General features: G+C 42.8%; 1 protein-coding gene across 2 annotated transcripts; it reads right to left on the reverse strand.

The window, feature by feature from the left end:
• Positions 1–5,449: 5,449 nt before the first annotated feature.
• On the reverse strand, positions 5,450–60,126 carry LOC118553876 (uncharacterized). Of its 2 annotated transcripts, XM_078070691.1 has the most exons (8): positions 57,400–60,126; positions 56,823–57,077; positions 49,963–50,082; positions 42,920–43,038; positions 33,642–33,856; positions 32,687–32,833; positions 20,074–20,133; positions 5,450–6,812 (listed from the first exon to the last, which is right to left on the reverse strand). In XM_078070691.1, the coding sequence occupies exons 7-8, from the start codon at positions 20,119–20,121 to the stop codon at positions 6,360–6,362; spliced, it is 501 nt and encodes a 166-aa protein (XP_077926817.1). In that variant the 5' UTR covers positions 20,122–20,133; positions 32,687–32,833; positions 33,642–33,856; positions 42,920–43,038; positions 49,963–50,082; positions 56,823–57,077; positions 57,400–60,126; the 3' UTR covers positions 5,450–6,359. The 2 variants fall into 2 exon arrangements, with proteins under 2 accessions (XP_077926817.1, XP_077926818.1); XM_078070692.1 differs by lacking the exons at positions 20,074–20,133; positions 32,687–32,833 and having other exon boundaries at positions 57,400–58,693.
• Between the last annotated feature and the right edge of the window lie 9,434 nt (positions 60,127–69,560).

Genomic DNA, 69,560 nt, shown 5'->3' on the forward strand with positions numbered 1-69,560 from the left:
AATTCGCATCAGATGGCTGCATGGCTGGCTCTGTGGCTTGGAGCCTGGTGCTTAGGAGGCCGGGTTGCGGCTTCACTCCAGTTATCTTTCTGTGAAGAAACACTCTGCATAATTTACAGAGCCTGCACTGCTAATCTCTACCAGCTGTCTCGCAAATGCCTATGTGGAACCAAAGTGAGGCTTCAGGGAGCCGGACGAAGAGCCAGAAGAATTCCTTTTGATGGGTCATCTTTGACAGCTGTGACTTTAAAATAATAAGGCTTTGGACGCATTCTGTAAACCCGAGTATTCATTGGCGTGTCACTGATTCCAAGAGCACCCTGATACCTTCTTTCATCCTTCTCAAACCTACTGTATGGCTGTAAAGAAACAGAAAAGAACCATCTCATGGCAGCGCTAGGAATAGGGAGGGGTGGACCACTGCCCAATCAGAAATGCTATAACCTTCCAGACATTAAAAAGGCAATGAGGTTGTTTTGGTCCATAAATAGATGGACGAGGCCACAGCCAGAATATGCCGAGGAACAAAGTCCGTGGTGTGGGAGGTAGGCTTACCCTCCCATGACTTGGAGTATGCAAATTACCACAAATGAAGTGGCTTAAACCAACACCAATTATCTTATCTTGCACTTCAGGAGCAATTTCCGAAGTCTGAAATGGGTCTTACAGAGCTAAAACCAAAAGCTGTGTTCCTTCTGGAGATCCTCGGGGAAAATCTGTTTCTGTGTGTTTGCTAGCTTCTAGAGGCTGCCCACATTCCCTGGCTTGTGGCCAAGCCCCCCACCAAAGCTCCCATTGTCACATCTCCTCTGACTCTGACCTTGCAGTCTACCTCTTAGAAGAACCTTTGTGATTATTTGAGCCACCTGGATAATCCACGCTACTCTCCCCATCACAAGATCCTTAACTTAATCACATTGCAAAGTCCCTATTGCTAGGTAAGGCAGCATATTCAGAAGGTCCAGAGATGAAGATTGGACATATTTGGGGGCCATTATTCTGCCTAGCACATGGATAAGGAGATATAGAGTGCAGTGAGAAGGAGGACAAGAAATAAGGCTTTATATACGAGATAGTTCCAAGCAGCTACACAAGTTGGTGCCACACACTGCAATCAGGACAACTGGTAACACTGAAATGTTTGCCCCCAGAATAAAGCTGGATAGACATTCTCCAAAAAAATCAGTCTGCAGGGGAAGGTCTGGGTTCCCTCACAAAAGAGAAAGATCAAGAAAAACACACAGAACAACTAATGTCAGAGGAAAGGTGGGGGGGATTGAAAGTTTCTGATTAGTATCCTCACAAAGATTTTAAAGGTTTTACATTCATTAAACAAGAGTAGTTAGGACACCTGGGTGGCTCAGTCAGTTAAGTGTCCAGCTCTTGATTTCGGCTCAGGTCATGATCTCAGGGTCCTGAGATCGAGCCCTGAGTCAGGCTTGGTGCTGGGCATGAAGTCTGCTTAAGATTCTCTCTCTCTGCCCCTCCCCGCTCCCCCCGCTACTCTCACCCTCTCTCTCTCTGCCCCTCCCCCCACTCTCATCCTCTCTCTCTCTCCTCCTCTCTAAAATAAAAGAAAAAAAGAAAAAACAGAATAGTCTACCATGAAAAGGGAGAAATTCTATAAAGATTCTTGGAAAATAAGATAGTGATTTGTAGGACAAAAATACAACAGGTAGCCAAAAGTTGAGAACAACTTCAGACCCTAAGGCAAAGAGACAAAGGTAGAGAATATGAATGAGATGGAAGATAAATCCAGAAGACCCAACATCTATCTAACAACAGTTTTAGGAGGAGAAGAAAAAAAAACAAAACAGAAAAATAAATTAAGGAGCATAAATAATCAACAAAAAATTTCCCGAACTGAAGAGCCAGATAATTCTTTTGAGAGAGCCAAATGAGGGCTAAGCATACATCTTCACAAAATTATAGACCACCACAATGAGAGAAAAGACACAAAAGTCTCCACAGAGATTTAAAAAAAAAATTTTTTTTAAAAACCAACCAACTAAACAAACAAAATGCCTCACCTACAAGGGAATGCAAATCAGTTCTCAATAGCAACATTATTTAGAAGACAATGAGCCATGATTTCAAAGCCCTGCCGAAAATTATAATATTGAATCTAAAATTCAAATCTTCAGACAAATGGTCCATGGTGACAAGGGAAGAAATCAATACATTTTCTGACAGGTTTCAGGAAGTTTGCTCAGGAGAGGCATTCGGCAAGTTGCATTTTTATTGTAATGTACCTGGGAGTTACTGCCACAAAATAAAGAAACAAGGAACGGATAGACAGACAGGAATATAGCTAGGGCAGACACTGCCGGTAGCTCACCCAACACCCATGCTAACCCCCTTCCTGTGAGCCCGGGTGCTACGGAGACTGAAAAGTCAGAAGCTCCCCCTCCCCTGCTCTCAATAGCTAGCTGCCCACGGGAGGTGACATGGTGTATCCTGAGTCAGGTGAGGACAAATCCTGCTCCCCTTTCCTAACATCATAGGTGCTGAGCAGCAGGCTGCCAAGCAAACGTATTTCTGCCCAAACTTCCCATCTTGCTCTTGGGGGTTTCTCCTGGATAAAATGTTCATTCCTGGCTCTGCCACAACTTCTCTGAAGAAGGTAGAAATTCTGTAAACTGCATATTACCCTGATATAAATCACTTACTGCTTAAATAAGCTAATGTGGATTCTGTGGCCTGACTTGGAGGATTAGGAATAAGAGTGAGGAAGGATAGGACAAGTGGTTATTGCTTTCATTATAAACGCTTCTGTATTATTTATTTTTTGCTATGTACATGTGTTACTTTGAAAAGTGTTTGTTTGTTTTTTAATTTTAAGGTAGGAGTGAAAAGAAAGAACAAAAGAAATAAGGCCTTTGTCTCATTCACAGATAAGCAAATCCATATGGGCCAAAAGCATGTGCATGGTTCTCCAATTCCCCAGTAACCAAAGAAATGCAAATCAAAATTATGCTATGCCCATTAAACTGGCATAAATTTAGAAGGAACATACTTATTACGGGCTGAGATGTGGAGAAACTGTACTTTCAGGTAGAAGTGTGAAATGTTACAGCCTCTTGAGAAACGAATCTGGAAACGCTGATTAAAATATAGATTAAAATTTAAAGTATATGTACTCTTCAATTCAGCAAACCCAGTCCTAGAAAGTTTTTCCACAAAAATAAATAAAACCACCCGAACTTAAAGACCGTTTGTTACAGTATTGTTCATAGAAGTAAACACTGATATAAAAAAAAGTAACTAACCAATAAAGATTAAAAAATTAAATAAGGGGTACCTGGGTGGCTAAGTCAGTTAAGCATCTGCCTTCAGCTCAGGTCATGATCCTGTGGTGCTGGGATCGAGTCCTGCATTGGGCTCCTTGCTCAGCAGAGAGCCTGCTTCTCCCCTCTACCTGCCATTCCCCCTGCTTGTGCCTTCTTTCTCAATCTCTCTCTCTCTGCCAGATAAATAAATAAAATATTTTTTAAAAAATTAAATAAAAATAAATATACAAATTTTTTAAAATAATTGAATAAATCAGGGTTTACCCACACCATACCTTTTAGAAGAATGACTATCACCTATACCAGCTGATATAAGATACAGAGTTCCACAAAATGTGGAGTGAAAAATAGCAAGATCAAGTAAAGGGGGGAAGTTGCCCCAAATACAGTAAATAGTTTCACATTCTCCCTTTTTGCTCACATTGTCCCTTCTATTTAAAATATCCTTCTTCCCTGACATCAACCTCTTAACTTCTGCCTAGCAAATCTTACCCACGTTGAGTATAAATTAGCTTTACCATTTTAGAAGAGCAGTGCAAAAATATGATTCAAAATATAAAATGTATAACCATTTGACCCAACTATCTTATACTTCTGAATTTACAATACAAGAAATTATATAATATCAAAAAAATAAACAATTCAAATATTCATCATGGGGGGGCTAGTCAATGATTTATGATATATATGCTCCATAATATTATACATCCACTAAAAATGATGATGGAAGTCATATTGATTGATTAAAAAACATCTGCGACACACTGTGTAAGTGATAGAGGTCACTTACAGAAGAACATATTACGATTCAAAAGTATAAAATTAGGTGTATTTACCTGTGAATATATTCATATTTATTTGTAGAGACATTGAGGATTTCCCAAAACATTTTAACAGTGGTTATCTTTGAATGTGTGAGATCTGAGCTAGTTTTAGTTTCTTGTGCTTTTTCATTACTGTGTACTATTTTCATTTTTACCCAATTATATGTTATATCTTATAAACACTATACGCTATTTTTTAAAAGTTGAGTGTGCAGCTTCATCCATAACTTCCAAGTTTTAGAATGTCAAATTATGTTCAATAGATTTAATACAATAATAACTGACACTGAGCATTTACAATCTACCCAGTACCATCCTAAGTACTTGTACATATATTAACTTACCTTCACAACAAACTTAATAGGCAAACACAATCATTATCCAAATTTTATAGTGAGGGAAGTGAAGTATTGAAGGGTTATTTACTTTAGAAATCCAAACTGCAGTATTTCTGAAATTTTTTCAACAGTTTTAAAACAAACAAACAAAAGTTTTCCATTTACCAGCCCTCACCCCATTATCTAGAAGTCAACTAACCAGAGCCCCTTATTCAATCTCTGCTCCCCTAAGCCATCTATCTGGTTTTTAGCTTGAAGTTTGAACTCTTTGTTTTGTTTTGTTTTTTGGTTTTTTTTTAATTATGTTATGTTAATGACCATACATTACATCATTAGTTTTTGATGTAGTGTTCCATGATTCATTGTTTGCATATAACACCCAGTGCTCCATGCAGTACGTGCCCTCTTTAATACCCATCACCAGGCTAACCCATCCCCCCCACCCCCCTCCCCTCTGGAACCCTCAGTTTGCTTCTCAGAGTCCATAGTCTCTCATGGTTCGTCTCCCCCTCCGATTTCCCCCCCTTCATTTTTCCCTTCCTGCTATCTTCTTCTTCTTCTTTTTTTTTTTTTTTAACATATAGGGTGAACTCTTTCTGTTTTTAGCCATGTGCCCTCTCCCCTCTGTATTTTCTTTTTTTTTTTTTTTTAAAGATTTTATTTATTTATTTGAGAGAGAGAATGAGAGACAGAGAGCATGAGAAGGAGGAGGGTCAGAGGGAGAAGCAGACTCCCTGCCGAGCAGGGAGCCCGATGCGGGACTCGATCCCGGGACTCCAGGATCATGACCTGAGCCGAAGGCAGTCGCTTAACCAACTGAGCCACCCAGGCGCCCCTCCCCTCTGTATTTTCTGCCACCCTTAAAGCACAGCGTTGGTGAGGCTTTCTAGTATTGGGCTATGCTCATTTACATGCACCAGTATCTGTGTGGTTATAAACTCATCCTTTGCAAGGTTTTCCTTCATTCTGCGACACCCAGAAGGCAAGGGAAACATAATAAATGACTCAAAGTTTTAACACTTAAAGAGTTGTCACATGGAAAAAAAATGTTCAACAAACACAGCAACCCAACACCCGTGCACTTCACATTTCAGAGCACACAATGGAAGACATGTAATTACTACAGTTAATTGGTTCCTGGTAAAATGTCACTGAGAATAAGAGCTCATTAATATATCATTTCAATCACTGGAGACACCAGGTGCTCTTACGTGGGGTCTGCTCTGTGGTATCAGTACTGACATCTTTCTCAGGGTTACTGCCCTCTTCAGAGGAGAAAATACAAACGCCAATTTGTATGTTATGACTTGGAATGCATTCTCTATAGTTTCTGTAAAAAGTCATACAAATTATCCAGCCAGGTAAACTTCTACATAATTCAGGGAGATCCACGTGAGATTTCTGTCTAAAAGCCTGACCTTTACACATTAAGCAGGTGTGTGAGTTAGATAAATATAAATGTAGATGAGTAAAATATACTATCTCTGACTTGTCTTTATTAATGCTATTTTGGAAATTTTTTAAAAAATTGATCAGACTGAAAGGAAAGCTGTTACATCAAGATTATCTCACAGGTCATGTTTCCACATCAGAGAATTAAATCTGCCCTGGGGATTAAAATAGTTTAGGAAAAAATTCTAAATGTATTCCAGCAATTTTTAAAATCATCTCTCCTGCTCTCGTATACCTCAGTATTCATATAACTCCCAGATCTCTAAATGATGCAAGTTGAAATGGGAATGAGAATGATGATGAAAATAATGAAGGAATAGAATGAGGAGGAGGGGAGAAGAAAGAAAAGGAGAGGGGGAGGAGGAGCAGGGGGAAGAGGAAGAGAGGACAAGAAAGAGATGGTAGTGGTGGTGATGGTGATGATGATGATGGTGATAGTGATGATAGTGATGGTGCTAATGGTGATTGTGGTGAAGAAGATGCTGGTGGTTGATGATGGTGATGCTGCTGAGGGCGGTGGTGATGATGAAGATGATGGTGATAATGGTGAAGAGGGTGGTGATGGTGATGATGTGATAGTGGTGAAGTTGATGCTGGTGGTGGTGGTAGTGGTGATGATGACGGTGAAGATGATGCTGGTAGTGGTGATGATGATGGTGATGGTGGTGAGGGTGATGTTGGTAGTTGATGATGGTGATGCTGCTGATGGTGGTAGTGGTGATGAAGATGATGGTGATAATAGTGAAGGAGATGCTGGTGGTGGTGATGGTGGTGATGATGCTGGAGACAACGGTGAAGATGATGCTCATGCGGATGATGTTGGTGATGATGATGATGACAGTGGTGAAGTTTATTGGGGAAATGATGGGTGCCTTCTTGCATAGCCACAGGTATACACTTCTAGGTTCCTAACATACAGGAGTACATTAAAAAGACAGTCATTGGAACTGAAAGAGAAACTACGTTTCTACATTAGACATATTTCATTTTATTTTTTAATTTAGTTATTATTTTTAGCAACCAATCTCAATATCACCTTCCAAGAGAGATACTTCTAACATTTCCAAACTTGTGGGGGATTTTTAGCCAAATATGTTCATCCTCAAAAAGGCGGGGAAGGGATTTTCTCACCAGAAGAGTGAAATTGTCTCTAGATGGAAAAGTTCCTTCCTGAAAAACATTTGTGCTTTTCACAAAAATGAGTATTTATTAATGTGGAAGATTGATCTCAAAATGTTAAGTAAAAAAAAAATCAGGTTACAATATAGAATGTACAACATGAAAATCACTTTGTTTGGAGATATGACATCAATACATAGTTAATTCTGGGTTGTAGAATGATAGATGATTTCATGTTTTTGGATTTCTTTGCTTTTCTATATTTTTCCAAACTTTATTTTGCAATGAGCATGCAATACTTTTGTGATAAGATAAAAATATTCTTTTAAGCCTATGCAAAGAAAGAGGTTTTTTTTTTTTTTCTGGTTGTAGCTGGAATACTATAACTGTAAATGGAATGCTTCTATGGAGAAAGCAATGAAACCTGAAAATACAGACCTCACCTCTCTGCTAGGGCTGAACTTAGAAGCGAAGGGGCTCTCAGGGAAAAAAAAAAAAATAACATGACATGTTGAAGAGGAAACATTTCCAAGGGTCAGGGAGAGGTGTCTGAAGGAGACAGAGTTCATTTCAGCTCAACAAATACTTATTTATCACCTTTTCTGTACCAAGCAGTGAGCTTTGCAGCAAGATAGAGAATCAGAGTGTGCAGGGAACCTACAGCCCAGCAGGAGAGACAGCAATGGGAGCACCTGACTCCAATCCAGGGTGAAGAGTGTTCTGCAGAGGTGAGCCCTGGCTTCCATTAAATCCCAGAGAGACCTGGAAACAGGTGTGAGGGTAGGTTCCTCAGGGAAATGGATATAGAAGCTGAGTGAAACTAAAGGAGAGAAAGAAGAGAGACAGGGCATGTTCCAGGCAAAAGTAATGACACTAACAAAGACACATCAGTGAACCACCAGGTATGTTTGTGGAACCACACAGGGAGGCATGTGGATAGTGCAAGAGTAACAAGCAAGGCAGACAAGGCCGGTGGGGTTTGGAGGCCCCGCCCTTGGATAACAAGACTAGGAAGGTTGGAATTTAACTGGTAGGAATGGAAATCCATTTATGGGTTTTAAGTGGGTTCACAACGCTGAGCCCTGTGTTCCCAGTGAGGATAAGAAACCCCCCACCCTTTTGTGTTCCTGAAATGGCTTCACAAAAATGTCCTCTGCACATGACTTATGCAAGACACACTTTATCATGACTCCCATAAGACCATGATGCTGCCCTTGTTTACCTTTGACAAGACTGAACACATACTTTTCCCCTTTTGCCAGGCACAGACTATATTAGTTTCCAAGGGTGGCCATAACAAAGAAACACATCTAGGTGGCTTAAAACAACAGAAAAATTTTGTCTCACAGTTCTGAAGGCTAGAAGCCTGAAATCAAGGTGTTGGTAGGGCCATGTTCTCTCAAGACTATAGGGAACCTCCTATTCCATGCCTTTCTCTTAGCTTCTAGTGTTGCCATCAATCTTTGGCATTACTTGGCTCGAAGATTAGGGCCCACCCTATGACCTCATCCTAACCTGATTACATTCAGCAAAGACCCCATTTACAAATAAGACACATTCACAAATACTGGGGGTTTGGACCTCAACATCTTTTAGGGGGACACCATTCAACCTCGACCCTCCAACTTCCCATTCTTTTCTCTTTTTTTCCTTTCTTTTTTTTTTTAGAGAGAGAGCATGTGAGTGAGCGGGACTGGGGGGAGCAGTCAGAGCAAGAGGGAGAGACAGACTCTCAAGCAGGCTGCACGCCCAGCATGGAGCTGGACACAGGGCTTCATCTCACAATCCTGAGATCATGACCTGAGCTGAAATCAAGAGTCAGACGCTCAACCACTCAACCGACTGAGCCACCCAGATGCCCCTCCAATTTCCCATTCTTTATTTCATGAATGATTCAAAATGTTTGTTTCCTGGAAACTAGCTAGCCACAGGGGAAAAACCTTTCTTGTGCTGACTGAAGCTTCCCCTATTTAAAATACAACCTTAATTATAAATCACCCTATCTGCCATGTGCTTACCCCTCCCTGTAAAAGTCTAAGGCAAATCCACTCTCCTAAGACATCCTGAGCTTCAGATCTGGGGTACTTTCCCTATTGCAACAGGCTGAATAAAATCAACTTCCTTACTTGTTTGGTTTTTGTCTTTGACAGTGCGTAAGGTGTCATGGTCAAATTCTCTCATATATTTTGAGCAGCAACCCACAGGTGGGCCATGGAAGTGAAGGCTGATGGTTGATGTTTGGACTCAGCTCAACCCAGACTGCTCCATAGGACCACTGCACTCATACCTTCTTTGCTAAGAACATTAGCTGCTGACAGCACTCAGGGACAGCTAAAGCAAGTCTCTGAGGGAATTGCCTTAGCTTATTCACTGTTTAGACTCTAAAGACGAGACAGATGTGACAGGATAATGTATTTGTGGTTTCTTACTTATAACTCTAGGTATTTTCCTTCTCCACTCTCCAGCAAATACAAAAAAGGAGCCAGGCCTGGTGTTGCCTTTTCTTGTGTGCTTTTGTGTTGGAGGGGGGTGCGGGGAGAGGGACTCTCTTCCTCCATCCAGACTTTTGTGTCCAAGCCCATGACTCGGTGAAGCAGTTAGGCTGCGTGGTCCCAGAGCAATGGATGGGGCTAGGCTGGGCATGTGGGAGCAGCCATATCAAAAGCAGCTGGTAGCTCTTTCCAAAAGAGCCTTGCAAAGGAGACAAGTTTTTGCAGCCCCTTAAGGAGAGATACTAGAGTTGGCTCAGGGATGCTGGGGAGACAGAATATTAAGAGAGGTGACCATGGGAACGGTAGCTAAAGATGGCACACCACTGCTTGACAGGGAAGCAGTAAAGCCAATCAACTTCCAATAAACCATGTGAGTTTGAACAATGAGAATCATAGCTATCACAACGATAGGCTAGAGATCAGAGGCCCTTCTGCCAAAACCACTGCCAGATCCTTCTGTGCATGCATGGAAATGGAGAATCCTTCCAAACACGATTGAGACCTAATTTCTTACCCTCTAGAGAGTTAAAGCTCAAAGTCAGAATAAATTTGGTTTATAATAACAAGGCCTCTCTTGCCCCCCAAGAGTGTAGACTAAATTGTGGACTGCTAAGGAGGCCAGGCAAGCCAGCCAGACAGCAGTAGAAATCAGACAGCTACCTACTTGAGCAGCCATGTCTCTCCAAGCTGTAGCTCGGTGATCATAATTAAAACCCTCTGGAAATCCACTCTTCAGGAAACCATGGTGGGTCGCTTCTTCCAATGCCCCACAAACCAAACGCCTCCTGTCTCCTGCTTGTTCCTCATTCATTTTATAAAACAAGAAATTAAACTTTCATCTCTGGGTCCAAGTTGACTTAAATCCAGTCACACAAGTGCAGGCTCAGTGGGTCTTCCTGCCCCTGTGGGAATTGGAAAAGAAAGGCATGGAGCGTCCCTCCTTCCAGGAACCCCCCTCAGTTGGGCCTCTGTTTCCAAATGGGTAAATGAGAATATTACGAGAAGACAGACTCTCAAACCCACGTGGCAACAACAAACCAACTAGTGTGCACTGGGGAGAAATGTTGGCTGGTGGCTAGAAATGCTCAGGAAAGAAGGAGGAGATGGTTTTGTGGAGAATAAGCCTTTCCCAGGAAACCTGCTTGAGAAGTGGGATACTCCTTTTGTTTGTTTGTTTGTTTGCTTTAGCCCCTCCTGCTGCCAATCCTCTCAAAAATGTTGGAAGTCCTATCTCAAGTCTCCCACAGTGAGTCTCTGCTGTCCCCTCCCCTCCAACCAGACAAAGTCACCGAGACCCCCCAACACTCCAGGCCCACCCCACCCATGGCTCCCACTTGGGTCCTGTGTTTTCCTGGACTGCCCTTCCTGGTGCTCCTGTCTCTCTGAAATCAGTTTGCTGGCCCTCCTGGGGGTGCCAGGGGCAGACGCCCTTCAGTAGAACTCTGGGTCCTCTCCCTGCCTGCCCCCTGATAGCATCAGGACAACAGCCCTCAGGGCTGTTCAGTGCTATCAGTTATAAAGAAGAGTCTCATTTGGACCATTGAGACTCAACTTTCAGGAGCTAGGAAGTCCTGCCCAGGAAGAATCAAATCTAGTCTCCCATGCGATGTAAAGGCTTTCCCCTTCTCCCAGTTGGGGGCCTGACCCGTAGCACAGAGAGAGAAAGAGCCTGGTCGGTCCCCGCACTCCTCCTCCCCACTCTCCATCTCCCTCTGCCTGGGCTCCCTTCCTCCTCAAGGGCTGGAAAAGCATGAGGGAAAGAGCCCCTCTTCCATAACTGGTGCTGTTCCCCTTTACCAGCAACAGCCTTGATGTGACAGGTATTCCACACTGGGGCCACATGTGGGTTTGGGGAGTTCTCCCAGGGGACCTCCATGTTGCATGATTGCTGAACAAGAAGGATGAGTTCCTCACCACCTTCCTGGAATATGTCTCCCCTCACCTATTCTCATTCATACACCCCATAGCTTTGCATGGCTCGGAGTCTTCCCCCAGGAGGCCACCCTCTTCAATCTGTTTCTATATTCTTCCACAGCACCCACTGGGTCCACAGGACACTGACCAATCCTTGGCAGGCCATGTGGTGGGAACGCAGGCAGCCCCCAGCTCTGACATCACAGGCTGCTCCCCTCCTCCCCCTCCTTCCAAGTTTCCCCTGCCAGAAGTGGGTACCAGTCTTTATGCTCACAATACCTTCTCTCATCCGGGGACCTGTGCCAAGTTCTCCCAAGACCTCCCCCACTGTGCTCTGTGCCAGGAACAGCCCCAGAATGGGCCTACAGCTTCAACTCCTCAGCAAGCATCAAGCCCAGTAGTGGGCACCAGGCTCTCTTTTCTCTTGTCTTAGGGGAGGTGAGGACAACCCTACCCTCTTCCAAATGGAGGGGAGAGAAAACATCCCCCATTCATACCAGGCAGACCACCTACTACTAAAAAACCCAGTAAGGACCTCCTCTCACATTTATAATCTGCTTTTATAAACTGGTAGGAGGGCGTGAGGGGCACAGAACTGGGGAGCGGCCAGTGAGGACTGTAGGACATCCAGGCCACCTCTAAGTAAGCCCTGGCTGACAGCTCTTTCACGAGCTCTTAGACAGTGCAAGTAATTAGGTTATGTTATTTTCAGCTTGAAGGCTTCAGTAGAAAACCTGAAATAACAGGAAAAATTTTGCATGTGATCTGGCTACATATTTGAACACTCCCAATCCTTCAAAGCCCCAAACCAGCTCCCAGCCTCTCCAAGATGCCTTTCTGCCCTGACAAGTCTGGCCCTCCCTGAGATCTCTTTTTCTGGAACATCCAATGCACTTAATGTCAGAACAACACATTCTGATGAGTAAATATATTCTGTCTCATGTTGGTCTCTTGTTGTTTCTCCATGTTGTTCCCTATAGCACAGCAGACTTTTTTTGAAGACAAAAAATGTGCTTTATACTTATTTTGTATCCCCTATGGCTTTTACCACTTTGCTGCCAACATAAAGGTGCTCATTGCATATTTGAAGTGAGTTGAATTGAATTTTCAATCAGACCACGCTAGATGGAGGGAGCCTCGATGTGGCTCGGGGAGCGGGGCAGCAGAGCAGAAGAGACACTGCACACAAAGTTTCTTCCTGAAATGTGGGTGCTGTAAAATTGAAGAGGGTTTTTTTAAAGGTAACACGTGCTGTCATTCCTGGGAGCTAGGTACTGTTGTTCACACATCTCTGGGAACAATAACCTGGGCTCAAGATCCGATGCACGGGATCCATTTGCACAGGCAGTGGCTGCCACCAGCACTGCGAGAGGGGCTAGTGGAAGGAGACTTGCCCACCTCTGCTCAGTGCCCTCCCAGGGTTTTGGTGGGTTTGGTGACTGGATCTGAGTGACAGACACCCAGGTGTGGCAGGAAATCCCAGTGGGACCAGGTGCCCTGGGTCAGGGAGGCTTGCCCCGCTCCTCTTGTCCCTCAGCATGCGTGCACATGGAGGCACGCACATACCCACAGTGCATCAACAGGGACTTACCTGCCAAATGCAGGTAATCCATAGGGGCTGAGCTCGTTCCTCTCTTCCCTTACCTTCCAGCACCTTCTCCACGGGCAGGGCATTTTTTCCGTAAAGATGATAATACTGCTCAACCCCATCCAAGTGCACTTTTATCCTTCTAACTTTAATACGTCTATCTTGCATTAGTAAAAGAAGAACCCAAGGTCTCCGACCCCACCAGCTAACGAATTTAGAAATACTTCCAGTTGATATGAACACCCGAACAACATGACTGCAGTCTCAGAGGACAGAACAGGCAATCCAGATTCACTGCATTCCACCCCCTTTCCTATAGAGCTATGGAAACCCCAAGGGGTGTGCAATCACTTACTTCCAAAGCTGGTGGAGTTGGGGTCCTCAGGCCTGCAGGCATCTTACCACTTCCCTTGAATCTGGAAGCTGGTACGAAGGCTCTCAACTGCATCTCATCTACTCACCTGTTCTGCACCCCCCCCACGGGGACAGCAGCCATGCTCTCCAGGACCTATTGGAGTGGGAGGCCCTCCTACGCTGGCCAACCAGATTTCTTCCCCTCACCCCACTCCCAAACTTCTCCTCGGAGCTCAAAGTTCACTTTGAGGTGATAACAATACAATATAAAATTGAAATGAATTTAGGGTCATTTAGACTTGTGGGTCATTTAGACTTGACTGGTCATTTTTAGATAGTAGCTAAAACAGGTAGGGCCAAAGAGTAGACATGGAAAGCTTTCTTTTCTACCCTTTGAGTCCGGTTAGCATCGTCCAGTTCTACAAAGAAGGGCTCACATTGCTAGCAGTGGAGATAGCTGGGGCACACAGTTGTATCTCTGCTTGGTCTTGTGGCTGATGGCAGTGTATTCCCAATGTAATGATTCTTTTTATGTGACAAGGACTTGGAGAAGGTGATGCTGAGCGAAGGAGTCCATATATTCCCCATAACTCGAATTACTACAATGAATTGCTACATTACTCACCTTTGCACTGGACATTAATCACAAAAACAAAAAACTGCCGAGCCAGGGAGTTAGAAAGGATGTGCTATTTCAGCGTGCACCCTGTGCCAAATGCAGGCAGCGGTGACAAGGTCTGCAGAGCTCCCCCTTCCCATCTGCTGCTAAGCTATTAGTGCAGTGGCTGGACAGGGAAAGGAGGGGCTAAGACAGAGCTGGACCCCTCACAATGTGAGGACCACCTGCCTGCAGAGGGCTCTCCAATCCTGCTCTGGGTCTCCATACTTGCCATTCAATTTGTCTGTATAGGCACATGCCTGATTTTGCCAACCCCTGGAGAACCTGAAATACTAAAAACATCCATGCCATTTAATATTATATATCTGGAAAAAAGATAAACAAAAATTATTTCTTTGATGTCACAGAAAGAGGTAAATTATTAAGGTAAAAAGGAAATTACCAGGAGGTATATATAATATGATCTCATTTGTCCATGTATGCTTTAACGAAATATAGAATATTCTATTCTCCATCAGCTTATGGAGACAGTCTCAAATGTGACTCTAAGTAGGCTTGCAGAAGATAAAGACGTATGTCTAGAACAATTGAGTTTGGGGCTAGGATATTCTTTTAACATGACTTCTGGAAGTGCTTCCCCACCCCCAGTTGGGCCTCAGGTCCAAGGTCCTATATAAGGCAGGGAAACAGAGCAGGGCAGGGGTAGGAAGCTGGTCATCAGCCACCTGTCCACACTGGCTCCACCAGCCACCAGTGCTCTTGCTGTCATGGTCCCTTCAGCTCCAGGAGTCTGCTAACCTGTGGACAAGGGATGCTTGCCCTGGATCCATAAGCAACACCAGACCTTCCCCCCGAGAAGTGTTTCTTCTGTTGCCTCTGCCAGCATTCCTGGTTCTCTCAGAGGCTTGGGCTCTGAAAACAAACCAGGAATTCTTTACTGGTTGCTTCACACTCCATCTCACCACTCATCTGAGATATGAAGAACCAACTTGGCCGATTACTTGAATGGTGGAGAAGAAAGAAGAAAAGAAAGAAAGATAGAACATTTATTTTGATGGGGACCTATGGGGATAAAATTAGGAGAAAGATAAAAGGGTACTTTGCCTTCTTAAACCTGTGTGCTTCCTGGATTCATTTTGAACTCAAAAAATAAAGAATATAAAAGATGATGTTTTTACTAAGAATGAAAACTATCCCCCCTCCCTCTTTCTATTGGAATTGTTGGGCAAGTGGGTCTTCTAGTATTTTTTCTAAAGATTTTATTTATTTATTTGGGGGGGGAGCACACACATGAGTGGGAGGGTGGGGGGCAGAGGGAGGGGGAGAAGCAGATTCCCTGCTGAGCAGGAGCCAGACGTGGGTCCTCGATTCTAGGACCCTGGGATCATGACCTGAGCTGAAGGCAGACGCTTAACTGACTGAGCCACCCAACCGTCCCTCTTCTAGTACTTTTTTTAAAGCTTGACTAAAGATTTTTTTAAGGAATAATTAGCCATGAGAAGTTAAAAACAAGAACAAAAAATCATACAAACACAAGAGGTGTTTGATCCTTAAAAATGTCTGTACATATATTAAGCATAATGAAAAATAGGGTGTTATTATGAAGAGAACACTGAAACAGACAATAAATAATCTGAGTTCTGTTCCAGAATGTTCCGCGTAGTTACCGTTGAACTTGAGAAACTCACTTGAGCTCTCTAAGTACCAGTTTCTTCGTCTTTAAAATGGGTATCATTGTTGAGAACTAGAACTCCCCAGGAATAGAGGAAATGAAGTCCCAGAGTATTCTGAGAGTTTCCCCAGAGTCGGCACTCACCCTGGCAGGTCAGGGAGACAGCTCCCCCCATGCTCTCACTTATCTCCTTTTCACAGTCATTTCCACACATCAACAAAATCTTCTCTCTCAGAATCTTGCACCCTGTTGCCTCCATTTCTCCCCTCTAACAGAGGAAAACAATTTGGAAAACCCTCAGAGAAACACATTAGCGACTTTAATGGGTTTATCCTTGCAGAAAAGTTAAGATTTTAAAAAACAAACATCCTCGGGAGAAGACAATGCTGAACCCAAGGATTGGAATCGTCAACTCAGTGGCACCCAAATACAGGGCTTGAAATTTGGACAGAGCAACCTTGCTGGTATGGCTCACATCATCCAAGTAGGTGGTTTAAAAGTGAAATCATGTGGAGTGCAGATTTTCTTTTTTCCCCTCACCGAAAGGGCTCAGCTTCCAAGTGAACAGTGACTGAATGGAGCAGCATCAGGCACTATCTCCCAGTAAATGCAAGTGTAGTAGCCAGCCTAAGAAATGTAATTTTCACTCATATGTGGAACATAAGCAATAGCACGGAGGACCGCAGAGGAAGGGAGGGAAATCCGAAGAGGGGGAAATCAGAGAGGAAGATGAACCATGAGAGACTATGGACCCCGAGAAACAATCTGGGGGTTTCAGAGGGGAGGCGGGTTGGGGGACGGGGTAACAGGGTGATGGGTATTGAGGAGGGCACGTGCTGTGATGAGCACTGGGTGTTACATGCAACTAATGAATCACTGAACACTACATCAAAAACTATGTACTATTCAGTGGCTAACTGAACATAATAATAAAAAAAGAAAAAAGAAATGTGGTTTTCCAGTCTGCTTGGCCAACGCTGTTATCATGGAAGATTCACTTACACGAAATACATTCTCTCTTAAAACAATAACCGGTATTAGATGCCTGTCGCCTTCCCATTTAAATCCTGTAATATGCTGAGATGGGCTGGCTGCCAAAATAAATGTAGAGGGGAAAATCTTCGGAGCTTGATTTAGTCCCACCTGGCATGTGCCAACTACGGAAGCCCAGTGAGAAAGAAGGAAAGGATGGTCACTGGGAAGGTCACCATGAGGCAGGACAGGGTTCACTCCCCTTCTTCCCTGCCACCCCCACCCCTAGAATGTGTGTGTGTCTGCCTGTCTGTCTGTCTGTGTGGTTACTGGCATAATAACTCATCAGTTATGCCACAAGGGAAATCATTATTAGCAAAAGGACGGCTTGCTGTTGAGATGTTCCATCTGAGACGTTTGAAAGACCAACAGCGATCAGAGAGACCCTGGGTCCCCACCATCAACCTCTGGGTCAGAGGGCTGCAGTGTTGACCACTTGGAGCACCTGGGTAGCAGAGCCATGGAGGACGGAGGGTATAGAGGGCAGGAAGGAGGGAGTACGGGGAGGGGCCCCTTAAAGGCCATCCAAAGCCCCTCTTCCAAGTGTTTGTGCCCCTGGGACCCTAGTAAGATAATGTCATCTTCTCACTCTGAACACCTACCCCGACAGGCAGTGGGACTTAATGCAAGGTCTCACCCATGCGGAGGAAAAATGTCCTTGGAGGCAGAAGACCGAGCTGGGCACAGATGTCAAGTGCACCATTTTCTAGCTCTATGACCCTGGGTACATTCCCTAATTTCTTGGACCCTCTCTCTCTTCCCTTGTGAAATTGAAGTAACACTGTATAAGGGTCAAAGTACCAGACTAATGAAGGGTTAAGCTCTTATCAAATTTACCCAACGAATATGTATTGACTTATAATTGTGGTGGGTGTCTGGCATTTTGAATTTCTGTGCAATCTTTTTTTGCCAAAATAGTGCTACTTTGTTGGTAAAATACCAAAAACTTTAATTTTTTTAAGTTAAAAAAAACTTTAACCTGAAATATATCTGGAAAGTGATATAGGACATTAAGGTTTTTATTTTTTTAAGATTTTATCTATTTATTTGACAGACAGAGAGAAAGCACAAGTAGGCAGAGTAGCAGGCAGAGGGAGAGGGAGAAGCAGGCTCTCCCCTGAGCAAGGAGCCGGACGTGGGGCTTGATCCTAGGACCCCAGGATCATGACCCGAGCCGAAAGCAGCTGCTTAACTGACTGAGCCACCCAGGCACCCTGGCATTAAGGTTTTAATTTGAATCATTCAGAAAGCATATTTTTCTCACTCGTTAAGTGGAAGAAAATGACAACAAGCAAAGCAAAGATTCTGTTGCAAGAGTCCCATCCTGGACCAGGACTCTCTGTGTAGATGAAATAGGTACATGATGGTGTTACAGTTAATACCTCTGTGGTGGAGACTCTATCTATACATCATGAACTAAAGAAAATAAGGACAAACCAGTGTAGCCTCTTTTGAAACAAAACCTTCAGCTTGGTAGGAATTTAAAAGATTGCATTTCCTGAACAGGAACAGTTCAAAAATATTTCAACGTGTTTAAAGAAGGGAGGAATCATTTGAAGGTGAAGAAGTCAGAAGAAAATATTTTTGGAGTTAGCTTATTACCAGCTCCTCTCTACCCATCTAATGGGGTGTCAAAAAAGATGGTTTCATCAGCTGGAAAATTCTGCACAAAACTCACTTGTCAATGATTCAATGATGGCAAAATTGTTACAAGTTTGTTATTTTCTTTTCCATTATGATATGTAGTTTGCATTGGCCCAAAAGGGTTAAGAGATCTTAACCTTTAAGAGATCTTCTTAGTGAAGTTTATAGAAAAGGTCATTCTAGAAACAGCAAGATTACCAATGAAGAGATCGAAAAGGAAAGAGAACTTGCTGAATCACCTTGGCAATCAACTAGAGGTAACCACTGACTGAGCGGTTTTCAAACATTTGGATTTGGATTTTTTTTTCCCACCTTGGGAGAGTGACTCAGGTTATATAAGGAAATGTTTGGGTCATTTAAGGAGAAAGCAGGACAGAGGAATGTAGATGATCTGGGGAGGAGCATGAAGCAGGAAGAGTGGGGAATCAGAGGCACAATGATTGGGGCGCCTGGGTGGCACAGTTGGTTAAGCCTCTGAATCTTGATTTTGGCTCAGGTCATGATCTCAGGGTCATGAGATTGAGCCCAGGTCAGGTTCCGTGCTCAGTGGGGAGTCTGCTTGAGATTCTCCCTCTCCCTCTGTCCCTTCCTCCCCTTGCTAGCTCTCTCTCTCAAATAAATAAATTAAATATTTAAAAAAATAAAAAATAAAGCTGCTGATAATTTTTCCCAGTTTGTAACAAATGTAACCAAAAAAACCCAACCAAACAATCAAAAACCAGCAATGATATTAACAAAGAGCATACAACATCAAACTGGATGGGCCTCAGCTCATTCCTAACTCTGCAGGCTGGGGTCACCCTTTCCCCCATGAAATACTTAGTAAAACAGCAAAGATACAAAAGAACTAATTATGGGAAGATGTGTCTGGATTAAGGAAAAATATAAAGAATTTTAAGTACATTTTTATTTCTTTCCAGTCATGACAGTAACATCAATGATATCCATGAGTGTTTCCTGGATCATTTGCCAAGTAAAGATGGATAATTTGCTTTTGTTAACAAAAGAGAATGATTTTAAATTAACCTATTATAGTGGAGATGTAAGTACTTCTACAACACGTATTTTCCTTAACATTTTAAACATTAATGTCTTGGGGCGCCTGGGTGGCTCAGATGGTTAAGCGTCTGCCTTCGGCTCAGGTCATGATCCCAGGGTCCTGGGATCGAGTCCCGCATCGGGCTCCCTGCTAGGCGGGGAGCCTGCTTCTCCCTCTGCCTCTGCCTCTCTCTCTTTCTCTCTCTCTCTGACTCTCATGAATAAATAAATAAAACATTAAACAAAAAAAAAGGATTAAACATTAATGTCTCTAAAACTTACAATTCTACAGTATTCATTATCTGACACTTGTTATTTTGTAGGGAGAAATTTAAACATCTCAAAATATCATCAATTCTAATGTTGATCATATCTAAATTCGTGGAATCAATACCAGAAACCTTTTTTAATAAATGTGGCTCCAAAAGATTTTACTGATGTCATGGGATTAAAGTTATTCTTATACTCCATCAATACAAGGAGATATATTACAATTCAAACCCATATAAACAAAAGTTTCCTTCATCATTCATTCAATAAGCAAATATTTATTGAGCACCTACAATGTGATAGGGCTTTCTTGGCTTACATTTTATGTGGAGATATAGACAATAATAAGTCAGGAATTAAATATATAGTATGTATACCAAATGACAATAAATTCTGTGGAGAAAAGTAAAGGGTATAAGTTTCTTACTTTTAATAGGATGATCACGGGAAACAGACCGCATTCACAAAGTGACATTTAAGCAGAAGCCTGAAAGAGATGAAGGAGCAAGACATATGAAAAAGCTCTAGTGAAATTGCTTTCCTGCAAGTGCAAAGGCCCTGAGGCAGAGTGGGCTGGATTTGTTTACAGAAGCCAGTGTGGCTGGAGAAGAGTGCAGTGGACATGGACAAGCACTACCCAAGGGGTCAGGAGACAGCCTCCGCCTGTGCCTCAGCTGCAGAGAGTCACCTTCCACCAGGTCACACCCTTCTCAGAGCAGCACTCAGCAAATAGCTGATGAGGCAGGTATAGAGGTGCAGCCTTCAGGGCCTTATAAGAGTCAACTGGGGCAGGCCACATGTGCCCCCAAGCTCCTTGTAGGCAGCCTGCAGCCTTGCTGGGCTACTTCACTTCGACTTCTCTCTCTTTGGCCCATCCTGTCTCATCCCACTTCTTTCTCTGGGTGTTAAACCCTAATAAATATCCAGCCCCACCAATTCTGTCTCCAGCATCTGCTTCCAGAGACTTCAGCTTGCCACAGTTAGCCAGGGAGAGGGTAGTTGGAGATAAGTTCAGAAAGTTATCTGGGACCTTGACTTTGGCTTTTACTAAGATGCGGGCTCTGGAAAGTTTGGAGCAGAGAGCTTGCTTTGTCATGAATAGAATGGAGAAGGACAAAGGCAGAAGTAGGATGGGGATAGCACAATCCAGGTGACAGAAGATGGCTCGTCCGGGGCAGTAGTGAAGGGGGCGGGGCATGGGGGGGCCTGTGAGAAGTGGTGAGACTCTGGGTATGTTTTGAAGAAAGAGCCTTCAGAACTTACTGATGAACTGGGAGTGGGTGAAGGGAAAGAGAAAAGTCATGGATGACTTTTCTGTTTTGGACTGAGTGACTGGAGGAACAGAGTTGCAGTTTTGCAAAGAAGATTACAATTCAATTTCAGACTTGTGACATTGAGACACTATTTAGACATGCCAAGAAACAGTGGGATTTGAGAGTCTAGACTTCTACAAGAGGTCCAAAATAGAGACATAAATCTAGAATCCATCTGCGTATGAATAGAAAAGCCATGAGAAGTTGAAGGGAGAGTGAATGTAAATGAGAAAAGACATCCAAGGACCAAACCCTGGACATTCCTTACATCTCTGTCCAACACTGACAGATCGACCAAATACCTGAAGCACATAAGCGAACGTGTGAGCTAGGGAAGATAAAGAGGAAACGTGCCAAGACAAAAGGGATGGCAGGTCCTCATCCAGTCTACTAAGCAAGGAAATTCAGGTTTACAGGTGACACAACTGCACCCCATGCTGGCAAGCAAAGGACAGCATGTGAGGTGACACAGCTTCGACTCTGGAGCCAAGGCACTTGTCCTCAAAGCAGCATGCCCAGAACACATCCCCTAATCCTCAGTGAAACAACCTTTATCAATCAGGTCACTGCTTAATTCTTGTTGTCACTAGTAAAACCGAAGTTGTAGTTCACCTGGAAATATGACTTCTACTTTTAATGAGCAAGTAATTAGCATGAAGCAAAGTAAACACAGAGCTCTGAAAATCTATTTTCACTAGAAAAGTGTGAATCATACATGCACTTGTACATTTTTGATAGAAACCTTTGTCTTTCTATGCCTACAAGGGAAGGACAGGGGAAAGCCAGGTATAAAGGCATGTGCACAAAGAGTAAGTCTAATTCAGTACTTCTCAAACTTAGCATGCCGCTGAATTACATAGAATCTTGTTAAATTGCAGACTGATTCAGTAGATCTGGAGTAGCGTCTAAATCTGTGCATTTGTAATAAGCTCCCAGGTGGGCTGCTGCTGGTGGTCCACAAACCACACCTCCAGCAACAATGCTTCAGTTCACACCTCTGCAAAGAGGGTTAATTGACCGTGTGGCAGAGGAAAAACCCCTGCAGACACCAGCTCATCAGGAGATCTTAAATATTGGTGCACATTCATAGAAAGGGAAGGTTTGGGCTGTAAGCAGAAAGATTCTAAGTGAATAATACCTGTTCAAGCCGGAGAAAACCAGGGTGAAAAATCATAAAATTTTACAGAAGAAAAGATCAAGCAATGATTGGAAACCGTAAGCCATTCTGTTAAAATGGTACCTAATTATGCATAGGTCTTTATATTTCTTTAAATTTTACAATCTAATTTAAACTATACATTCTAGGAGCACCGTGGTTGGCTCACCTGGTTAAGTGTCGGCTCAGGTCATGATCTCAGGGTCTTGGGATTGAACCCCGCATTGGGGTGGCGGGGGGGGGGGTCCCTGCTCAGCAGGGAGTCTGCTTCTCCTTCTGCCCCCACTCCCCTCACGCTCTCTCTCTCGACTAAAAAAATAAATAAATCTTAAAAAAAATAAACTATACATTCTATTTAAAGGTAATGTTTATACTAGTATTTTCACACCTTATTTTAATGTGTTGGGCTATTCTTAAAAGAATAATTAGGTGGGGATGCTTTTCTTATTTTCTTTGCTTCACTTATCTCAAGGGTTCTCAATCCTGACTGCACATCATACTCTGGAGAGCTTTAAAATTGCTCATTCCCAGGTCCAACCCCTGCAAAATATGGTTTCATTACTCTGAGGATGCACTGTGGGCATCCATAAATTGTAAAGCTCCACAGTGATTCTAATGCGCAGCCCGAATGAGAACCACTGAATTTAACCAAACCCAAGAGAACCTGTGGGCTTCTGAGACTATAACCCAGGAAACGCCACGTACGCGGTGGCAGAGTATCAGTAGGAAACAATTCTGGAGACTAACCTTGCACAACTGACTTACAAAGTTATAGCAAACCACATAAAGGATTAACCAAATCCTTCGATCTCAAAAACTTCTGAAAATCTAGTCACTTCTCTTTCCTCTTTCCATTTTTCCAAATCAAAGGCTTCAGACAGATTATCTTTAAGCAGGTTTCAAAGGACTCCCACTGAAATTGAAATGTTGGTAGTTTCCAGCAGATACCAGAATGAACCCAATATGAAGAACTGCTCCTGAAGCGTCAGAATTACCTATTGATCCTATGATGCTTTAAATTATACAGAAGGAGGAAAAGAAAAAAGGAAGGAAGAGAAGGAAGGAAGGAAGGAAGGAAGGAAGGAAGGAAGGAAGGAAGGAAAGAAGGAAAGGAGGTAGGGAGGAAGGAAGGAAGGAAGGAAGGAGGAAGCTCTTTTGAAAGAATATTCAATTTTTTTTTCTGTTGAGCTGATTTTAAGCAGAAACCATTCAAAAGAGTAATTTTTATGGACACCAATTTCTGAGTCTAAAAGTGAAAGGGCAAATTAAAGAATAAACTTCAGACCTCATAGTCCATATGGTACAGGTGCCATAAAGATAGGACACTGGGAACTCCTACAGAGGTGAGTTAGCTCGATTTGTTGAGAGAGAGCAGGAAGATCAAGGTGAACTTACATCTCCATGTAAGTCAGTTTCACTTCCCTATATTCTCCAACCCATTGACAGCACCCCTAAATCCAACCAGCCATTTTAGAAACAGTGTTCTCTTGAACTATAGAGAAATGTAGTGAGAATCAATGAATGGCTCAGGGCAGATCTTCCCACTAACTGGAAAAAACCAATGGCCTTTATGTATGAGGGATGGCAGAGTTCCACCATAGTACCTTTGGTTCTTCTATCAGTTAACCAGGAAAACAAGAATTTGCCTTTTCACAACGGACAATCCAGTAAGAATTTAACACATAGGCTGCTTCTTCTTTCTCTTTGGTTTTGCTTGGGTTTCCACAAATAATCAGTGTGGTATGATGAGGCTATCCAAAAACTATCCTCAGAGTTTACTCTTGGTTTCCCAAACAAGGAGCCAGTGTAGTCCAGGGGCTCCCCCTCTCCCAGTGGGAGAGCCTGCACTGAGATTCACTTTCCACAGCAGTGCCTTGAGAGTACCTGATCCTTGGCAACTGGCTTTCTAGAAGACCTCCTAAAAGAAAAGCTGACTCCTATTTCCAGACTGACCAGTGCCCAAATAGACTATTTTTCCCTCCACTGACAAAGTAACTATCCCTGTTACCTATGGAAAGGGGACACAACAGGGTGTTATGTTCCTATCCTGGAACACGAACTCATCATGAGCCCAGGAATCCTCTCTATGAATGAAAGGCATATGGGACCCCTGTCTTCTCTTGCCAACCCTCGTAGTTTATCTCTGCCAAGCTTTCTGGTCCACCTATGGGCAGCTGGCAAACCCACAATGGCCTCATTCATGTGTCTGAGTGTTAGCTGGCTTTTGACTGGCATATACCTCAGTTCTCCTCCACATGGCCTCTCACTCTCCACTAAGCCCATGTATTATTTTGCTAGGGCTGCCGTAACAAAATAGCACAGACTGGGGGCTTAAGCAACAGACATTTATTTATTTCTTCCCAATTCTGGAGGCTAAAAGTCCAAGCTCAAGGTGGCAGCAGGTTTGGTGTCTTCTGAGGGCCTCTGTCCTTGGCTGATAGATGGCCATCTTGTCCCTGTCTTCCCGTGGTCTCCCCTCTGTGTGTGTCCATATCCTAATCTACTCTTCTTATAAGGACTCCAGTCCCACTAGATTAGAGCCCATGTTAGTCATCTTATTTAACTTTAATTACTACTTTAAAGGCTCTATCTCCAAATCTAATCACATTCTGAGGCATTGGAGGTTAGGACTTCAACAGATGAAGTTGGGTAGAGGGACACAATTCATCCCGTAACAGCTTACATGTGCTCATTCATCTCATGGTCTCAGGGTTCCAAGCACAGCAAGAGAAAAAGTCCCAATATACAAGTACTTTTTAAACCTCTGCGTGTGTTGCATTGCTTAAGTATCATGGGCCCAAGGTGGTCTCAAGGCCAGAGTCAGTGTTGGGTGGCATTATCAAAGGACTGGGATAGAGGGAGGGGAATGATCTGTGGCCATTTTTGCAGTCTACCACATGTTGTGATGGAAATAGGTAAGAATTGGGCTACTCCAGCCCCTGGAGCACTTCAGCCTGGTAGGGGTAGAGTTCAGATACCTCTTCGTAGAAAAAGAACTTCTAGTATAATGAAATTCATCCTAGTAGGTTATGACATATTACAGTGTCAGCATGAAAAGCATACAATTCCCTCATAAAATGAGAAAAGTGATCCCCACCCTTCTCTTCTTCACACAGACCTATTAAGATCAGATGTGAAAACTCCTTGGAAGAAATATGTTCTATCATCTATCAGTCTCCTTCAGTGATGTATGTATTATACTGACCAAATTTGGAGTATCTGAATCCAAATAATGTAGCTATTTAAATCAACAGCAGGTCATTTAATAGAGAGATGTTGCCTTGGATGTTGACTTATCTCCAAAGTTTACCCAAATTCTGGCTTTTAAGAAGACACTTCAGAATGCAGGAAGCCTTTCAAGTGACATTTTGACTGGCACTGCTCTTTCTGCAAGCTAAGCTCTCTGTCCAGTGGTCAGTAAATAGCATAAAATTTGCACAGTCCATTTTCGCCAACTCAGTTGGAGTGGTGGTAGAATCTTCAGAGGTTCCAAGAACCAAGGAGCACAGAAAATGAGTTTTTGTAATAAATGTTTCATAGGGGAAAACAAGGTCAGACGTCTATCTGTACCCAACCCATTCTTTTAAGACACAGTTCAAGACTTTCTTATTCCATGATACTTCCTCTGCCCACCCCTGCCTTCAGAGATCTCTCCTTTTGAACTTCAGAAATGTCTTATTGAATGGGCTGGATTTAATGGGAAGCAAGCAAAAACCAATTTTTTTTTTTCATCTTTCCGTAAGTTTGATTAGCACAGTCATTCCTCACTACCTCTTTTGATAAAACTTGGGGCAGAGTCCCTCTGTTTTGGCCATTTTTAGATATGAAAATGTCCAGTGAAAACTGGTAATAGCAGAACACCAACCCAGTCCAAGCTCATAATCATACAACTTTAACATAGGGCAATATAATATCCAAACTGTTATTTAATTTAACCTTCTCCTGCTCCCCACATGGCACCTGCCCTGGCCTTGGACGCCTGCAGCAGAGGAGGAGCATTGGTCACCTTTGCTCCCCTGCCCCTCTTCTCTGCTCCACATCCTCTTCCGCTCACTAGCTATTGGCACAGCTGAGGCCTGGAAATGGCATCCTCTGCCATTGCAGATGTCTGACGCAGACTCTTCCTCTCCCGATGTGCTTTTGCTGGCTTCTGGGGATTCTCCACTTCTGACTCCAGTTTTGTTGCCTCAGACAGTGCTTCTCCTCTGGCTGATTGCTTCTGCCTCCCACTTCATCTCCAGAGATTTATCTCTCAGTTAGGGTTGTATCAGCCATCCAGATGATCTTCCTGGGCAGGCACCCAAGCTCTCCCCGTCCTGTGAGGCCCATCTCTGAGGCAATGTGCTCCCTTGTTCCACTGTCGGCCCTTCAGTCATCTCTTTCCTGATTCCGCTGCCCCAGGGCTGTGAGCCAGCCACAGCTCCAGCCACCTGCCTTTAGTCACTTTAAACAAGATGCAGATATCACTGGTTTCCCAAATTCTGAGGAATGGGGCCAGCCTTTCTGAATAGTTTTCTTGAAACTCCTCTTTATTTGGCTTAAGATCATTAAAATCATTTGGCTTGAAAAGTACTGATGAACACTGATAGAAGAAATGCACAGAACCCTCTCGTCTCCCTCCGAAGAAACCCCTTCTTTCAACTCTTCAATCTGTCCCTCCCATAGATGCCAGAAGTGGATGATGGGCTAATGAGGACAGACCTCTGTACATAGCCTCTGTACGTACTCTGCCCAGGTGGCCTGGTCTAGCACATTGCCCTGTGAGTGTGAATACTTGGTACCAGTTGATTTGTTCTCTGAAATCTTTACCGAAAATCTGAGACAAGAGTAACAGTGACATCTAGCAACTTGTTGCTCTTCTATATGCATTGTTCTTAACAAAATTGCCTTATTTTACTGAGTGCCACTATAAGACTAGCCATCTTTAAGCCTTGGGAAGATAAGAGTTTGGACGAAATGAAATAAATGAAGAAGAGAATATACTTTGTATTCTTGAGGTCATCACAAACTAGTGGGGACTACAGTATAAACTTTTTGGGATTATATATCTGTTCCACGGCCTGATGCCCCACTTCTTTGGAAGCTCATCCCCATTCCTAACAGGATGGATGGATCCTAACAGCCATGTTTGTATGGTAATGCCATTCATGAGGCATGGCTCACTGGACCTATGGCTGACATCTTCCTCAAGATGGGTTAATTATATTACTCTCTTAGAAGTTAAGGATTGAACTAAAAATCGTATCAGACTCTGTAGCTGAAGGGGTAGGCATTTTCTACCCTACAGAACAGAGAAGAGAGAAAATCAATCCACAGAAGAAGAGAGAGAATGGGGTAGACATACAAAGATACACAAAAATGAGGGCAAGAGAGAGAGGGAGAGAGTCTGTGAACCTGGTTTCTAGTTACCTCCATATTGACCGACTGCATCTCTGCCCATGGGCTTATGATACTGCTTGCATCCATATACAAGTCCTCTTTTTTCGTTTAAGCTAACTAAAGTTAGTTTTATTTTCTACAATCCTAAGTATCCTAAGCAATAGAAACATAATGCACACATAAAAAGGAGTTGAGAACAAGACAACAGCATATAGATAAATGTAGCTGAGTGGCGAAGATATCATGGAGAATCAGTATTTGGGGTAATCTTCAGAAGATGAGTGGGATTGTTGTGGGGAAGATGGGAAATAATCTAGATAGAGAAAATGGTATGAGCAAAGGAAAGGAGGTGGAGAATTTAAACATTTAGCTGGGGCGCCTAATGTGTCAAGAGGAGTCATTGGGAAGAAAATTAGAGGAGGGTCAGATTTTAGAGAATCTTGACAGGCATGCAAGAGAAATTAGGAAAGTTTGAAAGGCTTTTTAGCTGGGGTAACATAATAGAATCTATGCTACCAAAGCTAATTATTAGAATAGTCCTAAGGAAAAATTAGAAGGTACGGGAACTGGATATAGGGAAAGCAGACGAAAAAGGTTAATGGGAGCCCAGTTTAGGATATGAATATTGGAAGAGGAAGGGGAAAGGCCGGTTTGACATTTTAGTGCTGAAATCAGAGTAGGGAGAGATGATCCCATGGCAGGACCAATTGCAGATCTAAATGGTGCCAAACATGACCACCTCCTAGCCCATGTCATGAGTAGCTACTGCCTTGCTACACTGCTGCTGGGCAAGTTAGATGCATGTTGTAGCAGACAAATGCTGTTTCCCGCCTAGCAGCAGCTCCCGCCCTTCTTTGGGGAGCAGCACTCCACTCTCCTTTGAGAAATTGGGTCAGGAAGCTCTTTTAATTTGTGTGTCTCTCTTTCACTGTGGGACTTCAGATGTGATACAAACATCAATGTCTCTGCAATGTCTTTGTCATGGAAAGAGACGTACAAGGCACATTCGGACTCTGTAGCTCTCAGCCCTAGGGTTATAAAACCCCCACCCTGGGTTCACCTGCTGTGTGATTCCCACCTGCAATCAGGCATCACCAGTGGGAAGGAGGCTCTGTGGGTATCCAACAGCTGCCATAAAATTAGGCTTTCAGTGACCCCTTGTCCTCTTCTTTGTACTTGACAGGATCTATGGTGTTAGGCTACCTGGGATTGAATGTTGGCTCTCCCACTTACTAACTGAGCCACCTTGGGCAAAGTAATTAACTTCACCATGACTCATTATCTTCACCTACACAATGGGGATGACAATAGGGCCTCTCTGACAGGGATGTTATGAAGATTAAATACCTTCAGACTCACAGAGTGCTGAGGACACTGTGTGGTACACAGAGAAGGCCCAAAATGTTAGCTTACAGAACCAGAAGCACTTGAACATGTTGGAGAGTGACTGGCCAAAAAGAGTAGCTCAGCTTCTCATTGCACGAGAGCTGAGATGGTTGTCTTTGGCACATTTTCCCCACATGTCCAATAAACAAGACTTCCCATAAAGTAATTTCATGTATCTACTTAAGGGTATACTTTTAGAGCAAACTCATCCTGATGGGCCTATTCCAATGATGCAGCTAAATTTGAAGTCAGAAGTTTTGTCAGGATTATACTAAGATTCTTTGATGAATGAAGCCTTTGGCTGGTAACATCTGTCCTAATTTTTTTCCTAATAAATGATACATACCTTTGAGACTGAACCAGATTCTTTGCCAATGGTTATGATATCTGCATCTCTTTTTTTTTCTTTTAAGTAAAAATTGACTGTCTTGGGTTTGGATAATACATGTTCATGTGCTAACACCACTTCCCCCCTCCCCCCACATCCCTCAATACCAATCCTATCTGCCAAGTTTACATACAGCCTCAGACCTTCCTCAGCCCACAGGAAGACAGCCACCCCTGGCCCTTTAAAGATAATAGGAAATAAGATCCACTTGCCACTTAGGGTGATTCGGTCAGGGTGATAGACCTAAAAGTTGTCACTCTCTCAACAGAATGGTGACTCTGTCTCCCCAATCATTTGAATCAACATTGCAGAATTCCCAAAATACTGAGAATAAGCACTGTAGCCATTTGCTAGGCAAACTGACTCTCAATGGACAGGATATTGAGACAGCCACATTAATGAACAAGTTGACGACAAGATTTCCTTAGGGTCTCTGGGCTCCTTCCTTATTACGTCATTAGAAAGCCAAGGACTTGGACCTTAGCCAGAGCAGTGCGAAGAGTTCAGGGTAGAAGACCTGGACCCAAGTCCCAGGCCTACAACTTATTTGCCATGAGACATAAGGCCAATAATACTTGTGCTACTGACCTCCATTAGGTTCCAGTAATGAGCCACGGTGATCACTCATATTTGTGCACATGCTCTGAATACCCTCAAATGCTCCACTACCACAATATAGATTTCCCAACACCCACAGAAATGCCTTTGGTAAGATATGCCCAGAGATATACCACAGGCCTGCTACAAGAGGACTCCATTAAGTGGTATCATTCATGTTTTTTGTTTTTTTGTTTGTTTGTTTGGGTTTTTTGTTTTGTTTTGTTTTGTTTTGTTTTTTTGTTTTTTTTGTTTTTTTTGGTATCATTCATGTTTAAAGACAGTGCTCACTAATGACTAAATGCCCTGTTTAAGGGAGCTTGTGGATAAGCCCCACCTTGAGTTTAGTCCCAAGGAATAGCTATCATTTATCAAAATTTCATAGGATTTCTTTCTTCTTTTACAGGATAATTTTCTCTGACAAGGAAAATTATATAACTTTATTTCAGTTTTTGGAGCCAAGATCAATGAAAAACTGTTAAATTAGCACATCCTAGGTGCCTGGGAACATCTACTCATGCTGTTCCTTTCAAAGTGTGAGCTCTACTGTTATTTTTAATTTGATGCTTCCACACTATATTGAACTGTATCTGAAAGCTCACATTCTCTCACAAGAAGAAAGAATAAAAAGGAGATATCAGTGAAGAAGGACTGAGAAATACTGCCCTGCCATCCATCCTAAAGAGCTTTCAGAAGAAAACAAACATGTGCCCTGCAGGTCAGATGGTCACTTACCTGGAGGCACTTTCCAGAGCTCTCTTTCAACACACAGATTCTCTGATCTCATCTGCACCCAAGGCATTCTGGCAACTCTAAGATTATTCAGAACAAAGGAAAGAAACCCAAGAAGTCCACTTCAGTCCACAGCCCAAGTGGAGGCCCCTCTCCAGATTCCACTAGTGGGAAGGCCCTAGGCCAGCTCACTGCCCAGTCCCTGGGACTGAGGACAGTTGGAGCAAGAAATCCCAGGGCCCTTACAGCAACATGCTCTTTTTCCAGGGAACTACTCTAAAGGTCTTGTAATAAAGTTAACACACGTAATGTTTACCCACTATATGCCAGCAACACCTTGTAAGGAATGCAAATACAAACATAAGACACAATTCCGAATCCCAGGGAATTCATGTGGCGGGAGAAGAGGCAAGTGTTGGTTGAGCCATAAGAGAGGACAGCGTGGGATAAGAGATGGATGAGAAGCATTAATCAGGGCTGAAGGGGTGAGAGGAGAGGCAGAGGGGTGGGCTCAGAAGTCAAACCATACCCTGGGCACAAAGGCCTACAGTGCTGCTTATAAAATGCGTGACTCTGGGCAAGTCGCTTAACTTCTCTGTGCCTCAGTCCCTTCATAAAGTCAGGATAATAATAGTACCCACATTACTGAGTTGTTAGGATGCCTGAATGAGTTAAAAAAGGGAAAGCACTTGGAACAGTCCCACACATATAGTGCACGCCACGTTGGGGTGAAAGAATGACATTTTCATTCTCTTTACAGGGGCAGTCCAAAGAGATAGAAAACAAAGCTGGTGGCCAGTCCAATCTCCTTGTCAACCAGACTCCCTGGTAAATCATCTAATGACATTTGCTAGGAAGGCCCCTGGAAAAATATTGCTCTTCTCTCCACAGTCCAGCCCCCTTGATCATGCCACCTAAGACACCATCCCTCAATCACTAGGGCAACAACTCTGGGTTAAATACTGAGCTTCATCAAAATGTGTTTAATGCCCTTAAAATTAACTCAAAGCACTGTAAAGAATTAAATTGAACCATTCAGTCTCTCTTTTGCTGATTCTGTGCAATAAAAAGCTTCTCCCCCATTTACTTTTGGGATTCAGCTTCTGTCTAAAACTTTTCATAATCTAATGGTTAGTTTCCCTCAGTAACCCTAATTTTGCCTCAAATATAAGAAAAAAAAGAGCCATCTAGTGTTCCCAAATAGCACCTAAGTAAGGGAAAAGTTGGAAAGAGAAAGTGGTTGCAAAAGATGAATGTCTCTCTTTCCAAACGTTGCCCATGACCTGACCCTTCCTTACCCACAGGGATGAGAGGCCAGAACTCCATGGGTGTTGTATGAAAAGCATCTTGGGAGCATCCTAACCTGGCCCAAAGAGAGACCCAAGCTCATAAATGTCTGAGCGTAGTCATCTGGTTGTTATAAGTAATAAACTCTCAGGATCAAAGATAGATAGATATATGCATACATAAATACATACACAGATGATAGAAAATTAAGTAAATAATGTCTGCTTTTTAAGTGTCAAGAAGTGTTTCACGGCCCCAAATATCTCCCCCAGTCCAAGATTTACTGTGTCTAAAATCCCACCATTAACATGCCTTTCAGTTAAGCCACGCCCTTTACAGGCATAATTTAATAAATTTAAATATTCTTAAGATTGACAGTTCATTAGGTCTCTAACACCTTGGCCTTCATCAGACTGCCTTCTTCCTCCGGACTGGAAGAACAAGGCCACGGCAGATGGGGAGTCCACAGAGAGTTCTAGCATGGCCCGCTGCAGAGAAAGGGGGGAGGCAGTGCCCAGGACACTTTCTACCCTCACCACTTGATTGAGAGCTGGTCCTACATCCCTGCCTTGGCCAAATATCATCCTATGACTTCATAGAAAGGTCAGGAAAAGATTTATCATTCCATCCTTGCTTCTAGGCTTGTAAGTGGAATTTCAGAAAAGTGAGGTGCCAGGGGTGGCGGAGGAATGCAGGGGAGACATGCTTCAATTGGCAGGTCGGTCATAGCTTGGTTAGCACACTTTTTAATTGCCAGAGGAAATAAATGGTAAATGGTTATTTACAGTTGGTGGTGACATACCTCTGAGCTGCTCAGGCTGCAAGAAGAGAAGCCGGTAGGAATGAAAATAGCCAAAGAACAGCGTTGTCATGGGCATTTCCAATGCAACACAGCCAGCCAAATCAATCAGGGTGAAAACACTGGCAAAAGGCCACCCTCTCGTCAATCCTGGCGGATAAAAACCATAGCGACATATGTTCCCTTAAAAATGGAAAACTGCAATTCATTTCCAAAGTAATCATTTCTAGCGCCTGCCCCAACTTTTTATGCCTCTCTGAACTTCCTGAGTATATTTACAGAGCAAAACTTTCTTCCTGTGTATGCATTCATGCTGTGTTTTATTTGCATTGCAGAATATCACTGTAGCCCCCCCAGTCCTTATAAATTAAGGTTATTTTGAGATGAGAGGAATGGAGCAGAAGTAGTCCCCGCTGTGACTTAATGTTGTAAGAGTTTATTTCTTTGTTTTTCTTGGGAAACTATATTGATGGGGAAGGCAGGGGAAGAAACAAAGGATAAAAAGCCTGCCCCCAACTCCATGTCTGTTTTGACTCTCATTTTTAAAAAGCAAATGTATCCAAATAATCTCCTTCCAGATGTACTCAGATCAAATGGGGACACTGAGTAATTGAGAAACAAGATTTCCATCTGCTCTATCAATTGAAAGGCAAAAAGTGGAAAGGAAAAGAAAAAAAATGAACTGCTCCTCTGTTGCCTGTGAGCATTGTAAATGGATGGGTAATTCCCGTGCTTGCGGACCTGGAAAGAGCTGGGATCCTCGAATGACAGCCACAGCTCCTGCACAGCCAGGGGAAGGGGGAGTGGGAAGGGGGCTGCTCTCCTCAGCCCAGTGCCCCACTCCATTGGCTCTTGTGGCCCCCGCACCCCACCCCCATTGGCCAGCAAGCCTGCTTGCATGTATTCATCTACTCAACCAATATTTGTTGGGCCCCCCACCACCCCGGCCTTCACTTACTCGTTTGAACTTCACCATGACCCGTATGAAGTAGGTGCAGAAAGGCAGTTCATGGCTGTCCTCATGTTATTACATCCCATGCTGTATTAATCTTTTCCCACGTCTCTGCTTTGTCTTTCAAGCTAGATTGGAAGCTTTTCAAAAGCAAGAAGACAAGCCGAGAGCACTTGTCTTTCATTGCTCACATTCTCCAGAGTGGCTTGTAGCAAAGAGCCCTGCATATAACAATAGAAAGTAAAATAAACCCAATTGTTTTTAAAAGAAGGTTGATTTACTTCACTTTTAAATATAGTGATGTGCCTGATAAAGCAAAGCTCCATCACTGGGAAGAAAACAGTTTTTCTCCAGCCCTGGCCTTCCCTGTTTCTAGAGTATGAAACACCAAGTTGGAGGACACTGCTACTCCGAAAAGAGGCATTTGAGAGGTCTTTCAGAGTTATTTAGGTTAAGAGCTCATTCATTCTGAAAGAATTGCCTAACCAGTTGTCTTTGCTTTGGCAAGGAGCTCTGCAGCTAGAGGTAGGAGAAGTCAGTCCCTGCCCTTCCCTGGTGGGTCTGTGCATCTGCTAATTTACCCCGAGGCCTGGGAGCCTCGGGATAGGAACGGAAGAAGCACCCTTCCTGCTTGGAAGGACAGTGGGGCTCCCTAGAAGAAATGTGCCACTAACAGGAGCATTACTCAGCTCAGAACTTGCTCCTCGGTGGGGAGGGCTGGGACTAGACTGGTGGACTCCCTTTAGCCCTGCCTCCTCCACCAAGGAAGGTACTTGTGGGAAATGGCCCCATGCCATTTGTTATGGACTGGATTGTGTCCCCTACCCAAAGCCCTAACCCCCACTATGACTGTATCTGGAGACAAGGTCTTTAAGAAGTAGTTAAGGTTAAATAACCCAATAGGACTCTGGCCTTTTTTTTTTTTTTTAAGATTTTATTTATTCATTTGAGACACAGAGATACAGAGAGAGAGAGAGAGCATGAGCAGTGGGAGAGGCAGAGGGAGAGGGAGAAGCAGACTCCCCGCTGAGCCAGGAGCCCGATGTGGGGCTCGATCCCAGGACCCTGGGATCATGACCTGAGCCGAAGACAGACGCTTAATGACTGAGCCACCCAGGCGCCCCAGGACTATGGCCTTATAAGAAGAGAAAGATCTCTGTCTCTCTATCTCTTCCTGTCTCTCTGTCTCTGTCTCTGTCTCTCTCTCCACCATGTGAGAACAGAGAGAAGGTAGCCCTCTATAGCCAAGAAGAGAGCTCTCACCAGGAACCAACCTTGCCTTACCTCGATGTGTGACTTCCACCCTCAAGAACTATGAGAAAATTAGTATCTGTTGTGTAAGCCCCCCATGTATGGTATTGTTTGACAGCCCAAGCTGACTAATACAGGTAAAGTCTACCTTATTTAGTGGATTAGAAAACTGAACTCAGAAAGGTTAAGTAATTTGCTCAAGATCATGTAGCCAGTAAGTGACAGAGCCAAAATTCTACTCCGTATTCTTTGCCTTTTGCCAAACTGAGATTCTGATGGAAAGCCACATTCACTTTGACCCACACTGTTACAGGAAGGGGAGGTAGGCTAATTAGCCAGACAATACTGAGAAATGGATAAGCCGTTATAATAGCCTTAGGTGGCCTGAAATAGTGAAAGTGCAAGGTTTACCAAAAGCCCTTGCTGAATAAATGAGTGAGTGAGTGAGTAAGTGAATGAATGAGTGAATGAATGAATTCCTCCAGGTTGAAGCTAGCAAGGCTTCATGGCAGAGGTGACAGGAAGCTGACATTCTTTCCCCAACACCTGAGCCTTCCCTTGGGTGAACATTCTCCTCACTGTCAGATGCCAGAAAGGTCGGTCCCTCCCTGGCCACACACCAGTGGCCACACACCAGTGGCCACCTGGGCTTTGCAGACTTAGCCCGCCCTACATGTCCCTATGGTGTCTGGTATGGCAATGACATCAAACAGATGCGTGCTGGTTGCTTGCTGGCACCCTCCTCTGCTCTCCTTTTCCTGTGTTCACACCTTTCCTGCAGTCTCTGTAGAGGCTTCATAAACTGAATAGGACTTTTTGTTTTTCTTTTGCCTACATCTGTGCATGAGGCCCATGTTGCCTGGAGACTCAGAGTTCTCATGTAGAGGGAATGAATACTTAACATATTTTACTGCTAGAACAACAGAAGACCCAAGACAAGCAGGGGACGTGCTGTATACACAACAACGGAATTGCACAGGAGAATGGAGAAAGGAGGAGACCCCACCATCCCTACCCCATTCTGCCCTCAGGGAGACCAGGAGAGGGGCAACAGGAGGGAGTGGAATGAGGTGTGAACTTGGAAGAAACCTGGCCTAGAGGCAAGCTATTCTGACCTGGGGGGCCAGGGTGAAAGGAGGGGCTGCTCAGGAGTCAGGACCTGTGTGGCTGGCTCCAGGGAGTGGCAGGGGAGCAGACCCAGAGAGTGAAAGCCAAGCCACCCCTGGGGGGTGACTCACTGCCATTCAAGACTCCACATTATCCAAGCAGGAAGCCCCATTACTGTCCATCTGTGGGTGCTGGGGCAGGGCCCTCCACCCTTAGCTGCCTTACCCTGCCTGTGGATTCCCCACCAGAGGTGGTAGAAGCACAGCCGCGTGGGCCCCACACCGGCTGAACCCCACCCCTACTGCCTTCTGTGGACTCCCCTTTCATTCAGCAGTAGGACAGTAGCTAACCCGTAGAGCTTACTGTGGAAATACATGTATACATACATATGTGTGTGTACACATGTCTATATATCATTTATACTTACTTATTCTTTACAACAACGCTCTATGGCAGATACTATTATAGCATCTCCAGTGTAAACCTCTCTGTGGCACAAAGAGATTAAATAAGCTGCTTAAAGTCATACAGAGCTGAATGTCAAACCCAGCAGTCTGGCTCCAGATCCCCGCTTTCAACCACTATTCAACACTATCCTCGTTACCCAGGATACATGTTAGTTCCCTTGAAACAGAGGGTGGGAATCCTAAGAGGTACTGGTTTGGGAAGTGGAAAAGTAGACCAGTGTGGTAATTTATTGAAAACCCCCACTCCCATTACACGTGACCCACCCTCTACTTTGTATTGGGCTCTCTAGGTCCATAACCTGTCCCTAACAGTGGAATTAAACTCCTCCAGGTCCAGAGCCCTGCCTTATGTATCTTGATACACCCATAGCCCAAGGACCACACCTGTCATGCACAAAGAGCTAACTGAGTAAATGTTAAATATATTGAGTTACTGGAATTTAGTAATAAAGGCTTTAGGTTTGAACATGTTTTTAAGCACCCTTCAAGGTCCTAGGGTACTTCTCAAAGAGGCACACACAGATACCACAAATGGAGCCCCCTACAACACAGAGCTCTCCTGTTTGGACCAACAACCAGTCTTTCATTCTCTAGAGAGCATGGAGGGAGAAACTAATTTACTGCTTTACACTTTTCAGGGGTGCCTGGGTGGCTCAGTTGGTTAAGCGCCCAACTCTTGATTTTGGCTGAGGTTCTGAGCCCAGGGTCATGGGATCGAGCCCCATGTGAGCTCCTCACTCAGTGTGGAGTCTGCTTGTCCTTCTTCCTCTCCTCCTCTCTCTCTCATTCAAATAAATAAATAAAATCTTTTAAAAAAATAATGCTTTACACTTTTCACAGAGTTTTTAAAGATACATCACCTCAGTTCATTCTTGCCAACTCTGATAAGTAAAGGGAGCAATATCACTCCTACTGTACAGATAAAGAAATTGAGGCATTGAGAGGTTAGAGGATATATCCAAGATCATACAGCTACTCAGTAGCAAGGCCAGGACTGAAATGCCAATACCTATTTCCCAGTTTCCAGTCTGGCATTCTTTCCTCTATACCCAGATGCATCCCTTGGACAGCGGATATATTTCTCATTCTCAGAATCCATAAGCTTTATCCCACAAGTACCTTTCTGGTACACAAGTACCACCTGTTGGAAAGGATTTAGGGGAGGCATTTCACACAGAGCCTTCCAGGCTAAGCTTTCCAGGGACCAGCAACATCAGCATCACCTGGGAGCTTGTTAGAAATGCAGAACCTTGGGCCCCTCTGGGATATATTGAATCTAAATCTGCATTTTAAGAAGATCTCTGGGTGATTTGTATAGATGCCAAGTTTTGAGAACCACCACTAGAGAAGACATACACACAAGGGCAGTTAGCAATGGATAGAAAGAAGTTGAATCTTCTCAGGTAGGTTCCATGAGAGGTTCATGGGTATTTTATGCATCTCACTGCATTCAGACACTGACCTGGTGAGCATCACCTGGTTTTCACTCACTACAAGAATGTGCAGGAAGGGTATACGTCCTTAGACTTGGACCTGTTACAGACTTGAAGCAGCATACACTGGGGAACACAAAGGTAAGTGCTCTGTACCAGGTAGTCTCCCTCATGGGAAACCAGGGGAGAGGACACTCACCTAAAGTTATATATGCATGAATTTTCTGCCCATAAATAGGGTACTGACTGGCAGCACTCTCTTACCACGTGTCTTTCGATGTTGCCCTGGGGCACTGTGTCGCTCGATATTCAGAACACACAAATCTAATTCTGCTTGGTATAAACCAGAAAAGTGACTCTGCATTACAGACGATGCTGCCTCAGTTGATTTCATGGATGTCTGTCCCCTTGTCTATGGACAGGTGGTAGGCTGAATTGAATTCAACCCCCTCCTCCCACCCCAATTCTCTCCATCAGCTCTCATGCCAAAGGAAGTCTGAGTCAAACGCTATTTTTGATTTTTTTTATAAATTGTCTCTATAGGATGATGTTCAGGCTATAACATGCAGAATGTTTTAAAGGACCAGCTTTTAAAATGTGTCTGGAAAAATTAAATATACTGATAAGAATTTCCTCACCTAGAGAAGCACCCGCTAAACCAGTATGAATTTGTCCATTAACCTTAATGGTACCATAGTAGGTTGAGTAGTGTTCTCCAAAAATTCATGTCCATCAAAACCTTAGGATGTCACCTGACTTGGAAATAGGGTCTTTGCAGATGTAATTAGTTAAGATGAGGTTATACTGGATGGGGCAGGGGTGGGCCCCAAATCCATGACTGGTTTCTTTGTAAGGAGAGGGATATTTGTAGACACACAGACCAACGTAGGTAAAAAGGCCATGTGAATGTAGAGGCAAAAATTGGAGAGATGCAGCTATAAGCCAAGGAACCACCAAAAACTGCTGACAACGACAAGAAGCCAGCAAAAGATGAGGAAGGATTCTTCCTCAGCATCTCCAGAAGAAGCATGATTCTGCTGACACTTTGATGTTGGACTTCTAGCTTCTAGAACAGTGAGAAAATGTTTTTCTGTTGTTTGAAGCCATTCGATCTGTGGTACTTTGTTAAAGCAGCCTGAGAAACCAATACAGTAGCAAATAACTAATATTGCTCACGTTATTTTGAGAGCTTGCCCCGTGCCAGGCACTGCTCTGAGCACTCTTCCCATGTGTTTACCAGTTTCATCCTCCAAGCAACCTTCTGAGGGAGGTACTGTTCTTCTCCTTTCATGTAAGAGATATTAAGTCCCTTGCCCATATTGGATACCCAGCTGATGGATGCCCGAGCAGGTTCTAACTCGGAACCTCCAACTGTGAGTTCTGACAGTTGGGAGGAGACAATGAGAAGAGCGTGTGGGCACGAGATGGTATGAGCACACAGCGGCCATGTTCCCACTCCGGCTCCACCCCACTGATAGTGGAAATGAGGACCCACAGGAAGCAGCTGAATGATCAGGAAGCTTGATTGCTTAGGAGCAGAAGTTAATGCTGTTTGATTTTTAGGAAATTGAGTTATTCATGAATGCTCTCAATTAAGAAAAGCCCCAGTGCGTTAACCTAAGCTAAAAAGAATTCAGGGGTTCTGTAGCGGATGTTCCTGGGAGGACCAGCAGGGCCAAAGCTTCAAAGAGTACAACTAGGAGAAGACCCATTTTTCTCCTAGACTTGAAAGGGAGTGGACTTGCAGCAGCAGCTGGGAGGAGTTGCAAGGAAAGAGTGATCTTGCTGAGTTCAGATGTTTAATTCTTTCAACATATTTCCCTTAAGTCTGTCACGGCATTTAGGAGCTATTTCTAAAATTACCGTGTTAATGTACAGCTTGGGTTGGTTGAAAGGGTGGACTGCTTCTCTGGAATCTGTCAAATCATTCAAGGGGGCCCCACTGTTGAGCCACAAACTAGGAGGAGCTGGAATGCCACATGGTCACAGACTGTCCTCACTGTAAACACCATGCCTGAAGCTTTAAAAAGATGCATGGAATGAATATATCCAACACACGAAGTCTATACCAGGGTTTCTTGGGCTCTCAGTTGATTTTCTGGGCTGGATCATTCTTTGCTGGGGTGGGAGGAGTGTGTCCTGTGCATTGTAGGATGTCCAGCAGCATTCCTAGCTTCTTTCTTAACCACTGGATGGCCAAAAGCATCCTTGTCCCAGTTGTGACAACAAAAAATGTAGCCAGAGTACCCACCCCACTGAGAACAACTAGTCTATATAGGGAAACAGAAACATGCCACCATCAACGTGGGAAAGTCTTTGTATTTACAAGGTTCATTGGGCAGCTCAAAGGAGGGATTGGATAACACTCCCCTTTCACATCAGCTCTGCTCACTTGCCCTTAGCCCAGATTTGGCCACCTACCCAAAAATCTTCTCTGCCCTTTTTCTCTCATCCTCCCTTAGTGTCTCCAACACTACTCTCTCCTTTCTTCCATTCCTAACCCTTCCCATTCTCCTTTCCTGGCTAGTTTTCCTCTACTAGTCCCAAAATAGTGATGTTCCACACTTTCCTTAGCTGTCCATTCTGCTTTCCTTGGTTAAGTGTCACTTACCCATAACCCCATTTCTCACCTACATGTTGACAACTGACTTCTAAATCCCTGTCTTTAGCCTGACTCTGCTCTAAACGTTAACTAAAAAGTACTAAATTAGTATTCCAGTATTCCCAGCTAGATATCTATACATGTTCCACAAATATGTCAAAATCAAATTATCTATAACCAGGAAAAATATTTATTAAAATTCCAGGGGCACCTGGGTGGCTCAGTCAGTTAAGCATCTGCCTTCGGCTCAGGTCATGATCTCAGGGTCCTGGGATCGAGCCCCACATTGGGCTCCCTGCTCAGCAGTGAGTCTGCTTCTCCCTCTCCCTCTGCCTCTCCCCTCTGCTCGTTTTCTCTCTCTCTCTTTCTCAAATAAATAAATAAAATCTTTTCAAATGATAATAAAATAATAATAACATAAAATAAAATTCCAAGCAACCTGGTCTCATACCACCATCCATCTGATCAAAATCTCATCAAAATTCTGAGAGGCCTCCCTTCTGTAAGTCCCCTGGGATCAACCAGTCACCAGGCACTGTAATAGATTCTCTGGTGGCTGCTTCCTCTGGTCTGTGCCCTTCTCTCCATTCTTGCTGCTCCTGCCCAGGGCCAGCTCTCTTGCAGGACAGGACCTCTCCATTGCCATCTGCCCCCACTGCTGTTAAAGCACCATTCCAGAATAGTTAGGATCCACTCCCCCTCTTCTTCCTATGCTTCTGCTACAACAATAGGCTCCATGATCCAGCCAGGTACTCAACCCAGAAACCTGAGCCTCACCGTTCATGCCTCCTCATGTTTCCCATTCAACCTGTCAACACGGTGATCATCATTCTACCTGGAACTCATCTACGCCTCTCTTTCTACTTTTGCTACCTTACTCTCAGCAACCGTTATATCTTGTCTAGACTACTCAGTAGGTCTCCCTGACTCCAGTATTTGCCCCATCCAATTAATATTACATGTAGTCACTAGAATGATTGTTAAAAATAAAAACCTGCCATATAACCCAGCAATCCCACTTCTGGGTATTTATCTGAAAGAATTGAAGGCAGAATCTCAGAGATATCTACACGCCCATGTTCATTGCAGCATTTTTCACAATAACCAAGAGGTGGAAGCAATCCAAACGTCCACCAATGGATGAACGGATAAAGAAAATGTCCTATATACATACAAAGGAAGATTATTCCATGTTAAAAGAGGAGATCCCATCACAAGCTACAAGATGGATGAACTTTGAAGACATTATGCTCAGTGAAATAAGCCAGTCACAAAAAAGACAAATGTATGATTCCACTTACAAGAGGTATCTAAAGTAGCCAACTTTGGAGAAACAGAAAGTAGAATGGCAATTACTGGGAACTTGGAGGAAGGGGAAAAGGGGAGTTGTTGTTCAATGGGTATAGAGTTTCAGTTTGCAAGATGTCAGAGTTACAGAGATCTATTGCACAACAATGTGTATATACTTAACATTACTGAACTGTATACTTAAAGACGATAAATTTTATATTATGTGATTTGTTCCACAATTAACAATTTTTTTAAATAAAAACCTGTTCCTATAATTGCCTGTTGTAAACCCTTCCCTGCCTTACTTTCTCTTTTGGCCTTTGCAAAATCTGTCTGCTGTGCTTGGAACCTTCTTCAAAACACCTCCCCTCCCCCACTTCCTCAGCTCGGGCAAATGCCTCCTGGTCCTACTGGATGACTTCTCTTACCTCCTTCCTTTGTGCTGCCTTGGCCCCTACACTTATCCCACTGGGACACTCACACTAAGTAGCTGTTGCCCATTTTCAATGTCTGCTCACCGTAAGAGACTGTGAAGTCCTCCCACATGGGTACTTCAGCATCCTTCATCTCTACGTCTCTGAAGACCAGCATGTTGCCCAGCTCATTTAGCAAGGCATCCCTCAGAACCCAGTGCTGTGCCTAAGAAGATATCCATTGAATTATATCTTTCCATTTTACTCTTCCTGAAATGAATGTTTCTCCTGTTTCCCCAATCTGATTTTTCTGCCTCCTTTTTTAGAGTTTCTTTCCTCAGTAAACTTCCGACCCTAGGCTCGCCCTGCCCTGACTAACCTCTGGCTTTCCAATTTCATTTTCCTTATACTTCTCTCCCATGACTGTTGGATTCCAAAGATTTTCATCAATGTGGTTTCCCTAAGACAGAATGGAGGATGACCCGTTGAAGTGGAATAAAGTCTCATTTTAACTGAGACCTATTACAATAAAGCAGTGAGTGGCCAGCAAGATTATTTACATGCAGTTTGAGGGATAATCTACTCCTCTGAACCACTGGAGGGAAGATTTGTGAACATTTCTCCACCTCTGCTTTAAAATGTAGAGTTTATTATTATTGCATTCTGGTGAAGCCAACAGATCAGGAGAGGACTGCCATTGAAGAGATAGTCAGTTACTCACAGTGTCCGGGAGGAAGGGGCACACCACACCGTCAGAGCCTTAGTGGAAGGAGTGGGATTAGTCCGGAGGCAGAGGAAGCAAGGAGAAATCATGGATGAGAACTTTTCTCATGGTTTTGGCTAGAAGAAATGGGTGAGGCAGGGTTAGCAGGCCTTGCACATTTAGGATTGGCTAGTTGGAATACTTAAAGTAGGCTTCAGGGCATATGGACTGTCCCTAGCTGTCTGGTACCTGGCCCTGTGGTGATTACAGTGACAGGGAATAGTGGCCCAGAGTGTGAGAGCCCAAAAAAGGAGGTGGGTGGGGGAGATGGGCTTTGGATCAGTTGGTTTTGGTTTGCATGTGGAAGGTACAGAGGAGTCATAGTTATCTCTAGGAATTGGCTTACCCTGGGAGGGACAGTGTCTCCCCTGTCAGCTAGTCTCTAAGACATCAGAGCATCATAAAATCCAGAAAATAAAAAAACATAAATATACTTCCCAACACCAGAATCAGACCTTAGGGCATGAAGCATGGCTGTAGGGAGGACAAAGAGGAAAAAAATGTGGAAATGTTGCTATTAACATTGCAGGTAACCCAGAGCATTCCCTGACTCTTAAAAAGTTGGTAAGAAAAATTCTTCTAGCTACAGATTAAAAATAGCCACTCACTTTCTGAGAAGCCAGCTTCTAAAACATTTACTTTAGATTTCTTTTTATGTGAAGTGATAAATATACATTTTTCCCATAGAGAATATTTATGAAAACTTTTCTGGGAAATGTCTTTTCACTAAATATAGTGTCTTTTCACTAAATATAGTCTCTGGAGACAGATCAGGAAACAGCCCCCCAAATGTGCTGTCAATTGTGACTTGACGGTCTGAATTACCATATTTTTATATTGTAACTCACTTCCTTTAATGATATAGATATTCTACTAATGGTGTGAAAGAGATGGAAACTGGCAGCTTTAATGGTGCGTGATGTATGTGCTCCCTAACTATTAAATGCAAGGTTTTGCCTGAGATAAGAGGGAGCTCCAACTTGCCTTCATCTGGGACATGGGCTTCAGCCTGACACTCAGAAGAGGTGACTTTGGCAATGACGTGCACACGAAACCCGTCTCCTTAGTGCATATTAAAGATGACCCCCCCCAGCCAGACTTTGGCAGTTGGTATGCAACTTCCTTTTTCCAGATGGCCTCCCCCTCCTCCTACTTGGGTCCCTCCTCCCTCCCTCCTTTTTTTTTTCCACTCTTCCTGGATGAGGCTCTAGCCCTCAGCACTTACTGGAACTGATTGTCAATTCAAATGACTGCACCCAGGGGTCATCCTGCTGGAAGAGAGGAGTGACCACGTGTGTTTGCATTTTGGAAACTGGGATGTTTAAAATGAACCTGAGGTGGTGTTTATACAGGAGAGTGCCCGAGTGTGCCCCTATCTGGTGGCCCTTCCTGGAGCACGGGACACCCTGTCTTGGGGGCAGCCTGTGGCATCCTCTGCCCACACAGAGGGTGTCGATGCCTTCTCCTTGATGAGCTGGACACTGAGAATGGGCCCAGTCTTCCAAGCTGACAGAATTTCCAGATAGAGCATATCTGTCATAGCCACTTTCTGTGACGTGCCATGTCTGCCCCTAACAGAGACATGGATGGTGCTTGTGCCTTGAGCCCTGTGAAGACATCTCGTACACTCTCACAGTTACCTTCACTCTCCCAGCTCTACTTCCTCTCCTCTTTCTTAGGACTGAAATCTGTGAACCTGCCTTCCCTCGTCCTAGCAACCCCTGACTACTGTTTAGCTTCTCAACATTAGGTCTACAATTTTTTTAAGTCAAAAATTATAGATACTTTATATAAAATCCAAAAAAAAAACATTAGAAGGAGCTAAAGGGACTACTCAAGAGACACCTGACTGCTTAACCATCAATCAAAAGACTTTTGTCCATGAGACCAATCCAATATCTGTACTGGCCCTTAAGGAGAAACGAAATCCTGGCTTTTAAATCAAGAATGTAGACAAACAGCTATAATAAATTAAGGGATATTTTTTTAAAGTTTCAATAAATGAAGAGATATACCGTGCACCTGTATTTGCAAACTAAATATTGCAAAAACATCAAATATTTCAAGATGAATTTCAGGCTTTAATGCAATCTCAATCATATTCTCAAAAAAAGTTTTTCTTTGGACTTAGTGCATATTAATTATGGAGTTCATCTAAGATAGAGAACAGATAAGCATAACAAACGGAAACAACAAATGAGGCTATTTAAATTCAATGGAATAAACAGTCCAGAATTAGACCATATTATAAGTAAGAATTTTATAGGTAGTAAAAAGATATCATAAACCAATGCAGGCAAAGGTGGAAATATCCCATAGCATTGGTTTTCCTGATTAGCATCAGAGGAAGAATTACTTTAGACCCAAGTAACATAATAAATAAATTTAAAATGAATAAGAAGTTAAATGTAAAACTGTAACCATGAAAACATCATTATAGATACTCATATCACTGATAATTTTTTACTTCTGGAAAGTCTGGAGGAGGGATGACTTTCTAAGTACAAGTGTGATAAAAGAAATCAGAGAGAACAAGGAATACATTTGTAGGAAAAAGTTAAAAACACCTAACCTCCAAGGAAAGTTATTAACCGAAAGAAAAAGATTAAGCTGGCAAATATGATATAGAAGTGACTGACATTTTTAGCATGTAAAATTTCAAGCAACTTGCAATAAACACATTCAGACCCAATACATAAACTAGAAAGACAATGAGATAATAAAATTCACAAACAGGAGAGATGACTTTGTCAGTTATAAAAATAATGCAAATTAAACAAACAAAACCCATCTTACATATTAAGTTAACAAAATAAAAGTCTAATGGTACTTTATATTGCTAATAATGACAAATCAAAAATATTGTCACCTACATCGCATATAGCATTTTAAATCTATACTATCCTTTTGGAAAGTTCCTTGGCAATGTAGTTCAGGTGCTATATGAAAGATTATATTGTTGGAAATGATAATCCTACTTTCATATAAAATATGGGAAAAGCTATACATATGAAGATGTTTATCACAATATTATCTTGGCAGCAAAAAAAAAAAAAAAAAAAAAACAGAAATAAACAAATGTCCAGTGATAAAAGAATAACCAAACAGGTTGTGAAATTGAATTTTAAGACATCTCTGCAGACTCTTTCATCACCCAGCCAGCAAGACATATTCCTTCCCCTTGAGCCTAGGCCGACCTTGATTAGTGACCAGTGTAGCTGGAGGGGCACTATGTGAAGGTCATAGAAGACAATGCAGCTTCTGCCTGGCTGGTTAGAACATTCCTGCTAGAGCCCTGAGCCACCACATAAGAAGTCCTAGCATCCTGATGTTGCCATATTGTGAGGAAGCCCAAAGTAGCATGAGTCAGGGCTCCACACTGAGATGCTCTGAGACTACATGAAGAGAGATGGAAGCCCAGCCAGCCCCCAACTGCCCTAGCCGCTCTCTCCCACATCCAGCCACCATGTGATGGCAACTGCTTGAACTTAGACCACCCAGACAAGCTTTCCCAAGCCCCGGACACATGAGAGATAACAGAGTGGCTGTTGTTGTTTTAGGTCACTAAGTTCTGAGTGGTTTGGTTGCACAGCAATAGATGACTAAAACAGAAATCACTATTACACAGAACATGAAGCAGCCATTAAAAAGCTTATTTTAAAAGACTATGTAAAAACACAGAAATATTCCTTTACGTGGTATTGAGTGGAAACGCAAGACATAAAATTTATGTACATTATGATTGTAACCATTTATAATACATACCAAAAAGGACTAGAATGGAGGAAGGGCCATGTTGAGAGTTGGGTTAGGTTGGTAGCATTAGGATGATATTATTGTGCTAATTTCTAGACTTACTAAAAATGTAGCTATAATGATTGTGTAATTAATTAATGAGAACTACTTGTCTCTTAAAAGAAAAAGAAACTTAGAGTCCTATCTTAAGAAACTGGTTTAGCAAAATGAAAAAAAAATTGAAGATGTTAGAAGCACAAAAGTATGATGGCACCCCTTTCCCTGAGGTATCTGTGTTGAAATGGTAAAGCTATGACTCCCATTGTTCCCAAAGTTTGAAGAGAGCTCACAAATATTATCCACAGCTGAATATGTGCGCCAGAATTTTTCTTTTTATTTTACTACTTTTATTTTTAAGACAGAATATTATACAGGTATTTTGTATAAAATCCAAATGATGTAGGGGCACTGGGTGGCTCAGTCAGTTAAGCATCTGACTGTTGATTTTGGCTCAGGTCATGGTCTCGGGGTTGTGAGATGGAGCCCCATGTTGGGCTCCACACTGTGCATGGAGCCTGCTTAAGATTCTCTCTCTCCTTCTCCCTCTGCCCCTCTACCACCCTCTTCAAAAAAAAATGCAAATGATGTGTAAATGTTTGAAATGTCTAAATGAGAATATGGTTTTACAATCATGTCACCTGGGACTAGATTAGAGACTACCTTCCACTCACACCACATCACCTCAGGAACACACATGGCTTCTCATTGCCCAGCAACCTACCAACTAAAGGACACACTCACGACACACACACACACACACACACACACACACACACACAATATGGGATGATGGACTAAGACTTCATAGTGGCAAATAAAAAGAAAAAGGGTGACTACAGTGATACATGGCAGTCACTGCTTATTGTAGTTCTGTTAAATCCCACAGGGCAAGGATTGCCATGGCACCTTCTCAGGCCTCACGGTAAGTTGGTTGGTGGCCCATCTGGTATTTCATGTGCTATCTATCCTTGGAGAGCATAGGTTTTGGAGAGCATGACTTCCTGCTGGGGCAGGTTTGGGATCAGCAGCATTGTTTCAGCAGTTGAACAATTACAGACGTTTGCAGGTGAAGATAATAGTTACAACAATAAAATTCCCTCAAAAATCTGCTAAGTTTCTTGTCTATTTATTTTCCTGCAGTCAGTCACTCTGTGTGCAAGATCTTACCTTGACCTAATCTTTATGCCTAAGACTTAAGTCTACACGTTGGCAAACTTGTCCTGTCAGAAGGCTAAATAGTAAATATTTTGGATTTAGTGGGCCCAAAGGCAAAAATCAAGAGTATCATGTAGGTAATTACATGATAAGAAAGAAAACAAATGTCCACATTTTTTCTCACCTGTTTTATGGTGGGGGGGGCGGTGGCAGGTCAGATTTGCCTGACAGATTGCAGTTTGCCAACCACTGCTCTAGTCTGTTATTCCTAGCTTCCGTGCTGCATACCCTTGCATTCATCCTCACAGTGGCTGCCTTGAAGTCATGGAGATCAGTAGGCTTTAGAGCAAAGGTAACACCCTATCTGATCTTTGTCGCTAGTATTATATTACATCGTTTATGGTGATGCAGAGAACTCTTAACAGAAGATGTTGAGAAAGGCCTGCAGTCATAAGCTGTATCCTGGTAAAGCTACTGTTTCAGAGTCTCTACTAACCTCTTCAGTCTGCAAGATAAATGTCCTTGGTATTTTCAGCCCTGCTGGGTCCCCAATATTACTGCAGTCTCAGTTGACTTAGATTGCAGGATGCAGGTAGAATCCTATTTTAGCAAAGCCAGACTCCCTTCCACCAACGCCTACAGGCTGTTAACCCAAGCCAGACACTCTTAGGGCAAGAGTGTCAAGAAAGAGCCAACACACCCCACACTGTAAAATCTTCCCAGCAGTTCCCTAATACCTTGGACTCAGTCTGCCCCTGCTCTGCCTCCCAGTGAACTCAGAGAAGAGTTTTTAGTAAATGTTTTACCACCACATAGCAAAGCTCACCAGTTTGTTAGCCTGTAATCGGTGTATCCTCACCCACTACCTGACCCCTTCAACTAATCCTATGCCACATGCTTAGGGTCTATTATTTGCAGCCTCCCATTTCAGGAACCAAATTCCATCTTGTAGTTTTGGCTTTGATCTTATGGTCCAGGATTACAGCATCAGCTTCCAGGGCGCAGGATGGAGGAAGAGATCAAATCAAAAGGGGAAAAGGGCATGTGCCAGATGTCTTTAAAAGAACACTCTTAGAAGCTGCTAAATGATGCTTTTGCTTGCATACCATTGGCCAGAGGTAGAGACACAGTCATATCTAACAATCAGAGGATCTAGGAAGTACAACCTCCATCCCAGGGAGCCATGTCTCTCCAAAGAATGGAGCTTTATCACTTTGGAAGTGAGAACAGTAACTAAGGGCTGATGGGCGGTCTCTGCCATAGAGAGGTGCTGGTATAAAACCCATTTTGAAGATGAGGATACTAAGGCTTAAAAAGGTGAAGCTAAGTGCTACTTGAGAATAAGTGGTAAAAACCAAAATTCAAACCAGGCAGTCTGACTCAGGAGTCTCATGTTCTTAACAAAGGGTCAACCAGCTTCTATGTAGGGATCCACAGTTTGGAGGTGCCTGTCCAACGTGCATATAAATAGATTCTGGTAAAGGAAACAGCTGTGTGTTTCCTCTCCTGTGACATTTGGAATCATGACATGTCTTAGCAAAATTAGGAGAGTACGTTTGAGAAAATAAAGGGGAAAGAAGGAAGCGATGGTCCATCAACAGATGCATGAGTACCCAAAATGTGAAATATGATTTGGTCATCAAAGGGATGAAGTACTAATGTCTGCTACAACATGAATGAACACTGAAAACACTGAGCTTAAGTAAAAGAAGCCCGTCACAAAGGATCGCAGATTATATGACTCCATTTATGTGAAACGCACAAAATAGGCAAATCCACAGAGACAGTAAACTAGTGGTTTCCAGAGGCTGGGGAAGTGGGGGATGGAGAGTGACAGGTACAGGTACAGGATTCCTCTTTGGGGTGATGAAAATGTTCTAAAGTGGACTGTGGTGATGGTTGCACAACTCTGCGAATATACTAAAAAACCATTGAATTACACACCCTAGATGGATGAGTTGTACAAGATGTGAATTATATCTCAATATAGCCATTGCCAAATACAAAGCTCATGGTAACACTGAGACAGGAAAGTTAACACGGGGCAGTACCTTCATGACACACGAGCATTGCATGTGCTTGCAGAAATAGCTCATGCCGTCCATCTTGCGGTGACAGAGGCCATGGTAAAGCCACACCCATGTCAGGAATCCCAGATTGTGGTGGCTGCCCTACAGATTAACAAAAGGAAAAGAAAAGAAGGAAGATTTTTTTAAAAGAACGATGACAATCAAGGAGTGTAGAATGAATGAACCTTCTTTTTAAACTGTTAAAATATTTTCATCTTTGTTATAGACTGATGAACCATCCTTGACATGTTTCCTGATTCGTTATAGGGCCACACATTGTGCGCTTGCACTGAAAGCATATGAAAAGGAGAGCTTTCCCTAGCTGTGCTGTCTCATTCTGACAATATAGGTGGTGCCAGAGCTCTCCTCCACTCCATGCCTGCCCCACCAGGCAATCACTTGGGATTCCACTGAGTGTAGCATCAGAGGCCTCAGAGACCCAACTGATCCAACTCCTCTTAGCTTATAGTGACACAACCAAATGAACCTGGTGTTCAGTGACCTTTCCAAAGTGATGAATCCAGTGGGGGCAGAGTTCCTGACCTCCCAGACCACGATACTTTACATTATACCATGCTCAGTCCCGAAATAGCAATGAAGAAATGCTGTGGGAATGTTCAAAGGTTAGGAAACATATTTAATGTAAATATTCCCAATGCTTAAACAGAGACAAAAGTATTATTGTGGAACAGGGACAAAAATGGGTGTGTGACTACTCTGGCATCTAAGGAGGGAGAATTCTTGCAAGCCAGCTCAGCTCCTACAGTGTAGAGATTCTGGAAAGGGCAAAAGGGAAAGTGGAGAGAACAGTTGTGTTTACAACTGTCAGGCAATGGTTTTTAGGGACAGGGAAATGAGAGTAGAAGAGAAAGACTTTCAGGGGACAAAGGATATTAAAAGGAGGAGCAAGGGGAGAAAAATTATTTTAAAGAGGGTGGCCAGGTATTAAGAACACACTAGCCTCTTTCCTATTTCAATAAGAAATTGAGTAAAGAACTGAAATATTTGTTATAACCCTTTGGCCACCATATTGCTCCTTCGAACATAACACCCTACCCAAACTGAGCCTCTAGGTATTCTCTAATTTATTCAAGTTATATTGAGAATTAAATTAATCTATCTATCCAAGTCACCTACTCATAATCCAGCAAAAGAGGGCTCTCAGAACCTCTTTTAACACACCATGTTCTGCTCTCCATTATTGCAGTATATGAGCTGACAACTAGTAGTGCATAGTCAGAAAGCAGAGAAGTTCTTACTCATCTTTGCATCCCCAAAGTACCTAACACTGCTTTCACATAGGTGTGAGAACTGTCAACGTTTACTAAGTTACAAACGATCTGAACTTTCTGATGATTCTCAGATGTGAAAAAGTAAAAGGATAGCCGTGCCTTGGGCTCTGTGACAGAACGGATGGTTATCCCCCAGGATAGCCCAGGATAACTTGGCTGGTGTTGAGAAGAACAATGCAGGCTCGATCTCCATGAAGTGTGGTCCTAAATTTCAGATTTGGGGATTCATGTTTGGCTTGTAATAGATTCTCCTCTGGAAGAAGAAAAGAAAGCCAGAGAGCAAAGGGTAAGCTCAGAAGACCATTCCAGGAAATCAATCTGAGGCAAAAGCAGCAGGGATAGCTTTTTTTGAGAAGATGGCCAAAACGCATCAGCCCAAACATAAGAAGAGTTCAAAAGATCCCAAGTTATTTAGTTGAAAGACAATTCCAATGCTTTTTCTTACACGCAGCCCATCAGAGTTGAAACAAGTGAACTGGGAGAAGACTTCAGATGATACCGTAAGAGGTATTTCCTTAGAAAACCAAGCTTGCAAATCCAACCGGCTCTCCGTCAGCCAGAGGTTGGCAGTTCGATCTGTGAATCCAGACTAATTCTTCATCTCTTTGAGATCCCTGCTATCTGCTTTTTAACACTTCACCAACTCCCTCAAGCCTGGGAGGGAGCATAAAAAGAAAACTCAAAATAGTTCATCCAGGAATTTGGATTATCAGTGCTTTTTTTTCTCTTCCTCTGTCAGTAAAGTGATATTTCTCTCTAGACTACAATTTCTACCATTGACCAAATTTTATGGCCTGTTTCTTTCTCTATCACTTAGGTTATGCTAGGTGACACTACAGTAACTAACAAGCCCAAAATCTTAAAAGCTCAAAACACAATATTTTATTTCACAGTATATGCAAGTTCTGGCACCTTCTAGTCGCTGTCTTTGGTTTTATAACACCCATCACCCCAACTTGTATGATCACCCCAATTTGTATGATCACCACGAAGAAGAGAGAACATGGAAAGCCATACCAGTTCTTTCTTTCTTTCTTTTTTAATTTTCTGGTATTCTTTATTTGTTTGTTTGGAGTACAAGGATTATTTTTCTTTTTTCTTTCTTTAAATTGATATTTAATTGACATATAACTTTATATTGATTTCAGGTGTATACCATACTTGTCTTCGATACGTGTACACATTGTGAAATGATCACCACAGTAAGTCTAGTTAACATCCATCACCATGCATAGTAACACATTGTTTTTTTCTTATGGTGAGAATTTCTCAGATTTATTTTCTTAGCAACTTTCAAATATACGATATGCAACATCATTAATTAGAATTAGAACATACCAGTTCTTAAGCATTTCCACCCAGAAGGGACCCACACCTCTCCCACTCACATCTCATTGACCAAAAAGATCACATGGAATATCCATCCTCAGAGGCTGGAATACAAAGTTATAGTTTCCCAAGAGTATTAATATTTTAACTAGGCTCAAATTAAGACCTAATGTACTAAAAATTGGAAAGGCAGTAAAAAGATCTTGACATTCCACAGTCACGTCCATATGTAATTCAAAATAAAATGGAGTTTTTTGGGACACATGGGTGGCTCAGTGGGTTAAGTGTCTGCCTTCAGCTCAGGTCATGACCTCAGGGTCCTGGGATCCGGCTCTTTGTTCAGCGGGGAGCCTGCTTCTCCCTCTCCCTCTGCTTGTGCTCACTCACACTTTCTCTCTCTCTCTGTCAAATAAATAAATAAAATCTTTAAAAAAAAAAAATAAATAAATAAAATGTACTTTTTGAAATGTTTATGTGTATGGTATAATTAAAACAAATTCCTTACAGATTTCAAGAACCTGGATCTTTCTATCAACACAAGATTTTTCTTCTTTTTCACTTTTTAACTAATCCACCATTGATTTTTAAGGTAAGAAGTATTAAAGTTAATGCCTAATTATGGAATTTCAGAAATCAAGATAAGAATGGGGGCACACAGACGGTGGGGGAGCAGAATGCTTCCCTGGGGTCCAGAAACCATCTCAAGCCTATTTCTCCTGCCAGTCAGCAGGCCACCACCTGGGTAACCGATTTCATGGCAGCAGGCATTGGCAGGTGCTCCCTTATCCTCCCTGTTGGGTTCTCTCACTCCTCCTGCACCACTTTGGACTCATGCCTCTACTCATCCTCTCCAGCTACATCAGGAAACGAAACAATACCCAGTGGAGTTATCAGATGCCTCACATTCAGGTTGCCTCTGAGGTGGGAGAAACCAGTGAGGTCAATCGACTTCCGCGGCCATGGCTGCCAGGCCCCACTGTGTGCAGCCAGCCAGCACCCTGCTACAGATAGACCAAAGGCTACTGAAGCAACTGCCCCCTTCAGGTCAACCACTGCCACCCCCTCGTAGCCATGGTTTGCAGAGGGCCAACTGGGAAAGAGGCAGGGGGAGAGAAATCGAGGGGGCAGGTGTGCAAACCTGGGCGAAAGAGCAGATGTCAGACCACCATGAAATAGAAACCCAATTCTACACACCTTGAGCTTCTGCGGAAGCCCGTTGGGCCACCTCCAAGCAGTCTGGAGAGGTGAAGAGCAACGACCTTGACATCCTTTGCTACCCATGACTCCAGGCTAGCTATCTAACTTCTCTGAGGATCTGTTACCTTGTCTGTAAAATGAGGATGATAAAAGTAGCTTCCTCATTGGGCTGTTTTGGGGATTAAGTGAGTTAAAACACAAAGTACTTGGTCCGATGGTCTGACAGAAATTACTTTTTTTAAGACACTCTCTTTCTAAGCTCTGGTAAACTTGCTCTCACCCTGAAAGGAAAGAAGAACCATTCTCCACCTCCCTTCTCCAACACACCTGACTTGCTCACAGGACAAAGGTTGGTACCATTGTTGAAGTTCCCTCTGCACTTGGAGGAAGCAGTGTGTGATGTTGCATTATCCTATCTTTCTGTTTCAACAAGCACTTATCCCCTCAGCTCGCCCATGAGCTGCCTCTAATGCAGCAGCTAATTGATATGGGCAGTTGATTTTTTTTTTCTTAATTTGGGGCCAGAGGCAATGGCTTCTTTTCAGTAATGGAATCATAGCTCTGATAGTTCTCAGTTAGGAGGAGGTCTGGACTCTGTGAGGAGAGGTTGTGTCTCCCATTCCAAGTTTCCCCCAGAATGAATCTGCTTGGAGGTAATTATGGCTGCCGCGGTCTCACATTAATGTGCAACCCTTGAGTGCCAGCGCCCATCTGGAGAGAGGAAATCACAGATCCGGCCCTGCCCAAGGCAGTTAGCAAACCCCAAGCCAGCACCCTGAGCTGTAACAAAAAATAATGAGATGAGAAAGAACAGGCAAAAGGATTGTGGCTTTAAGCTACATGGTCTTAATTTAAAGAGGTGTCCAGCAAGTTCTCTGAACCAATAGAGAGAGTATAGGAGGGTGATGGAAACACAACCCCGACCAGCTTTTGAAGCCAACTGGCAGAGCTGCATCATACCAGAAAAAAATTACTCAGAAGATCTTCCAACTTATAGTTCAAAAATTACATTCCCTTGGTCAACTTTCTAACCTACCTTTGAAGGAACTTTCTCCTCTGAGCCCTGTGCTCAGGATGAGATGAAAATAGAAATAAGGGATTCTAGTGAGTACTTTGATCCCCATAGGGCTGGTCCAAATGGCCATGAATGAGCTCCAAAATCTCTGAGTAAAGTTGTCTGTCACTCAAAGTCACAGATGGAAAACTCTGATTCCAAAAACCCCCACGGATGAAACAAAACAGCATATACATTATCTGAGCACCAGGAAGTCAAGGAAATTTTCCTTCTTCACTTCCCAGTGTAGAATCTTTACCTAGACATCTAAACCTCATGGTTTAGAACTTGTCGCATCCTTCATTCCAAAATGCACTGGTTCCATTTGTCCACGAAGTGGTAGTAATACGCTCTTTCCCAAAGGGAACAGCAGCAAGAACGGAAATGTAATTTATTTTTTATTGCTGAGTTGGGCTTTTGCAAATGATTCTTGCAGACATATCTTTAATAGATTTTTAGACATATTTTATTTGTTGAAAAATTTCCATGCCCTAGCATAATTTCAATTATTCAATGGAAACCAGAGTTTGGGGAATTGTTCCAGCTGCTCATTCAGCCCTTTGAATAAGCTATATTTATCACTTGAATTGATTACTTTGTCCATTTGAAAATTAGCTCAGATGAAGGGGGATTAGGAGAGAATATGTTTCAGATCTCCTTTCCTCCTGCAATCACACAGGGACTCTTTGCTTCCTTGGAGCAGTTTGGAGCCTGGTCTTCCAGGTCACTGGGCTCCTGATGAAGAGGTGCAGGAGAAGGAGGGCATCACTGAGGGCACTGTGTTCCTAAAGATGCACTCAACAGAGGTTTGTTTATTCACAGTACAAGAAATCTAGAGATGAACAGTCACTGCTCTTGGTTGGGGGGATCAACAATGTCCCTGGTCAACGTCTCAGCATGTTTTTTGACCAAAGATGGATGCTACAGGTCAGGTCATCACATTCATCAAGAAGAGTAAAGGGAGAAGAATCCGTTTAGTATGGTCTGTCTCTTTTTATTAGGAAATCAAAACCTGCAGAAGCCTCCAGCTGATGTCCACATACTTCCACTGTCACCCTTGGTCAAGTCACCATCATATCACCCCATTGCCTTCCAGTTTGTCACCCACCTTCATCCCCTTGACCCACCCTGTCCTTTTTCAATATAGCAAGCAGAGTGAGTGCATTAAAGTAGAAATCAAAAATGGCACTCCTCTGCTCCAAGCCCCAGTAGCTTCCCAACACACTCAAGAGTCAACTCCAAACTTCTCAGAGGGGCTTGGAAGGCCCATGTGATCTGGCTATATTGTTTCTGCTCTGATCTCCTCCCTGACTACACAGTCCTTGCCCATTACACTTCAGCCACATTGGCTCCCACTATTTTAAAAAGGCCAGGCCTCCCCTTTGCATCTGCTATTCCCTCCACTTGGCATGCTTTTCCCCTCTATCACTATATGACTGGCTCCCTCACCTCCTTCAGGCTTTGTGTACATTTCAACTTTGCGGTGAGACCTTCTCTGTTCATAATTCCAACTTCCCTTCCTCCATTCCTCTCCTTGTTTTGTTTTACTGTTTTTGCAAAGCATTATCTGACATATATACATATTCTTTCTGTCTCCCTCAGTGACCAGAACAGTGTTTGGCACATGTCAGATGGCCATATACTGTCTATTGAATAATGCATAGCAGCATGCAATCATGAATGGGACAGAACTGTCTTGCATGGCCTCTACTAGCAAGTATTTGGTCCTCTAGTCTCTAGAGCAAGAGCCTATTGGGAGAAAGGGGCTAGGAATGACTTTTGAGTGATCAACAAATAGTGTGTATCATATGGATCTACTTGTGAATGGTTATAGCAAAATTGCTCAAATTAATTTGCTTGTTTCTATTATATGAGGGTCCCAAAGGTTGGTTAGACTATTAGGTGTAAGGGAAGTAGAAAAAAATTAAAACAGGTCCAGAATATTCATAGACACTTTATGTGTTACTCACTTTTTTAAATTCTCCAAACAGCCCTGGGAGAGAGTGAAGTTCAGAGACATCAAGTAATGTGGCCACAGACCTTCAGCTGGGATGGAAAGCTGGGGGTTTTAGTCTCCAGGTTCTTTGTTTTTCCCACTGTACCAGGTGTCTCCTGATGGACACATCGATGCCCTGATTTTTGCATCAGTAGCTGAGAACATGCCTTCTAGAAGCCTAGGGACAGACATCAGCATCCTTACCTGCCACCTTGGCCAATTATGTAGCCTGAAAAGGGTAGGAAACAATAAAAAGACTTTAATCTTAGGCAAATTATAAGTGTGATTTTAGGAAGTCTGGCAAACCTACCCTGTCCCCAGCCCAAAATATGTCCTAGCCACTCACGTTGCTGCTCAATATTCCTTTATCCACAGTTAAAGTTTCATGATTTTAAATGCTAACTGAACATGTCTAGTCTCACAAATTTCTCCTGAAATTATTTTGATTTTTTTTTTCTATTTCACAGTTTATTCACCTGTCACAGGCCTTTGTGTGTTGTCCTTCCTAGAGCATAAGTAACTGAGGAAGAAGCCATGTCCTACACACTTACCATAGCATTCTTTCCCATCAGTCAGTATAAATAAGTGCTTGCTTATTGATTATAAAGTTGAACATGCAAATCCCCAGGGGAGTGTATTGTACTGGGATATTCGTGTTTGGGGCAGCGTGCTGTGGAGAAAGCAGAGTGAGTCACACATGTCTCAGTTTCATCCTCGTATCACCCGTTACACCTTAGAGAGTTGCCTTTAATCTCCCAGAGCCCTCAGTGTCCACATTTGTAAAATGGGTCTGTAAAAGGCCTATCTTGTCCCTGAGTTAGATTCAGAATTAATGACCCTCAGTTATGGCAGCAGGACATGGCCACTCCAAACCTGCCCCTCAGGGGTGAGATTCCCCACCACAGAAAATAGTGACCCTTCGGTGAAAAGATACCCCAAGGCTTAGATCCATCCCAGGCTCAGAACTCATTCAGAACAAGATCACTCAGATAGAAGAGGAAACCAAAATCATCACACCCCCATTCACGCCACTGTCTGACACCCAGCCACTGGCCTGAGAGAAGCTGAGCACCACAGGCCCACAGAGCTCCAGAGTTTCTGCCTGAGCCCCCTTTCTAAACACCATGTCTGCCCTCCCCACCATTTCCAGGGCAGCTGCTCACCTGTCACACTTGTGTCTTGGGGCCAGGTGGCAGATCCAGCTTCCCACACCTCTTCTACACCCTTCCAGATACTACTTGCCACCCTTAGCCTATAGTACAGTTGATTATCCCCTTTCCTGACCCACCCCTCAGGTTCAACAGCAGAGAAGTTTCTCTCCGCCCCACTGTAAAGACCCGCACTATCAAGTGTGGCCTGGGGGCCCTGAAATGTGGCTAGTCCAACTTGAGATGTGCTGTAAGGTCAAAATGCAGACCAGATTTTGATGATGTAGTATGAAAAATAGTAAAATATCAAATATATCTTTATATGGATTATATATTGAAATGAGACTATTTTGGATATATTGGGCTCAGTAAATGTACTGTTAAAATGAATTATACCTGTTTGTTTTACTTTTTTAAAGTGACTCCTAGAAAATTTTAAATTACTTTTGTGGCTCATGTTATATTTCTGTTGTATTGCCCTGGTAAGGACAATTCATCATATTATACTGTAATTATTTGTTTTCTTTCTATCTCACCCATTAGACTGGGAGCTCAAGAAGGACACAAAAAGTGCCTTCCAGTGCCCCGAGAGAGGCTCTATCCATGGTTAACCTTCCACAAATGCTTGTTAAATGAATGAAGTTATGACCAAAAACAAGAAACCCGCAACTATTTAATGTTTCTCAAATAATTACAAAATCACTTGGAATTATATGCTATGAATTGCTATTGAATTGCCCACTGATCTCTTTGGTGTGGAGATGACTTACAATACATATGGTTGGTATGTATGCCCAATTATGCCCACAGGTGTAAATGAAATGAATATTCCAAAACAACATTGAACCATTATGCATGCAAACTTGAGCCTATACATTTATCTCATAGTTGAGCTGGGATGGCTACCAATTTATCAATTGTTGGAAGTGACAAGTGCCCTTTTTCAAAATTTGGCGGTTTAGTCAGCTGTTCTGTTTATTTCCTTGGGTGAGCCAAGGACCAGTAGCATGAGCATCACCTGGGAGCTTGTTAGAATGCAGAATATCCAGTTGCATCCCAAGCCTATTGAATCAGAACAAGGTCTCTGGTTAATTGTATGCACTTAAACTTTGAGAAGCCTGAGCTGTGCATTTTTGTTTCTTAACTCTAAGGAAGAGGACCACCTAGGAACTTGGCTATCATTCCCGTCTACTCTTCACACATTTTTTTTTTTTTTTCTAAAAATGTGTGTTGAACTTTCACTTTGTGTAAGATACCATCCTAGGCCCTGAGATACGAGGATGAACCAGATACATGACTCTGGGTTCTGTGACTCATGTCTCCGGTGACTGAGCCTCACTGTATGTGGGACAGCTGGACACACTGGGTACAGGAGTGCCTGAGAGCTCTGCAGGAGGGGCAGACAGGAGTGTAGGGGTCAGAAATGGTGCAAAATGGCCCCCTGTCTGGAGCGAATCTACAGACAGATGTTTTATGAATCATGCATGCTGAGGGTGTCCAGAGGAAAGGAAGCAGCCAATATTGCCCTTCCCTTCAAGAAGAAAACTTTTCCAGAATCTGTCTGTTTCCATGGAGACCCAAGAATCTGCCAAGCTGCCTCAGCTCTCTTGTCCCCAGGCTCAAGTTTAAGCGAGCTAAATTCCCCTTTGTCTAGGTCTCTGGGTAGTGCGAGTTTTCTTCCTCTGGGGGAATACGGATTTGTCAGTCTCATCTGCATGTTCCTGGAGAGCTGAATCAACTCAAACTCTAACTTGGCAGCAGTCCCCAAACACTCTGTGGATGGTGAAGAACAGTGAAGCCTCAGTTCACTCTCACCCAAGTAACCAGAAAATTCAACTACTGGGATCCTTTTCCTCTTTCTACAACTACAATTGCATTCACTTCATTAGTCAAATTTCTTAAGCACCTATGGAGTTTACTATAAAGAATACAGAGATGGCCCTTCCTAAAACAAGAGAAACTGACGTGAAAACAAGTTACGGCTTAAAAACCTTCCATGTCTCCCATTGCTTCATATATGGAAATTGTTCCACAAGGGCATGGCCTACCAGGCTCTGTCCTGAATGGCCCTGGTTCCTTTCACCCCTCCCTGCTGCTCTCTGCACTCCAGCCCCATACTGGCTGTTCCCACCTCCTCCTCCATCTCCCCATCCTCCTCCCTTTCCCCTCCTCCTTCTCCTCTTCAAGGAGTCTGTGCCCTTATCTGGAATGTTCTTCCCTCCATCCCCCCTAATGCCTAGTAAACTCCTATTCATCCTTCATATTTCAGCTCAAGATCACCTCCTCAAGGAACAGTCCAGATGCCCAACGGACTACATGCCCTGGGTCCCTGCTCTGTGCTCTCAAGCTGTTCTTCCTTACACTTTCTTCATTCATCCCTTAGAGTGAGCATCTCTTTCCTACTGGTACAAACTTTATTCCACAGGCTATGGGAATCTGAAAATTTTCAAGCCAGAGAGAGATAAGATTAAAGTTTGGGGAAGCTGAATTCAGCAGCTGAGAGCAGAGTATATTAAACAAAGGGAGAAATTGCAGGCACAGGAAAGAGACTGGAATGATTATCTTTGAAGTGCCAGGCCTGGGGCTATTTTTAAAATATTATCTTATTTGTTCTTCATCATAGGTTTATGGGGAAGGCGTTGATGTCCCCATTGTTTAGTTGAAGAGACTGAGACCACGAGGGGTTTAATAACTTGCTCCAGGCCACAGAGCTGGTATGCCAGGTCTGCCTGGCATCTATAAGTCTGCCTCCCAGAGAGACTATTGTAAATGTTCCTTTATCGGAAGATATGGAAAGGAAAGAACTGACCTAGCAGAGGTATTGTATTGTGTTGTACATGGGGTCACTGAGTGCAGGAGAGGAACTCATCGAAGATGACTGAAGTTCTCACCTGGCCACTTCCTCCCAGAATTGCTCCAGACACATTTCCCGTGTGTTCCCTTAGCACCCTGTGGATCCCCCATCACAGCATGCTTCATAGGCTTTTACAATTCCCAGTCTTCCCCACCAAGGACATGCCTGTGGGATTCACTGCTAGACTGGCCCCTCAGTGAGGCAGACAGCCTGTAAGCACCCAGCAAAGTCTTGCTAGATGTGTATGAGCCAATTAATGAAGGAAGGGCCGCATGACTGGGAGAGTGGGGATGTCAATGACAGAGTTACAGAGAGAAGTGCCTGGTGCAAAATGCCAAGCATCAGCCAGCCAGAGCAGATGGGGCAGCTCTCTGGGGGACACCTGGAGTGTTTGCCTATGTGGACCTTGGTGACTTAATCCCACTAAAGAATGGGACTTTTCCAGGTGCAAGTGAGGTGTTCGGATGGGGCAGGGGGGCAGCCACAGAGGAGACTCAGCTCAGTGCAGCCAAGGCTAGGTACAAAATCAATAATGCCACAACTGCAAATCTCAGAGAATCCTTAGTGATTTGTTGGTGGGAACAGTTGGCACTTGAAGAACAATTTATGCCACAACTTTGTCAATGCCTTCCCCATAAATCTATGATGAAACTTTAACAACATGAAGAATTGATTTCCCTCGAGAGCTTGCAAGAATGTTCTACAGAGAGAGAGAATCCATATGTTGGCTCCTCAAATGGCATCTATCTCAAACTTTCTCTATTCCCCATCTGGGGAAGGGTCAAAGAGCCCTGCACACCTGTGATCACCACTTTATTCCCTCTGGAAGTTGTAAAACCTCCTTTTCACACTCTAGGGGAGTCTCAATATCTCCCCCACATCTCTCGGTGCTGGCTCTAGTCAACATCTCCCCTCCTGAAAACACCATGCCAGTCACCTCCTTCTAATCTGCTGTTAGTATTTCTCCCCTTCTTGCTCTTCCCTCCACATTATTAACATAAATTTTTCTAAACATTGATCAGAACCAAGACTAGAAATTTCAAATTCTCGAGCTGGCATTCATGAGCCTTCATGCTGGCTGTCACCTCCCTCCCTGGACTTACCTTCCACTGAGTCTCTCTCCATGTTCACGGGCCACAGTCAAGCCAATTTCTAGCTCCTCCTGTTATCCTGTGCTCTGCTTTCCAGCCATATTGTCACTTTCAGCCCATGATGCCTTCTCCCCAAGGACTTTGTCAAAAAAATCCTAGTGTCCTTCCAGAATGTTCTCGAATGCCACTTCCTCTCTGAAGCTGATCCCAATTCTCTCAATGAGAATTAGCCAGTCCCTTTATATATTTCCACAGTACTTCTTTTTTATGGTTGATAAAATTTTTCAAAAGATTGCCTCATATTGTATTAAGTTCCATGAAAGTTTGTGAAACAGCCCCATTACATGATGGTCTCATTTTGCATGATATGGTTAAGGTACAACACATCAGCACATCAGTGGGTGGTTCTGGTGTTCTTTGCAACCTAAGAATTTCTGTATTTAATGACCCTAATTAAAACTCTCAACATATCAAAGCAATTTTTTAGAAAAACAACAACAATTAGCTTTGGAAATTTTCACAATTTGTTAACTTTGTCAAGCTCAATAAACACTGTTTCTTTCTGCTTACAAGTCTTCCAGGGAAAGCTTTGAAATCCTGAAACTTCCCCTCTAATGAGTGGAATTTAGCATGGGCAAACATTTTCAAACTTTTCTCTTTTTTCTTTCCTCTCCTCTCTCAAGTGAGAAAGAGATTCTATATAGTCTTTAAGGAGAGCCAACTGAAGTATTCATTATCAATTGTCTCCTTTCTCTTGGATAATTCTTAGCTTACAAGAATATGTTCAAATTTTCATGTTTAATTACCTTCTCATAACCTAGTTTCTCCCTCCAGAAATGACACCTGCACAACTTCTCAGAAGGGATTGTTTATATACTTCCTATCTCTGGTTTCTCACTGCCTATTCTCTATTTTTAATTAAATTTATATTTATATTACACTGAATATAAAATCATTGTGGAATATTAGAAAATAAAGATAAACTATGAGAAAATTAAAAGTACTTATGTGGGAAAATGCTAAGCACATGGTAAAAACTATACTTCTCAGCCTCTGTTGCACAAGTGAACACTTACATTCCACTGGTGAGTGTGATGTAGTCTCATAGTCTAATCATTAAGGAAATGTGAGTGGTAGTGCTATGTCCTATTTACTGTCATGGGTCACAAACCCCCCTGCACACCCTTCTGTGCTCTTTCCTCTCCCTGGAAGACTGAAAGGAAAGACCACAGCAACTTGGAAAGCCAGGTTTTTGAAAATGGCAGAGTCAATATTAGTCTTGGTCCTAGAAGGACTTTGTGGAGAGAGACCATCTGCTAACCTTGAAGTCTAGCCCCAGACTACTCCAAGATTAAGAAATAAACCTCCATTAAGTTTGATCCATTAAGAAATTAATTTCAGCATTAAGAAGTACCACTGACGGCAGAACTCCAGTGCTAGGGGAATACTGCACGTAGAATTCATGGCTTTGTTACCATGATTCTTTAATCTTTCAAAGTTAATTTTTTTAACTGTCTTTTTTTTTAATTTTTCTTTTTCCCTTTTTCAACACCTTATCAATCCCTTTTAAAAATTTTTTTATTTTTCATTTTTAGTCATATTCTATCCCTTCACAGTAGTTACCCTTATTTTTGGTATATATATAAAAGGTGTTCTCCCTTTAAAATTTTGAGATGCAGTTTCTTCTAACAGATCAAAATATACCCTAAATCTCTAGTGTATGGCTTTGTTCTAGTCTCCTGCTTGATCACATTCTCTCCCTTTTTTTTTTTTTAAATCCTCTTCTTTCTTTTTTCAAACAACTTCTTATCTTAGCAATTCCTTCTATAAAATCTTTTGTAATTTTCATCCTTACAGTCATATCCCATCCCTTCATCGTATTAACCCTTATTTTTGTACATATATAAGTTTTTCTGTCTTTAAAATTTTGGGAGGCAGTTTCTTCTAACAGACCAAAATACACCCAAAATCTAGTGTGTGGCATTGATCTACACACCAGCCTAATTATATTTGATCATATTCTGTTTTTTTTGTTTTGTTCTGTTTTTGTTTTTATCTTTTTCTTTGTTGTTGTTGTTGTTGTTGTTGTTTTTAATTTTATTATGTTATGTTAGTCACCATACAGTACATCATTAGTTTTTGATGTGGTGATCCACGATCCATTGTTTTCGTATAACACCCAGTGCTCCATGCAGTACGTGCCCTCCTTAATACCCATCACCGGGCTAACCAATCCCCCCTCCCCCCTCCCCTCTAAAACCCTGTTTGTTTCTCAGAGTCCATAGTCTCTCATGGTTCATCTCTCCCTCCAATTAACCCCCACCATTTTTCCCTTCCTTCTCCTAATGTCCTCCATGCTATTCCTTATGTTCCACAAGTAAGTGAAACCATATGATAATTGACTTTCTCTGCTTGACTTATTTCACTTACCATAATCTCCTCCAGTCCCATCCATGTTGATGTAAAAGTTGGGTATTCATCCTTTCTGATGCCTGAGTAATATTCCATTGTTTATATAGACCACATCTTTTTTATCCATTCATCAGTTGAAGAGCATCTCGGCTCTTTCCACAGTTTGGCTATTGCGGACATTGCTGCTATGAACATTGGGGTGCATATGGCACTTCTTTTCACTACATCTGTGTCTTTGGGGCAAATACCCAGGAGTGCAATTGCTGGGTCATAGGGTAGTTCTATTTTTAAATTTTTGAGGAACATCCACACTGTTTTCCAAAGTGGCTGTACCAATTTGTATTCCCACCAACAATGTAAGAGGGTTCCCCTTTCTCCACAATCTATCCAACATTTGTTGTTTCTTTCCCTGTCCATTTTTGCCATTCTCACTGGTGTTAGGTGGTATCTCAATGTGGTTTTGATTTGGATTTCCCTGATGGCTAATGATGATGAACATTTTTTCATGTGTCTGTTAGCCATTTGTATGTCTTCTTCAGAGAAGTGTCTGTTCATATCTTCTGCCCACTTTTTGACTTATTTGTTTTTTGGGTGTTGAGTTTGAGAAGTTCTTTATCTATCTTGGATACCAGCCCTTTATCTGTAGTGTCATTTGCAAATATCTTCTCCCATTCTGTGGGTTGCCTCTTTGTTTTGTTGACTGTTTCCTTTGCTGTGCAGAAGCTTTTTATTTTGATGAAGTCCCAAAAGTTCATTTTTGCTTTTGTTTCACTAGCTTTTGGAGATGTATCTTGAAAGAAGTTGCTGCGGCTGAGGTCAAAGAGGTTACTGCCTATGTTCTCCTCTAGGATTTTGATGGATTCCTATTTCACATTGAGGTCTTTCATCCACTGTGAGTTTATCTTTGTGAATGGTGTTAGAGAATGGTCGAGTTTCATTCTTCTGCATGTGGCTGTCCAATTTTCCCAGCACCATTTATTGAAGAGACTGTCTTTTTTCCATTGCATGTTTTTTCCTGCTTTGTCAAAGATTATTTGACCATAGAGTTGAGGGTCCATATCTGGGTTCTCTATTCTGTTCCATTGGTCTATATGTCTGTTTTTGTGCCAGTACCATGCTGTCTTGGTGATCACAGCTTTGTAATATAGCTTGAAATCCAGCAACGTGATGCCCCCAGCTTTGTTTTTCTTTTTCAACATCTCCTTGGCGACTCAGGGTCTTTTCTGATTCCATACAAATTTTAGGATTGTTTGTTCCAGCACTTTGAAAAATGTCATTGGAATTTTGATCAGGATGGCATTGAAGGTATAGATTGCTCTGGGTAGCATAGACATTTTAACAATGTTTATTCTTCCGATCCATGAGCATGGAATATTTTTCCATCTTTTTGTGTCTTCTTCAATTTCTTTCATGAGTGTTTTGTAGTTCCTAGAGTATAGATCCTTTACCTCTTTAGTTAAGTTTATTCCGAGGTATCTTATAGTTTTTGGTGCTATTGTAAATGGAATCATTTCTCTAATTTCTCTTTCTACAGTTGCATTGTTAGTATATAAGAAAGCAACTGATTTCTGTGCATTGATTTTGTATCCTGCCACATTACTGAATTGCTGTATGAGTTCGAGTAATTTGGGGGTGGAGTCTTTTGGGTTTTCCACATAAAGTTTCATGTCATCTGAGAAAAGAGAGAGTTTGACTTCTTCTTTGCCAATTTGAATACCTTTTATTTCTTTTTGTTGTCTGATTGCTGTTGCTAGGACTTCTAGTACTATGTTAAACAATAGTGGCGAGAGTGGGCATCCTTGACGTGTTCCTGATCTTAAGGGAAAGGCTCTCAGCTTTTCCCCATTGAGGATGATATTCTCTGTGGGTTTTTCATAGATGGATTTTATGAACTTGAGGAATGTTCCCTCTATCCCTATACTCTGAAGAGTTTTAATCAGGAAAGGATGTTGCATTTTGTCAAATGCTTTTTCTGCATCAATTGAGAGGACCATATGGTTCTTCTCCCACCTCTTATTAATGTGTTCTATCACATTGATTGATTTGAGAATGTTGAACCACCCTTGCATCCCGGGGATAAATCCCACTTGGTCGTGGTGGATGATCCTTTTAATGTATTGTTGGATCCTATTAGCTAGGATTTTGTTGAGGATTTTGGAATCCATATTCATCAGGCATATCAGTCTGAAATTCTCCTTTTTGATGGGGTCTTTGCCTGGTTTGGGGATTAAGGTAATGCTGGCCTCATAGAATGAGTTTGGAAGTTTTCCTTCTGTTTCTATTTTTTGAAACAGCTTCAGTAGAATAGGTATTATTTCTTCTTTGAATGTTTGGTAGAATTCCCCAGGGAATCCGTCAGGCCCTGGACTCTTGTTTTTTGGGAGGTTTTTGATCACTGCTTCAATCTCGTTACTGGTTATTGGCCTATTCAGGTTGTCAATTTCTTCCTGTTTCAGTCTTGGCAGCTTATAGGTTTCCAGGAAGGCCTCCATTTCATCCAGATTGCTCAGTTTATTGGCATATAGTTGTTGATAACAATTTCTAATAATTGTTTCTATTTCCTTGGTGTTAGTCGTGATCTCTCCCCTTTCATTCATAATTTTATTAATTTGGGTCCTTTCTCTTTTCTTTTGGATAAGTCTGGCCAGTGGTTTATCGATCTTATTAAATCTTGCAAAGAACCAACTTCTAGTTTTGTTGATCTGATCTACTGTGTTTCTGGTTTCTAATTCATTGATTTCTGCTCTAATTTTATTTTTTTTTTAAGATTTTATTTATTTGACAGAGAGAGACACAGCAAGAGAGGGAACACAAGCAGGGGGAGTGGGAGAGGGAGAAGCAGGCTTCCTGCTGAGCAGGGAGCCTGATGCGGGGCTCAATCCCAGGACCCTGGGATCATGACCTGAGCCAAAGGCAGACACTTAATGACTGAGCCACCCAGGCGCCCCTGATTTCTGCTCTAATTTTAATTATTTCTCTTCTAATGCGTGGCTTAGGCATCATTTGTTGCTTTTTCTCTAGTTCTTCAAGGAGTAGAGTTAGTTGGTGAATTCGGGATTTTTCTATTTTTTTGAGTGAGGCTTGGATGGCTATGTATGTCCCCCTTAGGACCGCCTTTGCAGTATCCCATAGGTTTTAGACCAATGTGTTTTCGTTCTCATTGATTTCCATGAATTGTTTAAGTTCTTCTTTGATTTCCTTGTTGACCCAAACATTCTTGAGCAGAGTGGTCTTTCACTTCCAAGTGTTTGAATTTCTGCCAAATTTTTTCTTGTGATTCAGTTCCAGTTTTAGAGCATTGTGGTCTGAGAATATGCAGGGAATAATCTCAATCTTTTGGTATCGGTTGAGACCTGATTTGTGACCCAGTATATGGTCTAATCTGGAGAAAGTTTCATGTGCGCTCGAGAAGAATGAGTATTCTGTTGTTTTAGGGTGGAATGTTCTGTAAATATCTATGAGGTCCATCTGGTCCAATATATCATTCAAAGCTCTTGTTTCCTTGTTGATTTTCTGCTTAGATGATCTGTCCATTGCTGAGAGTATTGAGGTCTCCTACAATTAACGTATTGTTATCAATATGACTCTTTATTTTGGTTAACAGTTGGCTTATGTAGATGGCTGCTCCCATGTTGGGGGCATAGATATTTACAATTGTTAGATCTTCTTGTTGGACAGACCCTTTAAGAATGATATAGTGTCCTTCTGTGTCTCTTATTACAGACTTTAGTTTAAAATCTAATTTGTCTGATATAAGAATTGCTACCCCAGCTTTCTTTTGAGGTCCGCTGGCATGGAAGATAGATCTCCATCCCTTCACTTTCAGTCTGAATGTATCTTTAGGTTCAAAATGAGTCTCTTGTAGACAGCATATGGATGGGTCCTGTCTTTTTATCCAATCTGCAACCCTGTGCCGTTTTATGGGAGCATTTAGGCCATTCACGTTGAGAGTGATTATTGAAAGATATGAATTAATTGTCATCATGTTGCCTGTGAAGATGTTGTTTTTATAGATTGTCCCTGTAAATTTCTGTTGTAGATCACTCTTGGGGTCTTTCTCCTTTTATAGAACCCCCCTTAATATTTCTTGCAGGGCCGGCTTAGTGGTCACATATTCTTTCAGTTTCTGCCGGTCATGGAAGCTCTGCATCTCTCCATCCATTCTAAATGAAAGCCTTGCTGGATAAAGTATTCTTGCCTGCATGTTCTTCTCATTTAGTACCCTGAATATGTCTTGCCAGGCCTTTCTGGCTTGCCAGGTCTCTGTGGATAGGTCTGATGTTATTCTGATGTTCCTCCCTCTGTACGTAAGGAATCTCTTCCCCCTAACTGCCCTTAAGATGGTTCCTTGGTTCTAAGATTTGCAAGTTTTACTATTACATGCCGGAGCATTGGCCTGTTTTCCTTGATCTTAGGAGGGGTCCTCTCTACCTCTAGGACTCGAATGTTTGTTTCATTCCCCAGATTAGGGAAGTTCTCAGCTACGATTTGCACAAATACATCTTCTAGTCCTCTCTCTCTCTCCACTCCTTCTGGGATTCCAATTATTCTGACATTGGAACACTTCATGGTGTCACTTATTTCTCTGAATCTATTTTCATGGATTCTGAGTTGTTTTTTCCCTGGCTTCCTCTTTTCCCTTTTTATCTATTATATTGTCTTCCAGGTCGCTTATTCACTCTTCTGCCTCACTTACCCTAGCTGTTAGATTATCTAGACTGGATTGGATCTCATTGATAGCATTTTTAAGTTCTGCCAATTCCCCTTTTATTTCTGCCCTTAGGGACTCTATGTTGCCATTAATTGATTTCTCCATTCTAGCCATTGTCTTCACAATGGTAGCCTGAATTCCATCTCCGACATCTTGGTTATATCTGCATCCATTTGTAAATCTGCAGCATAAGTCATAATCTCTGAGTCTTTTCTATTTTGGGGGCTCCTCCTCCTAGTCATTCTGTTGATGGGTGTTTGAGGGAATGTATAGGGTCGAAATTATTGACCAGAACCCAAGCAAGATGCACCTGTTTTCTTGGGACCTTAGGGCTGCTGGCCTCTTGTTTTCCCAGCCTGTCTTCTGGGGAAGGGGCCTGCCACACTGTTACTCAGGCAACCCTGTTCGGGCGGAGTTGCCCTGCCCCCCTGTGGCAGGGGATGGGCTCAGCGGGAATCAGTCTTTGGGCCTTTTGTTCTCTGGCGGCTTTCCCTGG

The sequence above is a fragment of the Halichoerus grypus genome, chromosome 4 (assembly GCF_964656455.1).
Source record: "Halichoerus grypus chromosome 4, mHalGry1.hap1.1, whole genome shotgun sequence".
NCBI lineage: Eukaryota > Metazoa > Chordata > Mammalia > Carnivora > Phocidae > Halichoerus > Halichoerus grypus.

Coding starts and splice junctions, on each gene's coding strand:
- LOC118553876 (XM_078070691.1), bottom strand. CDS start 20,121: ATGTCACTTTGTGAATGCGGTCTGTTTCCCGTGATCATCCTATTAAAA. Junction 6,813..20,073: donor CCGTGATCATCCTATTAAAA/GTAAGAAACTTA, acceptor CCTGTATGTTAG/GAACCTAGAAGTGTATACCT.